Source organism: Lygodium microphyllum, chromosome 16, assembly GCF_053477565.2.
Source record: "Lygodium microphyllum isolate KBCC chromosome 16, Lygodium_microphyllum_v1.1.10, whole genome shotgun sequence".
Taxonomy (NCBI): Eukaryota; Viridiplantae; Streptophyta; class Polypodiopsida; order Schizaeales; family Lygodiaceae; genus Lygodium; species Lygodium microphyllum.
In genome coordinates, this window is record NC_141150.1 from 85,662,118 (window position 1) to 85,734,206 (window position 72,089).

Genomic DNA, 72,089 nt, shown 5'->3' on the forward strand with positions numbered 1-72,089 from the left:
AATCATATGTCTTACATACCCAGGTGAGAAGTCGTTAGATGATAGGGCATTGGAGACAAATTGCTAGATGCACATCTATACACCCTATCTACTAGCAAAAGAGACATGTTTAGAACCAACTTGATGCCATACTAGGCATACAACATGGTTCAAGTGCTTGAGTATAGACTACTTGACCAACCCATAGAAAAGGCCTGACTGAGGCGACTCATTCTCAAAATCCAACCCTATTAGTTAATAATAGGCCAACTCTATCAGCTAGGGCAAGACAGATTGTTGCAGAGATGCATGTGTGAGCACGAAATGCACCACATACTAGTCGAGGCGCTGTCGAAGGGTTTTCGAAAGCAAAGTCGCAACCACGGAGGACCTTGTCTAATTTCAGGATAGAAGATCAATCTAGTGAGATCAGATTCAATTTGAAAGCTCAATTTCAGATAATATGAGACATACAATCAGCTACATCTGATTGGGAGCATCTCCAATAAACATCTTGTCAAAAACTCATGTCATATAAATAGCCTGTCTCTCCCAAAAGGAACAAAGTAATCTGAACTAAGATCTAAGAGGTTGGAATATGATCAAGAAGACATCTTTGTATTCAGGTACAGAAGAGTGATTTAATGGCAAATCAGACCAGATCCATCAATGGTTTCTCAGGGGTTTTGGAAGTAATGAGTGGTAAACATGCAGGTAATTGTCAATTTCGCACAATTCCAAAGGTTTGACCCAATTGTTTAAGCCTTGGTGAAGCAGAACTTGGTTGCAAGCAGTGGAAGATTACTGTAGAAAGAGTGTTTAATCAAAACCAGAAGTAATGCATCAATCAGCATCATTGTATCAATCATTGGCAGTTATCATCTGGAAGTAGAATCTGTTATGGCTGTTCAGTAATTTCCACATCATAATCTGTCCTTGCTTTTTACTCCTCCTGGCACTTTGCCAGAATTCTGCCACTTAGAAGTGCAGATAGCTCTTTCATTTGCTGAAAGAAAGAACAGTCAGCATAAAGAGGACTTCTTTCTCAACAGGAGTAGCATTGAATTTTAGGATCTGGAAGCTTTCGAACAATTTTGGACCATTTGCCACACCATGTCAAAGTTTCCTTCTCTAGTGTAGAATTTCACAGCAAAACCGTGTCTCAGGACTGCCCCGCTCATGAATCACAGTTGAAAACCTGACAAGTAATGGTCTCTACACACCAGGAGCACGTAGGAAATCTGCACATATGAGGTGTGAAATATCATGAGTCACTTCAAAGAAGCCCTTTGCGCTGGTACTTCTGGCATGGACAATACGTTCAGGAATCCTCTACTGATCAGTAGTAGCAGAGGAGAAGAAGGAAAGAATCCCCAATTCTGCTGGGATCGCAATTGATAATCCCCCTGCTGTTCTGTGAGATTAAACGGCACCCATAGACACACCTTCCACTACCATTTGTTTAAAACAATCTAAAATTTATTCACCAAGCCCATGCTGAGCATAAGATGCAACCAATGCAGCCCATGACACTACATCTCAAACAAGCAACTGATCAAACACCTCTCGTCCTTCTGCAGATCCACACTTCCCATACATGCCAATCAATGTGTTACCAACAAAAATGTTTTTTTCCAGCCCTGATTTCCTCAACTCTGTATTTATCTGTCGAGCTGTCTCCAAGGCTTGAGTAGTATCACAAGCTTTTAAGCAGAGAACAACTAGGATAGTATCCACAGATATACCCTACTCTTTCATTTCCTCAAAACATTGTAAAGCCAAATTGCCCTCATGGTTATCAACATATGCCTTTATCATTACAGTCCATGAGACAATGTCTTTAACAAGCAGTTTGTCAAACACTTTCCGCCCTTCTGCATACAACCCACATCTGTCATACATGTCTATCAGCGTGTTTCCTATTAAAAGATCTGTTTCTAATCCTGATTTCCTGATCTCAGCATGGATCTCTCGACCTGCTTTTACGGCTCCTCTACTGCCACATGCTTTCAAGCAGATAATAAATGTGACAGCATCTGCAAAAATACCATCCAGCTATAGATGTTGGAAACATTCCAGTACTTCCTCATTGAGACCATGTTCAGCGTATCCTGCAATCAATGCAGACCAGACAACTACATCTCGAACAGGTAGTGCATAAAAAATTTGGCATGCCTCTGCCAATGATCCACAATTGATGTACATGTCTACCAGTGTGCTGCCCATGTACACATCTGTTCCAAATCCCCTAGTAATTACTTCTCTATGTATTTGATAACCTGTTTCTGGAGCTCCTGTGATACTAGATGCCTTCAAGATGGAAACGAATGTGATGGGATCAAGGCTGCAACCTTCAAGTTGCATTTGTTGAGAACATTTCAGTGCCTCATCACCAAGGCCATGTTCCACATATGCTGCAAAATGGCCTTCACTTGATTTATACTTTCAGCATATATTTGCATTATTAACAAATTGATTGCAAGTGTAGTTCACTGATCTACTAGCAAATCTGGCCAGATCTATGCCCGAGGCTTTATAGATCCAGGTAATCACTGTCTTGTCCGCTCCTCCTGATGCAAATCTTTTACCATCCCTTGAATAGGCCACACAATACACGATATCTTTGTGCCCCTTAAGACTATGAACAACAACCCCTTGCAAAGTTTGAATGTACAAGCTCAGTCTTTCTTCTTCCTCTTCACCTCCATTGCAAGATCCAAGGTAGATGGTAATCGATCTTCTAGTGCTTTTGAAACTGAGCCAAACTTCCCAAAAATCTCCACCACTATGCTTCCCACAAATATATGCACTTCCAAACCCCTCTCCACTATACTGGCACGCAGAACAAAAATGCAAACACAACAACTAAGTATGTACAAAGTAACAAATGTCACACACAACTTTTTGGTGGATTCCACACCTCGAATGCGCAGTAGTACGACATCCACCCCCTCTGATCCTGCACATCCTCCGGATGGGCCAACTATCCATGATCATTATCATCAAGATCCACGAATAGATCAATCTCTTCATTGTGTATTTCCGGTATATCAGCAAGATTATCTGTCATATCATCTGTCTCTTCTATTGGAGTTTCTTCTCGTTGCTCTTCTCTTGCAAATTCTTCCAATGCATAATCCTCATCATCTCTTTTCTTGAAAATCTTGATTCTTTTTCTTGCAATAGGCACTCTAAGCACTGTCCCATCCAATTCTATTAGCTCATATGTTGCATTATCAAAGACATGTCTGACTATGTACGGCCCAAACCATCTTTTCACCATCTTCCGAAGTGCAGTATGCTGGTTTTCAAGGCTGCTATCAAAGACTAATACCCAGTCTCCCTCTTCTATTGCTCTAGGTCGCAATCGATGCATGTTGTCAAACCTGTCCTTATTTCTTAGTCTAGCAACCTTCAACCTGTCAATAGCTAGTTGAATATCCTCTGGTCTTCTCTCCAACTACCAAATCCGAAGAGCTAAAAGTTCCTCTCTCATCAAATCCTCCTGCCAAGGTAAAACTGACCAAGTCAAAGCACAAGTCTCAGTCGGCATAATTAGTTCCTGACCATACATCAACTCTGCGGGCATATATCCTGTGGTAACACTGAGTCGTACGATCAACCCACAAAGCAAATGGTAGAAGTCTCGGCCATTCTCCAAACCTTCCTCTGCATGCTTTGGCTAATGCTTTCACTATCGGCGGATGCCCTCTTTCACTCTTTCCATTTCCCTCTGGATTATATGATGTGGTTAGAGTCAACTTGATTCCTAATTGAGAGAAAAACTCCCTAGCTTCATCTGCATCCAATTCTCTACGATCTGCAGTGACCTTACCCACACAGCCATACCTGCAGAAAATTTCTTCCAATAAGAACTTACACACTGCACTAGTGGTCTTCGTTCTCAAAGGTCTACCCTCAACATGATTGGTAAGATCCTCTCTAGCCAAAACAATATACCTCATCTGCCATAGACCCATTGGCATAGTAACCAAGTCAACTACCCACTTGTAATGAATGCATAGTGGATAGGTCGGATGAAGCTCATCTCGATGACGCACTACGGAATACATCTGATAGTCTCTACAAGTCTCTACAAAGTGAGAAACATCTTTGTACATGTCTTTCCACCAATATTTCTCCTTGATTTTCTCATAAGTAGCCCACACTCCTCTATGACCAGCCCAAGGACTCTTATGAAACTCCCTCATCACATGTAACTGGGTCTCTTTATCGCAGACAACCCGCAATGGTAATCCACCTCTTTTCTTCGGGTGCTTCCAAAGAAATCCATCTTTCATGAAATAACCATAGGCTTTTCTTCTTATCTTCTTGAACTCTTTATCTTCCATTCATCTCTTTTGCTTAGGGTACTAAGATATTTGCCAATTTGCAACCAATCTCCAACTTAGAGTTCTTCTATAAAAGCCACAATATCATAGACATGACAAACATGATCAACCATAGCGACTGAAATTTTTGCATCATCCTCTTCTGCAAATAGTGTCTCCTCATCATCATATCTGGCTCTAGACAGCATATCTGCCACTGGATTATCCTTCCCTGCTATGTGTTTAGATTCTGGATTTAATGACTTGATGTATGCAATCCATCTCAGCATAGCTATATCCGAAGTAGAGCAACTCATAATCATACCTATCAATGGCAAGCAATCTGTCTCTACCACAACTGAGGCTCCAATAAAGTACTCCTTGTCACATTTGAAAGCCATAACAATTCCCAATAATTCCCTCTTGATTTGCAAAAATCTCCTATGTCTCTCATTTAGGACTTTCGCCCCAAACCGAATAGCATACATGTTTCCATCTGCATCATCTTGACCCACAGCCCAACCTATGCCAATTGGACTAGTGTCAACTGTCAATACAATAGGCCTTCCGCAATTATAATCTGCTTTCCTGAGAGTAGGAGCAATCTGCAATAACTTCTTCAATTTTTGCATGGCTCTAGTGTGGCTCTCATCCCAATAAAATTTTTGCCCCTTTCGAAGCAGCTGATATAAACAATCTGCTATGTGTGTAAAATGGGAAATCCAAATCATGTAAAACACACAAGCTCCAATGAATCTCCGTACCTCTGAAGTGGTAGAACAATACTCTGTAATCTTGCCTATAGCATCCACCTTCTCAGGTGAAGGTTTCCTGCCATAATACCCACACATATGTCCAACAATGACAACCTCATTTACTCCAAAAACAGATTTTTGCCCTGATAGTGTCAAGGTCACTTCTTCTAACCTTGCCAAAATCTTCTCACAAGCTGAAATATAATCAGCCACAAAGTATCTGCATCCCTGCTCATTTAGACTCTCATTCTTCTCTTCTTCTGCACACCCCCTAATGGGCACATCATCCAAGAAAGGCATGGTAAGCTGAGGTATATACTCACAAAGGACCTTATGCATGGCATTCATCATATGCGCAACAGAATTAGTGGCACCTTGAGGCAAGGTACACATCTTGACAAGCCCAATAGGAGTTCTCATAGTGGTTATGTCCCTGCTTTCCAAAGCCAGCTGAAACTGGTCATATCCCGAATACAGATCACCTAAAGAATAGATGGCACGTCCAGCAACTGCTTCTGCAAACTCATCCACAATTGGACCTATACCAACATTTCTGATAATAACTATGTTTACTGGCTGCATGTCCTGTATAAATCGGAGAGTACCATTCTTCTTTGGAACCGTAAACCACCTATTTGAGTATGGTGCAGATGACGGATCTAGGATTCCCATCCTGATTTTCTCATTCCACAAGTCAATTAACTTTGGCAGGTGTGCCTTAGGCACTGGAATAGGTCAGAGGTTCCATGGTTTATGAGGAATAGTAAAGATCACCATAGGAGCAACAATATCTGGATTCACACATCCAATCTCATGCGAGAAAAAAGCAAACCCCCTTCCATGTCGCTCAAGCATATCCTGAAAGCATTGCTTCTCTGTGGGTAGCAAGAAATCACCATTTCCAATTTTTAATTCAGCAAGAGTCTCTGTTGAAAATTAACTGTTTGGCAGCCCTCTCTATTTGCTAATCACTGTCAGGTGGAAGCGGTACAGCTACCGGCTTCACCTTCTTATCCACAGTCTTGTATTTCATGTCAACCCTGGCTTCATTATGATCCTCTGCATTACTCAAATCTTGTTGTAAATCAACAATTCAGCACTCTGGTGGTTGAATATCCTCATCCCTCTACTCTATGGATTGCATAGGAATAGCCCTAAACTCTGGATGCTGAAATATTTCAATAGTAAACTCAGTTGGCTGAAAGTTTTCAGTCCTCTGTGTCTCTATAGGCTGATCATAATCAACCGAAAACTTTGTTTGCTGAATTTCTTCAGCACCACTCAACACTTTTTGCTGAGTCACCTCAGCCTCTGACTCTATCTGTGACACAAAATCTAAAATTTCATGAAACATCTCTAGAGACTGCACTGATACATTACTGTGACAACTCTGCATATCAATTTTAAGCATATTTTCCATCTCTGTCATCGTATCTGCACAAACCATACTATCATACATCCCATCTATATGCTCATCATCCTCTAAAATACCTGCATTTTTTAAAATTTTCTCATTCCTGTATATGTACTGCCTGGCAGCTCTAGGCAACTTAGAAATCTTCTGATAACTCATCGAACTGTTTGCTGAAATTCCAACAAAACTGGAGGAGAAAACACTGCTACCAGGAGGCGAGAACTCCAATCTCCTCTGCTCTGTACCACCGTCGTCTCGCGGGACAGCAGTACCTAATGAAAACCCAAATCCCTTACAGTGGGCAATGGTGCATCTCGAAGAGTATCCCTGTTTCTTGCATGGTTAACACACACAGTCATAAACTAAACTACTCTCATACCATCTTTACTTCAAATCTGTGCATAAGCAGATCCATCATCCATTACTTTCGTCTCTATGCGCATCTCTGTGATGAATGGCTGTCCAAGAATTATGGGATAAGAGCATGAATCCTGCACAAAGAAATGGAAATCCTCCTCTACATCTCCAGTAGAAATCCTGACACTGGGACAGGCAGCATACAAATCACCTATAGTATTGTTGGTGGCTCTCATACGCCACCCATGCTCTGCATCCATAGGCCATCTATTACTTTCATAAACTCCACAAACTATGAGATTAATCTCTGAACCATGATCCACCAAAGCAACATAAGGTACATGTTTCTCTCCAATTTTTACCATTGTTTCTATAGTTTCTCTAGCCCAATGACTCCGCGAAAAGTGACTACGCGGTACCAAGATAGGCTCATCAGTTTCAACATAATGCATAGGCTAAACCCTCTTCTCTATCTGCAAAAAAACAGAAGCATTCTCAACCATAACCTCATCCTCATCCTCATCCAACTCCCCAATCAAAACTCCCTGTGTATCAGTAGTAGGCAATGCATGTCTTTTCCTCTTCAGGACTTCTTGGAACTGATCTTGAAACTCTCTTTTCGAGATGCCCAAAACCTCAAAAATAGTAAAAGTCACCTCACTGCCAAGTATCTTATCATTAAAGATTTTCTTCATGTCCGTAGATGTCTCAATATTGGACATCAATCTAAAGCCTGGCTGCTTTCTCTCTCTAGGCTCTTGCCTATTTTCTTTCTTTTGAGCATCTTCCATCTGTCGTTCTGGGCCTCGTCTCAAAGACGACCCTGCAATAGGTGGAATAACAAACTCACCCCCTCTAGTCTTTTTAGCTGCATTTGGATTCTCTTCATCCCTCTTACGCTTCTCCTCAACAAGTACATCTGCTCCCTGAGACTTAGCCAAGTAGGCATAAATAGTGTACTTGTCAACAGGCGAATCCCAACCTGTCTCAGATCTGATGCTAGAACCTGTACTAGTCAAAACAGTTTGTTGAATTTTCCCCTTGTTTGCCGTCTCCATAGCATAGGTCTGTAATGCTGGCTGATTCTCTAATCCTTTCTTAATCTGGACTGCACATGCAAAAGCATCTCCTCTAGTTGCCACATAAGAAGTACGCACAGCCATATCATCTACTAATTTCTTCATTCTGCCTTTCCCAAAATTGGTAGCAAGCAGAGCTCCTGTTTCAGTCAACCAGATCTTGCCATCTTGTGCCCAAAATACCAAATTCTTCCTCCTTGCATCTTGAAAAGATTCACAATCCCTGCAATGCTGATGGTCTGTACTTTCACACAAAATACATCTTCGATCTCTCCTAGGTACAGTAGGAGCACTAGAAGAAATAGTAGGCGCAGTCGAAGCAAACTGCTCTTTCAATTTTCCCACCAATTTTGCTTTAACTGACTCCAGTGTCAAATCCGTTATGCCTTTGATTATGTCATCAAGAGAGGAAGGAACTGACAGAGCAGATGGTTTTGGAGCAGAAGGAGCAGGCATCGGTCTTGGAACAGGAGGAACAGGAGGAGTAGAAACAGTAGGCACTGGCATAGGCCAAGTAACTAGATGAGGAAGAGAAGAAATGATAGGGGTAGAAGCAGACATAGGAGCAAAAGACAGCGTCGGTGTCATGGATTCATTCTGTAAGCGGGTCTTCCATATCCGCCTCTTGGTCAAAGTCGAGACCGCATCCTGGGCATCTTGCCAATCCGTTTTAAGACCCATAGGCTTCGTGAGAGATCCTCAAGAAGCTCTCCTAATTCTTCTTGAAGAGCAAGATCTGCAGCTTGCAAGAAAGCACAACTTTCTCAACATCCAGTGCTCTTTGTTCAATGGCATCAAGCTGACTATACAACTCTTCAAATTCTTGTATCAATTCTGAAGCAGCTAAACCTTTGTTTAGCATGTAGACCCACTCTCGGAATGACTGCCGAGTAGCAATCTCAAATTCCTCAAGGAAATACTATTCTTTCAGGGCCTTCTTAAAATCTTGCCAATGTAAATTTTGAAGGAAAAGATCAGTCATTTTTACCCTCAAGGCAAGTGTGACAAGGCAAAGAAAATACTTACTCATAAGTCCTATTGGTACTCCAAAAAATCCCATCTTGATCTCATACATCTTCAAATAAGCCGATACATTATGACCATCAAATAGCTTATTTTCATTCTCAACTGCTTCAATCGCCTTACTCGCACTGATTGCATTCTCTTGCTCTGAATATAGTTGCCTTTAGACAACTACTGTTGATGCAACTACTGCTGCTGCTGCATATACAATTGTGTCTACTGATTTTGAAGCTGCATATACATAGACATATTCTGCAAAATCTGCTTTAAATCATCCGTCGAAGTACTTGAAGCAGCAGTCAGACAAAGCTGAAGTAGAGGACAAAGCAGGAATCGTAGAAGAGGCTGAAACTGATGCTGAAGTATCTCCCATCCTGAAATTTTTTTAATGCGACGCTTTCACGTCGGGTTCACCAAAGATATCGAAGGGTTTTCGAGAGAAAAGTCGCGACCACGGAGGACCTTGTCTAATTTCAGGATAGAAGATCAATTAGTGAGATCAGATTCAATTTGAAACCTCAATTTCAGATAATATGAGACATACAATCAGCTACATTTGATTGGGAGCATCTCCAATAAACATCTTGACAAAAACTCATGTCATATAGATAGCCTGTCTCTCCCAAAAGGAACAAAGTAATCTGAAGTAAGATCTAAGAGGTTGGAATAGGATCAAGAAGACATCTTTGTATTCAGATAAAGAAGAGTGATTTAATGGAAAATCAGACCAGATCCATCAATGGTTTCTCAGGGGTTTTGGAAGTAATGAGTGGTAAACATGCAGGTACTGTAGAAAGAGTGTTTAATCAATACCAGAAGTAACGCGTCAATCATCATCATTGTATCAATCATTGGCAGTTATCATCAGGAAGCAGAATCTGTTATGGCTGTTCAGTAATTTCAACATCATAATCTGTCCTTGCTTTTTCTTCCCCTTGGCACTTTGCCAGAATTCTGCCACTTAGAAGTGCACATAGCTCTTTGATTGCTGAAAGAAAGAACAGTGAGCATAAAGAGGACTTCTATCACAACAAGAGTAGCATTGAATTTCAGGATCTGGAAGCTTTCGAATAATTTTGGACCATTTGCCACACCATGTCAAAGTTTCCTTCTCTAGTGTAGAATTTCACAGCAAAACCGTGTCTCAGGATTGCCCCGCTCATGAATCACAGTTGAAAACCTGACAAGTAATGGTCTCTGCACACCAGGAGCACGTAGGAAATCTGCACATATGAGGTGTGAAATATCATGAGTCACTTCAAAGAAGCCCTTTGCGTTGGTATCTCTGGCGTGGACAATACGTTCAGGAATCCTCTACTGATGAGTAGAGCAGAGGAGAAGAAGGAAAGAATCCCCATTTCTGCTGGGATCGCAATTGATAATCCCCCTGCTGTTCTGCGAGATTAGATGGGTAATATATTTTTTTTAAACGCACAAACTTGGCATCCTCTCCTTATTAGCAATCGTTTTTTTTTCCCTTCCTGATCACTCTCCTCCTTTTTTCCCAGAAAAGCGGCCTCCTCCCACAATAGCCCCCTCCCTTGTTTCACCATTTTCAACAATTTGCCGCCCACCTCCAGTAATTCCTACGATAAGTGCATTCCATGAAACTATGTCTTGAACCGGAAGCTTGCTGAACACCTACCGTGATTCTGTAAACAAGCCACAGCTGTGTTGTACAAAGTCACAAGTGTGTTGCCAACATGAAGCTCTTTATCCAGTCCCCTTTTGTATATCTCTACATGGAGTTCTCGGCATGTATCTAAAGCTCCTAAGGTGGCACAAGCTCTCAAACAAAGAGCAAAGTAATGGCACCCACATACACACCTTCCACTACCATTTGTTTAAAACAATCTAAAATTTCTTCACCAAGTCCATGCTGAGCATAAGATGCAACCAATGCAGCCCATGACACTACATCTCAAACAAGCAACTGATCAAACACCTCTCGTCCTTCTGCAAACTGATCCACACTTCCCATACATGCCAATCAATGTGTTACCAACAAAAATGTTTTTTTCCAGCCCTGATTTCCTCAACTCTGCATGTATTTCTCGACCTGTCTCCAAGGCTTGAGTAGTATCACAAGCTTTTAACCAGAGAACAACTAGGATAGTATCCACAGATATACCCTACTCTTTCATTTCCTCAAAACATTGTAAAGCCAAATTGCCCTCATGGTTATCAACGTATGCCTTTATCATTACAGTCCATGAGACAATGTCTTTAACAAGCAATTTGTCAAACACTTTCTGCCCTTCTGCATACAAACTTTTGAGAATCTTTTGAGGGTTTTGTTAAACTTTTTCGTTTCACATTTCAATCATTAGATTGTAGGGAACAATTGTGGCTCTTTCCTTGGCAAAACGCTTCTTTGATTAAACCCTTAGATAGTTTCTTCCTCGATCTCTTTCAAAAGATCCTGGCTTCCCTTAGTTAGGTGCACTTCCATGGTTTCTTGCTTCACAATCTTTCGTTCGGAACTTATTTGGAAAATTCTCTCAAGATCTTGAACCATGCTTCAAACTTTCCTTTCAGTCTGAGTTGGATTTCAAAGTGTGTTTCCTCCTTTCACATTCCTCTTAAATGCACTTTATACATTCAAATTACGATTACACCACAAAAGAAAATTGCAACTAAACTTTTGCCCTTGACAACTAGCTTTTTAAACCCAAGTAGTAGGTAAAAAAAACTCAAAGACTTGAAACAAACCCATATATAACATGTACATTTTCATAGAAAAAGAGAAGTTGAGGTTTTCCATGTTGATCCACTTTCCTAAGACCCTAGAGTGCTCTTTTCCTTGTAAAAGGGTATTGCTCATACTCTAATTCTTTTAGAGACTGTGGGGTTCATCCATATATTCAAACTATCTGGTTCACTCTAATGATTTATCTTATCTTTGAGATGATACAAAATCTAGAAGCAATCATTTCTAGGAAGGCCCTAATCTTGAATGCCAAAAAAAAAAACTCTTTTATCTACCACCATTCATTGTTTCTAAGGATGAAGTGTAATCTATGATCACAACCCATAATCTATCCTTCATAATATTCTGAGTGTAGGGTCTCACTCTCTATTCTTGGAACATATTTTCCTATTCTCTTTATGGTCTCTAGGTTGGACTTTATTTTACTTTGTTTCATAGGTTTTCTTCCTAGTGATCAAAGTAAGGATCTAAGGTCTTTTGTTGTATTTTTATTTTAAATTGTTGTTTGTTTGTTTGTTTGGTTGTAGCTTTTATTACCAAGAATATTTAGCTTGGGGCATGAGACACACATGGAAAGCATGCTCCTTTTTTCTCAATAGGTTTTTATGGATTTGTAACTGCTATAATAACTCTTGATTTTTTGGATCCAAGATTTTTTTAAAATATAAAACTATTCAAAGCTTAGGATCAAGAAGAAACTCTTTTCAATTCTTCTTTTTCAAACAAAGTTCATCACAACCTCTTCCTTTTAGCAAGAATATCAACACATCATAAATTACCATTACATGACAAAAACATGTAAAATATTTTCCTACCCAAAGACATCGATGTTCCTTTCAATCCACCCCCCCGCCCCCCCCCACCCCCCCCCCCCCCCAAAAAAAAAGGGAAAACACTTTGGAAGAGTCTTCTCACAAGGCTTTTCTCTTACTTACATCATAAGATTTCTTTCTACAACTTTACAGGGAGGCTACAATGATAAAATAATTTTTGTTAAAGTTCCTAATAAATTCATAGCCCACTATGCATGGCTATCTGATGAGGTGTGCTCCCTCTTCTACCTTGTTTTATCTAGGCATCCTACCCTTAAGAGGTTGGTAGGTAGGTGTTTTTCTTTATAACCATCACTCTAGCTTATATACAAATTGTAGTATTTATTTGTTTTTCCTAAATCAAATCATTTCATGCTTTTACATTTCCAGTAACAAATTTTGTACAAAAAAAGGGTTATATATTTGATGTTCGAATTGCCAACTTGTATTGCAACTTTGTGTCTTGAGTATGGTGTAATCACTAGGGTCTTAAGGATGCCATATCTTTAGATCGTGAGGCTTTATGAGAGAGTGGCCAAATACATGGATTGAGATGGAGCATTGACTTTTGGATCAATGGTTGTGGTACTAGATGAGAAACTAGTTTGTCCTAGTGGTGCATCCTCTTTCATCCTTGCATTGTATATGTCTACTAGGGCACATCATTTTATGCATTCTAAGGCTTAAAAGTGTGACTTTTTACAAGGTCTTTATCATGGCTTCCACAAGGATCTAATCAATCTTCTCCTCGAACTTGTCTAGCCACTCATTGACTTTGGGATCGATGGCTATGGTACTGGATGAGGTACCAATTTGTCCTAGCGTGCATCCTCTTTCATCCTTACATTGTCACCTACAACTATCTATTAAGTGGGTCAACACTCACAGAAGAGGAATCCATGGGTGAGCACTCGAAAAGTGACCTAGATGGGTAGATATATTCATAACTCCGCATCAACCCAAAAAACTCAAGTGTGGATAGAAAGCTTCTCATCCTATAGATCTCCTCAAAGATGCTTGTCTAGTACCATAGCCATGGATGCCACTTGTAGGAATAGCTAGGAGGCAACAATGCAAGGATGTAAGAGGATGCATGACCATGATGCACACGTTACTTGTCTCATGCCATAGTCATCGATTCAAAAATCAAGGAGTGGCTAGACAAGTCCGAGGAGAAGAGTGATGAGATATTTTGCATTGAAGTGGAGTCTTATGTACAAATCTATAGACCCATTTAATGAAGAGGACGCCCATATAATGGGGTAGGGGCTGACCCGCTAAAAAGGGTGGCCCTTTTATATAGAGACCCGTAGTATAGGGTGAACACAAAGGCATAGACAGACACAGGAGAGCCAGAGAGAAGGTGTCCAAGAATATAGATCCCATGTTTGACTAGGCAACATAGAACCACTTTCTTTACTTGGGCTTGGTACAAAGACACAAACAGACATAGGAGAGTTGCAAATAAGGTTTCCAACAATGTAGACCTCATGTCTGAGCTCTGGGCGTGCACATGTGGTTTTTCCAATTCCACCTTTTCACAAACTGTTTGGTGAAGACAAGCCTTAAACTTGTCAAGCTTGAGGTTGTTTTCATGTTAAATATGAGTATTCTTCCCTATCTTCAACTAAAGAGCTTCAAATCGATGTAGAAAACTTTGGAAATCCTCTCTTGGATTTTGATGAAGACGTTGAAGCTTCTCATCAACTTGTATTGCTGTTTCATGATGAGCAAAGTGTGATACAAGAGAACTTGTTAGTTTATCCCAATCTTGCTTCACAGCATCATCCAAAGCTTCATACCAAATCTTTACTTCTCCCTGCATAACTAGACGAAAATCATAAAGCTTCTCTTCATGAGTTAACATGTGACTCATAAACATAAACCATTCACAATGTGCAAGCCACTTCGTTGGATCTTCCTTACCCATAAACACTCGACTCGATAAGCTCATCATCTTCATACAATTGAAGGTTTCCTTGAGTTCTTAAATAAAAATATATTGAATCCTTTATGGGGGTACCAAAAGATGACAAAAAGAGAGATGATCACAATCTCCAATGTGTAAAATACTCCCTCTATAACTCAATGGCTAACTATTCTCTTCTATTATTGGTAGGATGAGAAAAATTGAGTTGCAAGTGAGATTTCATGTAGAAAAATCGTAACTATTCACCTAAGGGAGAATGTGCAAAAGCGTCTCCCCTTCACATGTCCCTCCTAGCAGCACCATAGGTGACAAAATATGGAGGGATGTGCCATGGGATGATTGCCTTTTTTATTGTAACCAATTAGTTGCAAAGCTGATAGCACAGCTTAATCTCAATGGCTGCAACTTTTAGTTGATTTGAACAAGCTATGTAGAGGAGTTAAGTCTGAGTCTCACCCGCTCTATAATTATAAAACTCAGGGGTCATGCACTCTCACCTCTGACAATAGGAACGCTGATCGAGCTGCATGTTGAGAGTAACATGGGCAACTACGATGACAGTATGTATATGGGTAATCTATTTTTGGACGGGGAGGCATTTTTAAGAAAATGTGGGCCTGACTGACATTCTATTGCCCTTGGTATCACTTACATGAAAAGCATCCAATGGTTTCAAAAAAAAAAATTCTAAAAAAGACAATCATCTTATGGTTGCAAAGGGCCTTATCACTATGGATAGAGAGCATATATGGATTTTTACTTGTGAAACCTTCAACGTTGGGTGTTAAGATGAATCTGGCACATAGCCTCTAAATTTTACCTCATTTGAAGACATTTGAATTGATTACATGGTAGGGAACTTATATGTGCATCATTCAAGAGGGAAAGAAAGATGCCTCCTTAGAAAATAAAGGTTGAGACCTTTTGTAAGATGGAATATTTTAACGATATGTTGAAGCTTACTTGACATTGTAAAAAAATATGATCATTTTAAAAAGCCTTAGAAAAGAGGACCACCACAAGAACTCTATCTCTCAAAAATTTTCTTGCAAAAGAGGTGAGGTACCCATCTAACACATCCATGGACAAAGGACAATAGAGACATTGAGCAATTATTGCACTAATTTTAAATCATTTTTGTCACAGAGAGGAGTCAAAAAGAAAGTAGCAAGAAGTCAAAGAGAACATGGGAGTATACTCTTAAATAGGATATCTCCGGTCCATTTGATTCTCCTCCCCTCTCTACCATGACAAAGAAGAGTAGCAAAATTGAAATTGGTGGCAAGAGAGATAGTGGTAGCAAATTGGGTAACACATTAACGTATCAAACCCCAAGCAAGATAGCATTTTTCCCATGTGATGCTTCTACTGAACAAAGTAAGACCGCACAAGCATTGAGGCAAAATAATAATGAAGGAGCTAGGGACCCTTAGGTGTTGAACAAAAACATGCTCTACCTTCAAAGTCCTCATGTATAAAATGAAAACCTAAAGAGGATCCACTGACATGTAAAACTCAAGAGTCTCCATCAAAGTCCTCATGTATAAAATGAAAACCTAAAGAGCATCCACAGACATGTAAAACTCAAGAGTCTCCATCTAGCTCGTTGACATCAAATTATGCATTCTTGGACAATGCAAATTGTTAGATTTATTGAGTACCCATGAGAAGTTGGACACCTCTTCTTGCATATGAAGTTATTAACCCATATTAGCATTTGAAAATTGTTATTTTCACATTTTTTCATACAAGATTGATATATATGAATAAATTTCTTGTCAATTAAGTATCAAAATTTTTCTAATTAATTTTTTAGGTTTTGAGATAATTATAATGTATCATGCCTAGTTTATTATTAATTTCTAGAAAAAATATAAATTTATGCTATATAAACTTTATGATATTAAGATACTACCTTGCCTAGAAAAAAAATCCTTTAAAAATGATCTAGTTTATAAATCAACATCCTTGTGTCATAGTAGTTTTTATTTTGAAATGCACAAAATTAAAATTATTGGAAACTTATATGTTATTTTTTACCCAATTTTTAAAAATGAGTCATTCTCTTAAGTTTTTTTAGAGAATCCAAGGGAATCTCCTTAGGAGAAACATGCAACTTACTTGAAAGGTTTGCAACTATGTTGAAGAACAAACTTAGCGAAAACATGGTCTATAAAGAAAGCCTAGAGAGTCATCCTCATAGTATTCTAATACCCATCTAAGATTTGTCACTTTGCAACCAATGAAATATGCAAGTAGCCAAAAATTACTTAATTCTAGAGAGGGGTAGTTGCATCCATTAACCTAGCATTATTTCAGCTCACTCCCCTAAGATAGTATTAGCCTGGGTTCTATCCTACTAAAGGTGATTATGCTCCTATGATTCTTCCTAAAATTTCTTTGATTGAGAAGTTACTTGATTGAGTGTGTCCACCCATCCATAAGAGTTAGTAATTAAGATTGGGCTTGCCACTTTCCACATGCTCACCCAAGGTTTAATTATTAAATCCAATAATTATGTAAATATTTAAGAACATCAAAGGTATTTTTAAATAGCTAAGTAAACTATAAACATTCATAAATTTTTCTTACCAAGAGACCTCGATGTTCCTTAAGTCCAAATCCCAAAAAGAAGGTTATGAAACTTACCTGAGTAGCACGAACATTAACTTTATACATGTACTAAGAACTATTGACTGAACAGTCTTTTTTAAACGATTCTCTCTTGCTTACATTCTAAGCTTTCTTTTTCCAACTTTATAGTGAGGCCACTATGATAAAAGGATTTATATTCTCTTCCAATTAACTCTCTTCTTCTCAGATTTCCATATAATTTAATCTCTTGCTTTTCTTTTTCATCTCTTACTTTAAAAGTTTGGAGATTCCTTTCTCATCTCTTAAATAAAAGCAAAAGACCTCTTTTATCTTCTATTGGAATCTGATTTCCTATCTCTTTCAACATACGTTTTCATTGATTTCTTCATTATGCTTATCCCTCTTCTCTCTATCATTAGAGAGAGCTCAACTTTGCCAAGCTAATCACCTTCCATACTTTTATTATCATCTTCTATTTCTCAATTACATTTATCCCTCTTCTCTATATCATTAGAGAGACCTCAACTTTACCCACTTCCTTGTCCTTTGATTTCATACTTCAATTTTATTTCTACAGCAAGGGGTGAAACATATGTAGAAATTACATGGCACAACGGGCAGAGTTTGAGCAATGAGTAGAGAACACATAACAACTATAAGGAGAATAAAAACTTCTTTAAGTTCAAACAAACTAATACGAAGATGGTTCTGTCCACCCATGTGCTTCTACTTTGAAGCATAGATGGTGATCTATATAGATAATAGGCGAAGAGCTTAAGGATAGCTAGAAGAACTCGAACTAGTTGAAAGATAGATTGATGATAGCTTTGGAAGGATCTTCCTTTTATAGCTTGAGAGAATAGTCTGATCAGCATCTCTAACTATATTATGAACCTCCCCTAGTTAGCAAGGGAATATTCCCTGGACTTTCGATGGCCGTGGACTAGGGGCACTTGTTTATGACATCTAATATCTCTTGCATTTCTTTAGGCTATATACCATAGTAATCTCAAATCCTACTCTAGATATTGAGAGCATGGGTTTGGTAGAAATATATAGCCAATGGTGTTGCATCTTCTACTATGAGTAGCAACACTTTATGCACTTGTGAAACCTTTTCATTGGATTTTAACTCAATAACTACATTATATTTTTCAAAATCAGAAAAGATAGAAGCAATTTTGAATGTATTAAAGTTGACCCTAAAAAGATAGAAGCAATTTTGAATTGGCTGATACCTAAAAATGTGCATGAATTACTTTCTTTCTTAGGTCTTGCTAGCTTTTATAGAAAAATTGTGAAAAAATTTTAATTGCTTGCATTACCTTTGACAAAATTATTAAAGAAAGGTATTGTATATCATTGGTTTGAAAATTAAAAAAAGTCTTTTGATTTATTAAAACATGACTTAACACATGCTCCTGTATTGCAACTCCCTGACTTTAATAGGCCATTTTTCCTGGTAGTCACTGACGCTAGTGGATCTGGAATAGGAGCTATCCTTATGCAAGATTCCCACCCCATAGCCTACTCTAGCCGCAAGCTTAAGCCCTCTAAACTCAAGTATTCTACCTATGATAAGGAATTGCTAGCTGTAGTACAAGCTTTACGTCAATGGAAGCACTATTTAATGGGATCTGAATTCATGATTAAAACTGATAAGATATGATATTTTCATGGGTGACAAGTTTAAGGATCATGGTTTCCTCGATGAGGATATTATTATGGATAACTTGACTTGTTCTTTTTTTGATTTTGAAAAATATAATGTAGTTATTGAGTTAAAATCCAATGAAAAGGTTTCACAAGTGCATAAAGTGTTGCTACTCATAGTAGAAGATGCAACACCATTGGCTATATATTTCTACCAAACCCATGCTCTCAATATCTAGAGTAGGATTTGAGATTACTATGGTATATAGCCGAAAGAAATGCAAGAGATATTAGATGTCATAAACAAGTATTTTAGAAAATGATGAGATTTTTGAGCTTGGTGAAGTTTTGCTATGGCTTCCTAGATTAGGGTTTTGACCCAGCCTTGGTTTTTTACTGATTGTGGGAGCTATACTTGATCATTTTGAAAATTTCTTATATGAGGATGAAGCTTACTTCATGAGCTATCATTCTCCTATCATGGCAACTAAAATCGTGCTGCACAGAGATGGATCAAAGCATTCGATCAACATGGGCACATATTTTGACAACGTGACGAATCTTCAGCAATGCTGAAGCATATGATGGCCAATGTTACAGCATGATGTGCCATAGAGATGCGCCTGATGTTGAGGAAGATTTCCCGAGAAGACATCATGATGAATGGTGTCTTGTAGTGTGAGATCCATAGGCTCCAAGATGCCTAGGTATTGCTTGGTTATGGAGGCCACATGATAGATCCTAAGAAAAATGACAATGTTGATTAGTGGACAGGGCAATGTCAAGTTCTAAGGTGATACAGAGAAGCTTTAGGAGCAAAACAACACTTATCCAAAAGAAAGTTTATCAAGATCTCTTCTGGTTGAAGAGTTATAAGGGCTTGAAGCAGGATATGTGCAGGGTGGCTATGGCTGCCACAAGGTCGAAATTTGGAGAAGAAGGAGTGGGAGATGAGCTCCTAGACTTGATCTGGACTAAGCTAAAGCTAAGCTAGATGAGAGTAGAATGGAGCTGGAGGAGCATGCCCAACTGGTCTCTGATACCGTATTAAAATATGCGGGATCTAGAGCATGGCAGTTGCGAAAGCTATGGAGGTTGAAAGAGGAAGAAGAAACTCATGAAGACATTGACCCAGACAAGGAAAAATTGTCACACAACTGAATTAGGTTCCAAGATTGAGACTTGGACTCATAAACACAAGCTTGTGTGTGTACATTGACATAGACACTTTACTGGAAAGAAAAGAGTACTATCATTGCATTAGAAAACGAGTGCAAGTACAATGCTTTATAGGAATTGAGTGTTGGCACTTTCTCCTACCGTGCATGTATGGGATTTTGGTCATGAGCCCTCATTGCTCCTTACAAAGGGACTGAAGTAGGTGTGATTGCAAAATATCTCAACAATATATTGGGAAGCTCTTCTACACTTACCACTCTGATTGTTCCTTTCATTTTTTTTCTTTGGCTTTCGGGTTTATCAACCTTTTCCATTGACTTGTGCATCTTGGATATAATTCCATGAGCTAAGCAAAAGATATATTAGCTCTTCTTTCCCTTAAATCATATCATAAATTATAGTCTTCTTCACCCTCACCTAGGGGTATATTAGCCGCATGACAACGTTTTCAAGGAGCTTCTATTTTTGTCTCCTTTTTCTTTGCATCATTTTTAGCCTTTTCTTTTGTTCTTTAAGATCTTTGTTTGCCTTTGTCCTATGTCATTACCATACTTTGCTAGTTTTGGATTCATCTCTCACATTCTCTCATTCTCTTTGTGCTGGTGCTACATCTACTTGCCCATACACCATTAAGTGCACTCCTATCCTTTTCTTTAGTTGATGGACCTTGAGTGGTTATAGCTCATGGATTTGACTATGCAATCATTTTGCAACGTTCTGCAACGAACCCATATATAACACCGTTAGTTACGTGGGATGGTAGGATGCCTTATCCTTCAACACTGTTGCATCCCGCGTATCCCATGCAACGGCATGCAATCCAGGCTTTGAGTATAAATTGTGCGGAGAGCAGCGTCGCCTACCTTGTCTGTCCCCGGGGGGCTCTCCTTGTTGCAGACCCCGCGTTGGTGGAGATACGATGCATTTGGATTTGGATTGATTCATACTTGCATCCTAGCTAGATAGAAAGGAAATAAAAGAAAAAGAAGAATCATTGCATTGAAGCGAAGCATGTGAAAGAAATGAGGAAAAGTAGAGAAGTACCACCTGCCGGCACGCTGAGAACCAACCACCATTCTCTATTTTTTATTTTCCTCTCCTTTAAACATATGTAATAGAAACTCTCTAGTGGTATTATGTGAGGCTCATAATGACAACCTTATGATTTTGATCCTTTATGTGGATGATATGTCGATTGTTGGGAGAGCTCATGATGAGTTGAAGGCCTTGAAAGGTCAAATTAAGAAGATATTTGAAATCAAGGACATGCGATAGGCCTCACATATTCTTGGGATGCACATTATGCACAATTTCTCTAAGGGGATCCTCTACTTATCGCAGAAGGAGTACATCCGAAAGGTCCTTGAGCAGTTTCATATGTAGGATTGGTTGTCTTTTACCTTCTCACATGAAGGTTAGTCAAGCCGATTTTTCACAATGTGATGAGTAGAAGGCTGAGATGGCCAAGATGCCTTTTGTAAAAATGCAAGGCTTGGGGAGAAACAACTGGTTGAGAGAGTGTAGAACCCCACCCTTTGGGGCACAGAGGATACATCTTAGATCACGCACGTAATGAGGAGCTTGATCTGGGAGGTTTCCCAGAGAAGATCCACCAAATCTTGAATGAATATGACGTTACTCTCTTGGTGGCCACCACTACCACCACCATATCCACACCTAGCTCTACAACCCAGGTGGACACTAGCAACACTCATCGTGTGACATAGCATTTGCAATGGGAGTTGTGACATGCTATATGGCTACACCTAGAAGATGGCATTGGGATGCTACCAAGGGTATCATAAGATATTTAAAGGGCACAACAGCTATGTGCATCTATTATGGTGGCTAGGATATAGGAGTCATGGGATACACTAACTTTGATTGTGCAGGACATGTAGATAGCAGGAAGAAGTCCACCTTTGGCTATGTCTTTATCTTTGCTGAAGGTGTTGTTTCTTGGATGTCGAAGGTGCAGAAATACATCGCCCTATCTACTATAGAGGCAGATTATATTGCTGCCACTAAGACTTGCAAGGGAAGCCTTTCCTTAGGCTATCTAGTGGTGGCAAAGACCTTGGTATTATTGATGCAATCCCTACACTATATTCAGGTTCCATGAGTGCTATTCACTCAGCCAAGAATCCAATCTTTCATGTGAAAATGAAGCACATTGAGGTGTGTTACCACTTTATTCAAGAGGTCATTGAGGATAAGTTTATTGAGCTTGTCAAGATCTCAACTAATCAAAATCATAGAGATATGCTCAATAAAAGTCTCTCAACAGCAGCAGCGGCGGAGCATTTTTCCTTCCTTAGGAAGTTGATAGCCATTGGATGAGATGACATCTTTTCTCATCTTGTGGTAATAATGTAGATTTGTACTTTGTCACTTTTTTATTATTCTCTCCTCATTAGTGGGAAAACTTTCCTTTAAGTGGAAGGTTGTTGGGGATAAAGGTGCCTATGTCTAGCCACTCGTATATTAGTTGCACTGGCAGTACCTACATACCCGCACACTTATACATTGCAAGTGGTGGATACCCATCACATTGTCACTTCATTCTTTATTCTTTCAATGACATTTGAATAAAGGAAAGGGTAATCACACATTGTGATTAGTGGAGTTCCCATATCTTATGTGTGTCTCTCTCTCTTACTCTTGCTTCTTCCACCATAGCTCTTGCTTCTGCTCCATGCTTTCACTTTAGGGCTCACTCCCTTCACCTTTATGGTGTGATGCTTTTTGTGAAAATCCTAAAAACCCCTAACTTTGGGTTTTTGAAGACCTTGTAGAAAGATTTGGTTAATGCTTGTTGGTTTGGATACCCAATAAAACTCAACCTTCTAACACCTGAGGAGTTCAAATTCTCTTTATTCTTTGAATTTCTATAAATCATAGGAAATTTCTCTTGTCAAATTTGAGTTGTTGTACAAGTTGACCGGTGATGAGTCGGAGGTAAGTTCACACAGTGATCTTGAGGTGCCACAACCACCTAAGACCAGACGCACCAAAGGGGACCTGCCACTCCACCTAAGGCGTCGAAGGTTGAAGGAAGAATAACACAAGTAGTCTAGGGATATACAGGCTGAAGATCAAAGGAAACCGCAAGACTTGCCAAAGCAATTTACTAAGTTTAAGAAAGGCAAGAGGGTAGTGATCTTGCTAGGAGCCTAATGACAAGGGCAAGCAAGCGAACTAATAGAGGTGCTAACCAAAGTCAATGAGGTTAATCTACCTAAGGAAGGGGAGATACCCTCACTTGTCTTTATTGCGGATTCCTTGACCAAGGAAGAGGAAGAAAGTCTCATTGCCCTCTTGTGTGAGAGTACATGGATGTCTTTGCTTGGTCCCTCGATGAGCTGAAAGGGGTAGATCCAAGTGTCGTACCTCATAATATCCCCATGACCCCCGATGCAATGCTGATCAAAAGTAGCAATCATACCCTATGAATCCCAAGCATGCTTACGCTATCAAGAAAGAAATTGACAAGCTTCTAAGGGCACGTTTCATTTATGAGATTGAGCACATAGATTGGGTCTCGCCTATAGTGATCATACTGAAGAAGAATGGAAAGATTAGAGTGTGCATCAACTACAAGAAGTTAAACGCTGCTACCAAGAGGGACAATCATCCTGGTGATCGACATCCATACTAGGAGCTATCTTGTGCCAGCTTGGTGACCACAATCTCGACTATCTACTAAAATTTGCTAGCAAATAACTCATAGTTATACAAAAATGAATTACTCACACAAACAAAGGAGAGGGGCTAGTGATGGTGTTTTTCATAAAGAAATTTCAGCATTATCTTCTGGCTATGCCCTTTATTTTCTTTGTTGACCATCAAGCCTTGCTGTATCTAGTAAACAAACCTTGCGCTATAGGATGCATATAGCTCGACGATTACTTTTGCTTCTTGAATTTGACTTCTTTTTCATCGTACGCAAGGGAAAGAAACACTATATGGCTAATCATATGTCTTACATACCCAGGTGAGAAGTCGTTAGATGATAGGGCATTGGAGACAAATTGCTAGATGCACATCTATACACCCTATCTACTAGCAAAAGAGACATGTTTAGAACCAACTTGATGCCATACTAGGCATACAACATGGTTCAAGTGCTTGAGTATAGACTACTTGACCAACCCATAGAAAAGGCCTGACTAAGACGACTCATTCTCAAAATCCAACCCTATTAGTTAATAATAGGCCAACTCTATCAGCTAGGGCAAGTCAGATTGTTGCAGAGATGCATGTGTGAGCACGAAATGCACCACATACTAGTCGAGGTGCTGTCGAAGGGTTTTCGAAAGCAAAGTCGCAACCACGGAGGACCTTGTCTAATTTCAGGATAGAAGATCAATCTAGTGAGATCAGATTCAATTTGAAAGCTCAATTTCAGATAATATGAGACATACAATCAGCTACATGTGATTGGGAGCATCTCCAATAAATGTCTTGACAAAAACTCATGTCATATAAATAGCCTGTCTCTCCCAAAAGGAACAAAGTAATCTGAACTAAGATCTAAGAGGTTGGAATAGGATCAAGAAGACATATTTGTATTCAGGTACAGAAGAGTGATTTAATGGCAAATCAGACCAGATCCATCAATGGTTTCTCAGGGGTTTTGGAAGTAATGAGTGGTAAACATGCAGGTAATTGTCAATTTCGCACAATTCCAAAGGTTTGACCCAATTGTTTAAGCCTTGGTGAAGCAGAACTTGGTTGCAAGCAGTGGAAGATTACTGTAGAAAGAGTGTTTAATCAAAACCATAAGTAATGCATCAATCAACATCATTGTATCAATCATTGGCAGTTATCATCTGAAAGTAGAATCTGTTATGGCTGTTTAGTAATTTCCACATCATAATCTGTCCTTGATTTTTACTCCCCCTAGCACTTTGCCGAAATTCTGCCACTTAGAAGTGCAGATAGCTCTTTAATTTGCTGAAAGAAAGAACAGTCAGCATAAAGAGGACTTCTTTCTCAACAGGAGTAGCATTGAATTTTAGGATCTGGAAGCTTTCGAACAATTTTGGACCATTTGCCACACCATGTCAAAGTTTCCTTCTCAGTGTAGAATTTCACAGCAAAACCGTGTCTCTGGACTGCCCCGCTCATGAATCACAGTTGAAAACCTGACAAGTAATGGTCTCTGCACACCAGGAGCACGTAGAAAATCTGCACATATGAGGTGTGAAATATCATGAGTCACTTCAAAGAAGCCCTTTGCGCTGGTACCTCTGGCATGGACAATACGTTCAGGAATTCTGCTGGGATTGCAATTGATAATCCCCTTGCTGTTCTGCGAGATTAAACGGGTATTTTTTTTTTAACGCACAAACTTGGCGTCCTCTCCTTCTTAGCAATCATTTGTTTTTTCCCTTCCTGATCACTCTCCTCCTTTTTTCCCAGAAAAGCGGCCTCCTCCCACAATAGCCCCCTCCCCTCTTTCACCGTTTTCAACAATTTGCCGCCCACCTCCAGTAATTCCTATGATAAGTGCATTCCATGAAACTATGTCTTGAACTGAACACCTGCCGTGATTTTGTAAACAAGCCACAGCTGTGTTGTACATAGTCACAAGTGTGTTGCCAACATGAAGCTCTTGATCCAGTCCCCTTTTGTATATCTCTACATGGAGTTCTCGGCCTGTATCTAAAGCTCCTAAGGTGGCACAAGCTCTCAAACAAAGAGCAAAGTAATGGCACCCACAGACACACCTTCCACTACCATTTGTTTAAAACAATCTAAAATTTATTCACCGAGCCCATGCTGAGCATAAGATGCAACCAATGCAGCCCATGACACTGCATCTCAAACAAGCAACTGATCAAACACCTCTCGTCCTTCTGCAAACTGATCCACACTTCCCATACATGCCAATCAATGTGTTACCAACAAAAATGTTTTTTTCCAGCCCTGATTTCCTCAACTCTGCATGTATTTCTCGACCTGTCTCCAAGGCTTGAGTAGTATCACAAGCTTTTAACCAGAGAACAACTAGGACAGTATCCACAGATATACCCTGCTCTTTCATTTCCTCAAAACATTGTAAAGCCAAATTGCCCTCATGGTTATCAACGTATGCCTTTATCATTATAGTCCATGAGACAATGTCTTTAACAAGCAGTTTGTCAAACACTTTCTGCCCTTCTGCATACAACCCACATCTGCCATACATGTCTATCAGCGTGTTTCCTATTAAAAAATCTGTTTCTAATCCTGATTTCCTGATCTCAGCATGGATCTCTTGACCTGCGTTTATGGCTCCTCTACTGCCACATGCTTTCAAGCAGATAATAAATGTGACAGCATCTGCAGAAATACCATCTAGTTGTAGACGTTGGAAACATTCCAGTACTTCCTCATTGAGACCATGTTCAGCGTATCCTGCAATCAATGCAGACCACACAACTGCATCTCGAACAAGTAGTGCATAAAAAATTTGGCATGCCTCTGCCAATGATCCACAATTGATGTACATGTCTACCAGTGTGCTGCCCATGTACACATATGTTCCAAATCCCCTAGTAATTACTTCTCTATGTATTTGATAACCTGTTTCTGGAGCTCCTGTGATACTAGATGCCTTCAAGATGGAAACGAATGTGATGGGTTCAAGGTTGCAACCTTCAAGTTGCATTTGTTGAGAACATTTCAGTGCCTCATCACCAAGGCCATGTTCCACATATGCTGCAAAATGGCCTTCACTTGATTTATACTTTCAGCATATATTTGAATTATTAACAAATTGATTGCAAATGCAATTCATTGATCTACTAGCAAATCTGACAAGATCTATGCCCGAGGCTTTATAAATCCAGGTAATCACTGTCTTGTCCGCTCCTCCTGATGCAAATCTTTTACCATCCCTTGAATAGGCCACACAATACACGATATCTTTGTGCCCCTTAAGACTATGAACAACAATCCCTTGCAAATTTTGAATGTACAAGCTCAGTCTTTCTTCTTCCTCTTCACCTCCATTGCAAGATCCAAGGTGATGGTAATCGATCTTCTAGTGCTTCTGAAACTGAGCCAAACTTCCCAAAAATCTCCACCACTATGCTTCCCACAAATATATTCACTTCCAAACCCCTCTCCACTATACTAGCACGCAGAACAAAAATGTAAACACAACAACTAAGTATGTACAAAGTAACAAATGTCACACACACAACTTTTTGGTGGATTCCACACCTCGGATGCGCAGTAGTACGACAGTGCACGGTGGAATTGCCGCAGAGGACACTTTAGGGGGGAGATACGACACCCCGCAAGGTGCTATAGTCTCAACTCTGGTAGCCCACGCTTTTCCAAGATACAACATGATTTGTGAAACAATGTGATGAGTTCCAATGGACCAAGGTGCCAGTTTTCAAGGACACAATGGAGCTAAGTCCCATCATTGCAAGACAATCATTCGAGAAATGGAGGATTGACTTCATTGGGCCTATCAATCCCACAGCTCAATATTTGCAAGCCAAATACATCATCATTGCCCCAATTATCTCACAAAGTGGGCGAAAGCTCGAGCCACCAGGAAGAATGACGCACAAGCCACTGCTAAGTTCTTATGTGAGCAGGTAATCTCTCGATTTGGTTGCCCCATCGAACTTGTCAGTGATCAAGGCATGCACTTCATCAATGAGGTGATTGCTCATCTCCTGTCCACCTTCTTGATCATCCATTGAAAATCCCCACCCTACTACCCTCAAGAGAATGGTGATGCGGAATCGAAAAATAAGACTCTAGTAAATGTCCTGACCAAGGTATTCTCTTATTCTTGTAGAAACTAGGATAACAAGCTAATGGCAGCCTTGTGGGCCTATCGAATAGCTTATAAAGTAGCTGTGGGATAGACTCCCTTTAGGTTGACCTATGAAACTAAGGAAATTCTACCTGTGGAATTCTCCATTCCTAGCTTGAGAATTGCTATTCAAGAGATATGGGAGGGAAAGAAAGCATGGACAGAATGTCTAGTTGAGCTAAAACTCTTATAAAACACTTGACTTCTAGCCACCCATGCGCTGATCTGCAAAAAGGCACGATGCAAGAGCTAGTTTGACAAGCATGTCAAGCAGTAAAATTTCAAACAAGGTGACTTCGTATTGTTCTACTCGGTCAAGGGACATAAGCAGAAAATGAATTTTAGGGGGTTAAGACCTTTTAGAGTTCACACCATACGCCAAACTGGTAATGTAGAACTTGAAACCCTAAAGGGTCAGGGCATAGGATTATTTAATGATAGCCACATAAAAAAGTACTACCCTCCCACACATCTACTACATGAACCCCCTATGCTAGAAGCCCCTGTCAATGTAGGAGTAGCCACCATTACGGAGATTAAAGATGAGGATGAGGAAGCTGTAGCTCCGTTGGCTTACCTACACATGACCATTACAACCCAGGAGACACACACCATTGATGCATTGATCGATGAGGGCGTTAACTTTAATATCACGACTCACGATCATTGGACTCAAATTGGCAAACCATAGCTACAGCCCACTAATGCCAAACTTAGCCCATTTGGGGGCCGATCATATGAACTTCTGGGAAAGTGCAAAGTTGCAGTCTCTATCAAGTCAAAAATCTTGCCCATGATCTTTTATGTGTTTCCAAACACGAAAGATGTAGGTGCAAAATCGTTGTTAGGACAAACCTTTAAGAAGTAGGCCCACTGTGATGTTGACTACTAGTCATAGTGTATTCACCTAGCCATCGGCAACGTACGAATCGTCGTAGCTTTCAGCAAGGGCTATGCGACTCCATCACCATCGGTAGAGAAATCCACCATCAAGCCTAAGGAGGGGGATCGTGATTTGTCGCCACCACCCACCAAACCTCAGCACCAAAAAAAAGCCAACCAAAAATCTAAAACCCTTGAATACTAGTTCAAATGGGTACAAAAACATCCAAGACTGCCGCCTAGGAGCACCCAACCATGAGCTTGCAAGGCTAGAAACCTCCCCTCAAAACCTAGGACGCCTAGAAGAAACCATATTGCGAGCGTAAGGATATTATGAAGGTAATACTTGGATTTGGATACCTACAGTGAATATGGCCAAGGACACTATTGAAACGCTACCCTCAAGCATGAGCACACCAAACATCAAGATGAATCAAGCATCAATGCCACAAAAGCCTTTGGCTGTGCTGCAAGGCCCATTGCCATTTGAAAACCTAAATCCATCAAGACTCAATAAGTCTATAGACCCAAATCGTAGCCTGCTACTCCTAAACTACCTCAACCTTGCCCTGGTAGTACCCCAACCACCGCCCAAGCATCTAGTAGTGCACCACCAACCTCACTGGCCATGCCAAGTGTACGAAGGCCACAACCCCAACGAGAACCACAACCAGAGTTGCACCTGTCAGCTACTGAACTGTCAAGCCAAACCAAACCTCAATCACTTGTCAGCCTTAGGGGATCCATTCTAACCTTGGCCGTCGACTTAAGTGAGAATACATGCGATGTCTTGGTTGCTTTCCGCAGATTCTTGGATGCCACGTTGACCATGCTTGCTGAAAGCTATGATCGACTAGACTTAGATCTTTTGGATGAGCCTTTAGCAATGGAAGTGTGAATGCTACCTTGCTCATGGGAGGAATCTGAATTCGTATTTTTCAAAGCATTCGACCACCCTACAACATGGACCAATATGCCCAAATGCAATAAAATCCCAATTTTTATCCTTGGCTTATGCAAAAGTAAGCACAGTAACCATGCATGGAACCCCCTTAATCTATAATCCTAGGAAGGATTCTTCTTATTTCTGCAGGGGAAGGGGGTAAGGTGGAAATAAGAATAAAATGCAAAAGAAAATGAAAACAAATCAAAACCAATTCATGGCTAAGAAAAAGGGTCATAAAATTTGAAATGTATGGACTACTTGAGGGAGACGTTTAATTCTATAATTAAGCATTTCAATTTCATTAGCATTTGATCTTTTTCCTCTACATATAATTGTTTTGAAAAGAACTAATGGTGAACACGGATTCATGACAGGCACCCAGCATGATGACAGGCCAAGAGAAAGCCAACAAGTTGCCATTTTCACAAGAAGAGCAAGCAAAATATGGCCTTTCCATGAAAATAAGGGCCTTTAACCAGTTCAAGTCCAGCCCTTATTTGCAAAAGTAGTGAAGCAGTGAAGCAGATTGTCGAACAATGCACGGCACCATGACAGTGCAGAAAATAGAAGAAACCCGCCAAGTCCAGATCGAATTGACTCCAGAGTTGGTGGAGAAAGCATTGGGTCTAGCCAATGATAAGGTGGAAAGGCAGCTGAAGAGAGATGTGTATGCCATGTTAGGAATGGACAAGCTGATGGTCCACATAAATGATGGCATCAACTTGGCAAACATCCCCAACCCCGAAATCCAACTCCAAGCCAAAATGATGCACACACTATTCTCTAGCCAAAGGTACAACTCAATAATGAGCCGAATCAATGTGCCTATGCTGGAGAGCATTGCAGCAAGATCCCTTGATGAAGTAAATGTAAATGGCTTTGTGTGGAAGACCATTGAGTCTTCAGCAAAAGAACTAGCTACAGGAGGGAGGAAGACCGCTAGGAGGAGAGTCCCCTACTACTAGTGCAAAAAGAAAAGTGTCATCCTCAAAGGCCTCTACCATCGGATTCGGTGGGGTTTTGACAATTGTAATAAGTGAAACATTGGGGGAAGGACAGGGTGAAGGAGAAGGAATTGGAGAAACACTAGAGAGGTCACCTCCTCACAATGAATAGTAGCCACACTCTAGTGAAAGGACAGTGAGTGATGATGAGGAAGGAGAAAAATAAATGCCAAGAAGCCCAACGAAAGCCAAAGAAGAAGGATTTGCAAGAGAAGGATGAGGAGGAAAGCAGGAAGAAAGAAAAATTAGACTTACAAAAAGCTAAAAAAGAGTCTAAGAAGAAAGAGGAAGAGAGGAAGAAGAAATAAAACGAGGAGTCAGAGAGGCTGAAAGAAGAATCAAGAAAATCTGAGGAGGAGAGAAAAGGGAAGGCAACTGAATAAGAGGAAGAGTTGAAAAGGAAGGAAGATGAAGACATGGTTCTAGAAACACGTATATCTATAGAGGAGCAGTGTAGACAAGATGAGTTGTGTGCCATGAGAGCCGACTAGAAGCACACAAGCACTAGAGATCACGCCACCCATAGTGAAAAAAGGCAAGGGCAAGGCCCCAATCGATCCCATCCCTACTCTCCTAGTGCCCACGACCCCCACAACTATATCCACTCTAAGCTCCACAGCCAAAGTGCATGCTAGCAACCTCATGGCTCAGGTACAGTAGTTTGTTAATAAAGAAATGGCCCAAGGAATGGGGGAAGATACCCCCATACCAGGAACTAAAACACCGATGTGGAGCCCCGAGAGGAACACCAAGGAAAAGGGAATTCTCTTGCAAGAAAGTCTATCTTGTAACACCAACAAGCTTGTTTATTATGTTTCATATGATCACAATGAAGAAAAGAACACCAGGCACAACAAATCTTCATGCAGCATCATGTAGATCTCCCACGGATTTGATAGAATCAACCATATTCTTCAATATCTTCATAAAATCCATCAATAGAACAAAGAAAGCAAAGGAATACACCATCTTGGAATGGAAATACATCACATAGTATTCATCTTCAATATCTTCATAGTCTTCTCTCTCAATCTCTCATATACAATCACTCTGTTTCAGTAGATTTGGCTATCTCTGACTCTCTCTCTCTCTCTCTCTCTCTCTCTCTCTCTCTCCATCAATAATGCATCATATCCTCACTACAATCTCTCAAAATCACTCTCAAAAATCCTTCTTAGGTCGTGGATACCCCTCCCAAGAGGTATGTGTGATATGAAGAGTCACCAGAGCCACTACAGTGTCTTTTCATAGCTCACTACTGTCACTTCACTCTAGTCTTCACTTGAGTCTTCAGCAGCTACTTCTTCCAGCTCTTTTTGCACTTGTATTCACCTCTTTCCAAGGCTAGAAAACTTTCCCAAGCTACACATACATTCTACAGAACACATACAGAAGCATACAGAATAGTCACAAAATAGTACCAGAACAGCTACAGTACAGAACAGAAACAAAACAGAGACAGAAGCTCTACAGAAGACCTACAGAAGGTTACAAAAGGTCATCAAAACCACATAACTCATACTCAAACCATTCCAAACTTTCACAAACCATTCAATAAGCTTTCACAAGATCTCAATCTTCATCAATCAACACTCCATCCCTCCTTACAGAAGACAATCAGAACAAAACAGACCAAAACAGAGCAAAACAGAAGGTATACAGAACCTATCAGAACATCACAGAACCACCAATAAACATCATGAAATTCCAAAACACAATCAATATCATCCAAAACACTCTCAAACCACTTCCAAACCAATCAAACATCTCATAAAATCAACCATTTAGCTCTCAAAAACAACAAAAATCAGCCAAAAAACAAGTCATTTCAACACTCAACATATCCCCACACTTAATAAGGAAGCGTCCTCGCAACCCAGGAAAAAGGGAATACAAGTTCAGGGAAAAGCTCAACTTTGATCATCAATATCTCTTCAAAAAGAATCCATCCACCACGACCCCAACTTTTAACCTGTTTCTGATATAAAAATACAAAGAAAGGAAAACCCTTTTTACAGTAACACTTCTCATCAAACTAAAAAATCACAACAAATTTGTAAAGGATATAAGAGGATTCTTCTTCTTCATCAGCATCAGCTTCAACTCTGCAACCACGACCCAGCACAACAATTCTCCAAAATGTAACTCGCACACGAAATCCAATCCAATAGGAAACCACCACGTTCGTTTGACATAAATGAACTCACAACACAAACACTACACACAACACAACCATCTGAATGACTCCTCCAAAAAGAGAGATTTTCATTAAAAAGCATCCACCATACATTGGAAAGGTATCAATGAAGATGATCCCTCTTGAAAGATTGATGTTGTCGGAAACGATCCATAGACAAGGATTCATCTACAAAGTTTTTGGGAGGATTTTGAAAAAACTGAAGACAGCACATCCTTTCCAACAGCACCAGGTATTTGCTAGGCAAACAAAGGGCATGAAAATACAAAATATCCAACTGTTGGGAATCAATGCTCACATTGACATTCATGCACAACTTTGGAATAGGCTTGGAATCATTATGAGAGTGCCTATGCATATACGCCAGGTACCAAGCAAAGTGAGCAGTTAATCTCACTGAGGGATCCGCAGACTGGGAATATTGCTGAGCAAAATGAACATAGTTCTGATAAGCTTGACTGGAAGCTGTCCATTCTCCTGGAATTACTGGCCAATTGATCTGAGGTCCTGTAAGGGAATCATCCGAACTCCATCCCCTTCTTCTGGAAATCTGATTATCAAACCCGTCACAGTCACTAACCAGCTGAGGTGGTTGAGATATAGAAGTGTTAGGAGAGGGTAGTGGAATAAGAAAAAGTGGATGAAGGGAGGGATAGGAAAAATCATAAAAGGAAGAAAAGGTTAAAGAAGGAGTGGCAGAAATTTGGAGGGAATCACTAAGGAAGGGTGTTAACTGATAAATAGGAAATGTGGAGGGTACATGAATGGATGGAGAAGGACAGGGTGGAGAAGGGCAAAATACCCTATCCTCAATAAAGGAACAGTATGTAAAAATGGGAATTTGAGGGAAAGATGAAGGTTGGAAAAGAAGGGGTAAAATAATTGTGGAATTAGATTGACAAAGGGAAAGATATATAGCATAGCGGTGAGCCATTTGTTGGTAATAGAGGAGGGTAGGAACAGAAGGTCCTAAGAGAGATCGTCGATGATAGGCATCAAAGAAGGAAGCATCAAATGGATTATGTTTTGAAAGATAGGCTAAGAGATCCATCCTCAGTTGATTAGTACTCTGGGCAGAGATAGGAGCTGTGTTTTTTCTTTGATTCACGACCACAGAATCAATCATGGGATGCCACGAATTATCATGACAATCAGCCACTTTGGAGGAGTAACTCTGGAACATGTCAGCTATGCGCAATTCCAAATGGTTGACATACAAAACAGCCTGTAAGACCACATCCCCCACATACCATGCCATATCCACCTCATCTGGAATTAACAAGTCTCCTCGTAGATACATGTAGGACATCAACATGGTATCTGGCATGACAGAATCTTCAAACACCATCCTTACTACCTCTGTCAGCAACTCAGCAGACCAAGCCCCACTCCATCCATCCTCTGGAAGAGGTAAATCCATCGTGGAAAGCTTCATGTAGAAGACCAACTTCTGTAAGTGGTAGTGGACAAAGAAAGAATGGTCTGGTGGAACATATTCCTGAAACTGCTCAAATGTAGACCATAACAAGTCCATTCTGGACTGCAATCTTTCCACTTTATCTTGGAATAGAGGACACAAAGTAGCCTGTCTCTGAAGAGCAGCCAAGTCCTGCTGTGAAAGAGAAGGAATCAATGGAACATTAGGGCTTGGAGGAACAGAGTGGGATTTTGCCACTTGATCTTGCAACTGCTGGATTTGAGAGGCTTGGGAGACCACTGTGTCATTAGCAATCTGTAAAGCTGAAAGTTTGTCATCTAAGATAGCTTGAAACTCCTTTGCTTCTCTGGACATCCTCTCCTTCTCCTCTGAAAGGCTAGTAACCTTGGATTGAGCCTCTAATAACTGGATCTTCAAAGAAGAGATCTCATCGCTTTGGGTGGCAACCAGTTGGGTTTGTTGTTCCATTTGCTTAAACAAATCTGCTAGGGTATCCTTAGCAGAAGCTAACTCGGATGTTGCCTTATGCAACTGGTCCTTAGACTGCATGAGTTCTTCATAAAAAGACGCGTACAGCTGTTGAACACAGGCTGTCATTGACAACTCAATGGAACTCTGAATATCTTTACAGAGGAAAGGAATTGCATCTCCTGAGACTAGACTGTTCAGTGAGGGAACTGATATGTCCAATGATCCTTCTCGATGTGCTCTGAACAGGTTATTACAAGTGAGATACCCAGGAAGATCACTGCCAAAGGTAGCAGGAATGGGCACTGAAGGAAGTACGGAAGGAGCTTTATCCGCTACCCTCTTCAAGCGTTTGCGCTGGATGACCAGGGGAGGCGGAGAATCATCATCCTCTATGTCAATGGGTTCGGACTCATCTGAAGGTGGAGGAGGAGGTACGGGATCTGATGGAGGAGGTGGAGGCACAGTCTTCGGTAAACCTGAATAGGTCAAGAAGGCAGACAAATATGATCCATATGTGACATTGGTAACATTACCCCTGGTGACTTTGACGAAACGTTGATCCATTTTAGTGAGGAGGTAAGTGCTCCAATCAATAGCAACTCCTTTCAACACCATCCTGGAAGCTGTAAAAAGCTCTTTGGACAAGTACTGGGATGGCGTTTTGGCAGGCATAAACCTGTCCTGGAGAAACTGACAGATTGTCTTCCATATGGGATCAGTGATCATGGAAAAGGAAACTCCTGAAGAGTTGATCACCTTCTTAACATCCAGCATTTCCCTTGTCTGCTTTTGCAACAGCTTCAGAATCTCTTCATTAGAGAAAAGCTGACGAGTGGTAACAAAAGGTTCACCTTTGGAGGGAAGAGACAGAGCCTTCCCTAAGCCTCGAGGTGTCAAAGTCATAGAAATTCCCTGGACTAGTCCTGTCTTCTTGCTGTAGGAGGCCAGAAACTCATCACATAACGACGGATCCTCTGGAAGCAATGGAAAGGAGGTAGCCACAAAAGCAGCGAGTCCCGCCTTCGTGAGAGGCTTAAAAGTAAGTAGGGAAGAGTAATCCCTACTAACTAATGGGACGTACTGGATAGGCGGAGGAGCATGAGAAGGCACCATTCAGATGGTTACACACACACCACAAACACAGACAATCAAGGAGAATGCCTGCAAAGCAACAGACAAAAATCCAAGGATAAGAGAATAACCAAAACAATAAAACGTGACTCAACCAACTAACCCCAAGCAAACCACAGCCTAGAAAAAATTCGACATGACCTTGAGACAAATGCGACCGAAAGCTTCATGCTATGCATCAGACAAACACCCAGAACCCCGTATCAGGCAATGAAAGAAAAAACGGCATACCGTACCCGTAACCGTATCAAAGACAGGAAACCAAAACAATACCACATCCGACACATATCAAGACTACATCGTTGATAAACCAGTGGTTAACCATGGAAATAACTCCAATGACTGCGCATACTCATCCCACGAAACGGTTCATTAAAAAGGGGAATTAAGTGCAGTGAGGGGGAATTAATTTAATGAAGGGTTGATTTTAATAATTTATTAAGAATGGGTGAATTTTTATTAAGTGATAAACCTTAGCAAGAAAACGACGGTTCCTTATTATAAATTTAATTACCAATTATTAGGTGAAAACGGTGCGTTAATTCGAATCCCAGACTTCGATACCCAGATTGGGTCTCTAAATGGAAGTTCATGGATTACAAATTAAGGTGATGTGGAGCGCTTTTTTGCCAGCGCGTGCTCTTGTGACGGCGGGTTCATTTTAATTAAAAATTAAAGTGCCTCTGTAGCGCACGTAGCGCGTGCTAAGTGAACGGCGGGTTTATTTTAATTAAAAAAATATGGTGTAGTTATATAACGCGAATGCACGTGCCATGGTAGTAGTCAGGTGTCATTTATCTTAATTATGGGTTTCCTTTGTTTGTTGTGGTTGGTTTTCGTGGTGGAGTTTTGTAGTTTTATATTAACCGTGGGTTTTGGGGAGATTTTGTTATTATTATTATTATTATTATTTTGTTTTAAAAAACATAACAAAAAAAGGGAAATACCTGGTAGTGGGTGTATGAAAATGCAAAGAATGCGCTCTCCTCAATCCAAAAATATCTCGATTTTTTTTTCCTAGATAGTTAGTGGGTATGTGGATGAAAAATGAGTTTTTATGTTATTTTTGTTTTTGATTTTTTTTTTTTGATGAATTTAGGTGTTGCATGAAGTAGTTGTTCATCTTAGAAAATATGTCAAAAATAAGTAAAAATGGTAATGGAAGTTTTAGGAAATTTTTGGAAATTAATTTGGAATTTTTTTAGCATTTTTAAAGAATTTTTCATGGTTTTGAGTATTTTTAAAAGAATGTTGAATTTTTTTAAAAAAATAGGTTGAAGTTTTTTCTTGAAATTGACAGGTTAGAAAAAATAGGCAATTGGTTGCAAAAATAGTAGGAATGTGTCTAGATTTTTCTGTTTTTTTTTTTTTCAAAATTTTAAGTGTCTTTTAATGTTTTTTTTAAATTGTCAATGGTTTTGTTTTGTTTTGTTTTTTTTTTGTTGAAAGGTTTTGGGTGTTTGAATTAAAAATCTGGGAAAATACCCAGAAATAGGCTGCGTGGCAGCTGCGTGTCAGCAACCGGCTAATGATCTTCCGCACACGATCCCGCACACGAACACGCACAAGCAATCGCGATCACGCACTCGTGCGTACATACCTATGCGTGTGTCGACGGCTCGAGGGTGGCTGCAGGTGGGACGGGGGTTTATGGAGGTTTCGGTGTGGTGAGCTGCTCCGGGAGAATAGGGGGCTTACAGCGGGGTAGGGGGGTTGTGTGTGTTTGTGGGAGCGGGTGAGGGTTAGGTGGAGGTGTAATGGTGGGGAGGAACAAGGGCTTGCAGGAGGTAGAGTGTGTGTGTGGAATGGTGGGGGGAAAGGGCTTAGATGGGGTAGCTGGGTTTGGTTGCAAGGGGGGAAGGGGGGTTTAGGTAGGGGGTGTGGTTATGTGTGTGATGGGGGGCTTGGGTGGGGTAATGGGGGTGGGAGGGTTGGTGTGTGTGTTTGGGGGGAAGGGGGGCTTAGAGGAGGTAGGTGTGTACTTAATGGGGGGTGTGAAGGGGGGCTTGTATTGGGGGGGGGGGGGGGGGGGGAAGGGGTGTGTTCTGGGGGAATGAGGGCTAAGGTAGGGAAATGGGGGGTGGATGTGGTTGCTAGGGGAATGGGGATTAGTGTGGGGGTGGGGTGGGTGTGTATGTGCAGTGGTGGGAACAAGGGCGTGTGTGGGGGTGAAGAGGAGAGTGTGTGTGCTGGGGGGAAAAGGGGGCCTGGTTGGGGGTGGGTGGGGAGTGTGTGATGGGGGGCTTGGGTGGGGTAATGGGGGTGGGAGGGTTGGTGTGTGTGTTTGGGGGGAAGGGGGGCTTGTATGGGGGGGGGGGGGGGGGGGGGTGTGGAGGGGTTTGAACTGGGGGCACGTGGTAGGGCGGACAGGGTGGGAGGAGGTCAACGCAGCGGGAGGTCGTGGCAGAGGCGGGCGGTTGACGTCGTCACGGCGGCAGGCTGCACAGTGGAGCGGCGGCGGGGCTCACGTGGCAGCTGCGACGGGCGCTGCGACGGCATTCACACGGCGAGCAGGGGCGGGCGATCGACGTCGGGCAACAGCGTGCTGGAGCAGAGGCGGGGCGGTTGACGTCGCGCGATGGCGGCAGGCTAGAGCAGAGGCGGAGCGGTCCACAGAGGCGGCGCAGGGCGGCGCTGCAGGACGCCACAAGAGGGCGTCGTCGTCCCGCACCTGGAGGCGACGGTTGCAGGGTTGCGAGGGGAGGGCGCCGGCCACTGCAGGGCTGGCAGAGAAGGGGCCGGCGACTGCAGAAGAGGACGAGGGGAAGAGGGAAGGGAAGGAGGGCGTCGTGAGGGAGGAGAGAAGGGAGGAGAGAAGGAGGAAGGGAGGAGAGGGAGGAGAAGAAGGAGGGGAGGAGAGGGAGGAGAAGAAGGAGGGGAGGAGAATGGAACAGAGGAGGAGGAGGGAAGGGTAGGAGCAGGGAGATGGAGATGGAGGGAGGGAGGCGGGGACACACAGAGGGAGAGGGAAAGGTAGTTGGGGTGGGGAGGGTCGGGGAGAGAGAAGGGTGGGGGGGGATAGGTAAGGGTATGGGGGGGTGAAAAGGGTGGGAGGGTATGGGCAGGGGCCCATGGGTTAGGGTACCCAAGGGATGGGGCAGGGGGGTCCATAGGGGGGGTGCCCAAGGGAGAAAATGGGCGGGGGGCCCAGGCAAGAGAGGCTGGGGCACGTTAAGACGCGTAAAATTTAAAACGGGCGCGCAAAAACACATAAAACTAAAGAAAAACTAATATCTCCCAATCCAGACGTCAAAACGAAATGGCGTAAAAACAAAAAGTGGACAAGACTGTAGGGGGATGACAGGAAAAATAGACAACGGGGGTTCCGGGAGAAAGACAGGCCGTTCACGTGCAAAAAACACAAAAAAACGGATTAAAAAACGCAATTAAAAATTAATATCAGAAGATCCGTGCATCGGAATGAGGTGCAAAAAAAAGGAAAACTGTGCAAAAAGACGTGCCCGGCAATCTTATCACATCAAAACATAATTCCGACGAAGATAAGATGCATTCACGTGGAGAAAACCCAAAAAACAACCCCGAAAATGGGATCGGAAATTAATATCGAACGAACCGTTCGCCGGAAGGAGTGGCACAGGGTTATCACGTTAAACCGCAGTTTCGGTGGAAGTAGGAGGGGTTCACATGCGAAAAACTCCAAAAATACACCTGAAAACTCACTGAAAATTTAATAAGTAAAAATCCGGAAGTCGAAAGAGGGGGGAGGAAAAAGGAAAAATGTGGGGGAAGACACGGGGACACGGCTGTCAAATCAAATTGGAATTCCGAGGCACACAGGGCAGGTTCTCATGGAAAAATGTCAAAAAGACGCACGAAAAAGTTGTAAAAAACCGGAAAATTAATATTGGACAAACCGTGCATCAAAATGACACGGCATAAAAAGGAAAAATGTCAAGGGAAAAGTGCTTGGTAGGGCTATGATGTCAGATCACGGTTTCGAAGCAAGAAAAGTGCGTTCATATGGAAAACCGGCTAATTTGCGCAAAATGCTTCAAAAATTAATAACGCGAAAATCGTACACCGGAACAGGGGTAGCTAAAAAGGAAAAATGGTCAGTTCAAAGAGAGGAACAAGGCTATAAGGTTGGATGTGGACTTCGGTAAACGTAGGATGCATTCACATGGCAGATCCTCAAAATTAGGGAATGAAGAAAAACTGCAAGGGAACAGCCCCAAGGGTGGGTGGAAAATGAACGGTCGGGTGGGAAGGAACCCCATCAGGGTAACAGCAAGTCATGGCATACATGCATGAGCAGGTTAAGGCATATGCAGAAGGGTATTTGTCTAGCCACTCATTGACTTTGGAATCGATGGCTATGGTACTGGATGAGGTACCAATTTGTCCTAGCGTGCATCCTCTTTCATCCTTACATTGTCACCTACAACTATCTATTAAGTGGGTCAACACTCACAGAAGAGGAATCCATGGGTGAGCACTCGAAAAATGACCTAGATGGGTAGATATATTCATAACTCCGCATCAACCCAAAAAACTCAAGTGTGGATAGAAAGCTTCTCATCCTATAGATCTCCTCAAAGATGCTTGTCTAGTACCATAGCCATGGATGCCACTTGTAGGAATAGCTAGGAGGCAACAATGCAAGGATGTAAGAGGATGCATGACCATGATGCACAGGTTACTTGTCTCATGCCATAGTCATCTATTCAAAAATCAAGGAGTGGCTAGACAAGTCCAAGGAGAAGAGTGATGAGATATTTTGCATTGAAGTGGAGTCTTATGTACAAATCTATAGACCCATTTAATGGAGAGGACGCCCATATAATGGGGTAGGGGCTGACCCGCTAAAAAGGGTGGCCCTTTTATATAGAGACCCGTAGTATAGGGTGAACACAAAGGCATAGACAGACACAGGAGAGCCAGAGAGAAGGTGTCCAAGAATATAGATCCCATGTTTGACTAGGCAACATAGAACCACTTTCTTTACTTAGGCTTGGTACAAAGACACGAACAGACATAGGAGAGTTGCAAATAAGGTTTCCAACAATGTAGACCTCATGTCTGAGCTCTGGGCGTGCACATGTGGTTTTTCCAATTCCACCTTTTCACAAACTGTTTGGTGAAGACAAGCCTTAAACTTGTCAAGCTTGAGGTTGTTTTCATGTTAAATATGAGTATTCTTCCCTATCTTCAACTAAAGATCTTCAAATCGATGTAGAAAACTTTGGAAATCCTCTCTTGGATTTTGATGAAGACGTTGAAGCTTCTCATCAACTTGTATTGCTGTTTCATGATGAGCAAAGTGTGATACAAGAGAACTTGTTAGTTTATCCCAATCTTGCTTCACAGCATCATCCAAAGCTTCATACCAAATCTTCACTTCTCCCTGCATAAATAGACGAAAATCATAAAGCTTCTCTTCATGAGTTACCATGTGACTCATAAACATAAACCATTCACAATGTGCAAGCCACTTCGTTGGATCTTCCTTACCCATAAACACTCGACTCGATAAGCTCATCATCTTCATACAATTGAAGGTTTCCTTGAGTTCTTAAATAAAAATATATTGAATCCTTTATGGGGGTACCAAAAGATGACAAAAAGAGAGATGATCACAATCTCCAATGTGTAAAATGCTCCCTCTATAACTCAATGGCTAACTATTCTCTTCTATTATTGGTAGGATGAGAAAAATTGAGTTGCAAGTGAGATTTCAAGTAGAAAAATCATAACTATTCACCTAAGGGAGAATGTGCAAAAGCGTCTCCCCTTCACATGTCCCTCCTAGAAGCACCATAGGTGACAAAATATGGAGGGATGTGCCATGGGATGATTGCCTTTTTTATTGTAACCAATTAGTTGCAAAGCTGATAGCACAGCTTAATCTGAATGGCTGCAACTTTTAGTTGATTTGAACAAGCTATGTAGAGGAGTTAAGTCTGAGTCTCACCCCCTCTATAATTATAAAACTCAGGGGTCATGCACTCTCACCTCTGACAATAGGAACGCTGATCGAGCTGCATGTTGAGAGTAACATGGGCAACTACGATGACAGTATGGATATGGGTAATCTATTTTTGGACGGGGAGGCATTTTTAAGAAAATGTGGGCCTGACTGACATTCCATTGCCCTTGGTATCACTTACATGAAAAGCATCCAATGGTTTCAAAAAAAAAATCTCTAAAAAAGACAATCATCTTATGGTTGCAAAGGGCCTTATCACTATGGATAGAGAGCATATATGGATTTTTAATTGTGAAACCTTCAACGTTGGGTGTTAAGATGAATCTGGCACATAGCCTCTAAATTTTACCTCATTTGAAGACATTTGAATTGATTACATGGTAGGGAACTTATATGTGCATCATTTAAGAGGGAAAGAAAGATGCCTCCTTAGAAAATAAAGGTTGAGACCTTTTGTAAGATGGAATATTTTAAGGATATGTTGAAGCTTACTTGACATTGTAAAAAAATACGATCATTTTAAAAAGCCTTAGAAAAGAGGACCACCACAAGAACTCTATCTCTCAAAAATTTTCTTGCAAAAGAGGTGAGGTACCCATCTAGCACATCCATGGACAAAGGACAATAGAGACATTGAGCAATTATTGCACTAATTTTAAATCATTTTTGTCCCAGAGAGGAGTCAAGAAGAAAGTAGCAAGAAGTCAAAGAGAACATGGGAGTATACTCTTAAATAGGATATCTCCGGTCCATTTGATTCTCCTCCCCTCTCTACCATGACAAAGAAGAGTAGCAAAATTGAAATTGGTGGCAAGAGAGATAGTGGTAGCAAATTGGGTAACACATTAACGTATCAAACCCCAAGCAAGATAGCATTTTTCCCATGTGATGCTTCTACTGAACAAAGTAAGACCGCACAAGCATTGAGGCAAAATAATAATGAAGGAGCTAGGGACCCTTAGGTGTTGAACAAAAACATGCTCTACCTTCAAAGTCCTCATGTATAAAATGAAAACCTAAAGAGGATCCACTGACATGTAAAACTCAAGAGTCTCCATCAAAGTCCTCATGTATAAAATGAAAACCTAAAGAGTATCCACAGACATGTAAAACTCAAGAGTCTCCATCTAGCTCTTTGACATCAAATTATGCATTCTTGGACAATGCAAATTGTTAGATTTATTGAGTACCCATGAGAAGTTGGACACCTCTTCTTGCATATGAAGTTATTAACCCATATTAGCATTTGAAAATTGTTATTTTCACATTTTTTCATACAAGATTGATATATATGAATAAATTTCTTGTCAATTAAGTATCAAAATTTTTCTAATTAATTTTTTAGGTTTTGAGATAATTATAATGTATCATGCCTAATTTATTATTAATTTCTAGAAAAAATATAAATTTATGCTATATAAACTTTATGATATTAAGATACTACCTTGCCTAGAAAAAAAATCCTTTAAAAATGATCTAGTTTATAAATCAACATCCTTGTGTCATAGTAGTTTTTATTTTGAAATGCACAAAATTAAAATTATTAGAAACTTATATGTTATTTTTTACCCAATTTTTAAAAATGAGTCATTCTCTTAAGTTTTTTTAGAGAATCCAAGGGAATCTCCTTAGGAGAAACATGCAACTTACTTGAAAGGTTTGCAACTATGTTGAAGAACAAACTTAGCGAAAACATGGTCTATAAAGAAAGCCTAGAGAGTCATCCTCATAGTATTCTAATACCCATCTAAGATTTGTCACTTTGCAACCAATGAAATATGCAAGTAGCCAAAAATTACTTAATTCTAGAGAGGGGTAGTTGCATCCATTAACCTAGCATTATTTCAGCTCACTCCCCTAAGATAGTATTAGCCTGGGTTCTATCCTACTAAAGGTGATTATGCTCCTATGATTCTTCCTAAAATTTCTTTGATTGAGAAGTTACTTGATTGAGTGTGTCCACCCATCCATAAGAGTTAGTAATTAAGATTGGGCTTGCCACTTTCCACATGCTCACCCAAGGTTTAATTATTAAATCCAATAATTATGTAAATATTTAAGAACATCAAAGGTATTTTTAAATAGCTAAGTAAACTATAAACATTCATAAATTTTTCTTACCAAGAGACCTCGATGTTCCTTAAGTCCAAATCCCAAAAAGAAGGTTATGAAACTTACCTGAGTAGCACGAACATTAACTTTATACATGTACTAAGAACTATTGACTGAACAGTCTTTTTTAAACGATTCTCTCTTGCTTACATTCTAAGCTTTCTTTTTCCAACTTTATAGTGAGTCCACTGTGATAAAAGGATTTATATTCTCTTCCAATTGACTCTCTTCTTCTCAGATTTCCATATAATTTAATCTCTTGCTTTTCTTTTTCATCTCTTACTTTAAAAGTTTGGAGATTTCTTTCTCATGTCTTAAATAAAAGCAGAAGACCTCTATTATCTTCTGTTGGAATCTAACTTCCTATCTCTTTCAACATACGTTTTCATTGATTTCTTAATTATGCTTATCCCTCTTCTCTCTATCATTAGAGAGAGCTCAACTTTGCCAAGCTAATCACCTTCCATACTTTTATTATCATCTTCTATTTCTCAATTACATTTATCCCTCTTCTCTATATCATTAGAGAGACCTCAACTTTACCCACTTCCTCGTCCTTTGATTTCATACTTCAATTTTATTTCTACAGCAAGGGGTGAAACATATGTAGAAATTACATGGCACAACGGGCAGAGTTTGAGCAATGAGTAGAGAACACATAACAACTATAAGGAGAATAAAAACTGCTTTAAGTTCAAACAAACTAATACGAAGATGGTTCTATCCACCCATGTGCTTCTACTTTGAAGCATAGATGGTGATCTATATCGATAATAGGCGAAGAGCTTAAGGATAGCTAGAAGAACTCGAACTAGTTGAAAGATAGATTGATGATAGCTTTGGAAGGATCTTCCTTTTATAGCTTGAGAGAATAGTCTGATCAGCCTCTCTAACTATATTATGAACCTCCCCTAGTTAGTGAGGGAATATTCCCTGGACTGTCGACGGCCGCGGACTAGGGGCACTACCTTGACACCCCAAAATAAGGGTCTTGATAAGTTCCACACCCCACAACTCAATACATTATGACTCTAGTTGCTACTAGCATAAGTACTCTATCAAACCCAAAGGCTAGATCCACAAAGGTCACCTTTTTGCCATCCAACCACATTGACCTTATCTAAAATACAAGTCGAGACCCAACCAATATTCATGCTCACACATGGCTTCTCCCTATAATGAGGGCCTTACAACTTAGACTATCATGGACCATTGATGTGGCACCTTACGAAGGTTAGCCATTGAGGATATCTAATATCCCCCCTCAATGTCCTTGAACTACACCCTCAGCCTAATGGTGAGTCTCTAAAGATAAGCTCGAAGCTGATCCTTTGTATAAGAGCTTTGATGAAGATATATGCTCCATTATCCTTCCTTGGATAGTAGATGACCTCTACTATCCCCTCCTCGATCAAGTCACGCACATAGTGATACTGGATTTGAACGTGTTTAATACGTGACCAAGACTTCAAGCTCCTTTGATTTGAGCTCAGCACCACCATCTATTTTAAACTTCTTCACACTTTTCCCTATTTCATTCTCAACAAGTTTTAGACATCCTTTCAACTTACCAAAATCTTGAGCCTTATCACGAAGGATTTACACCCACATCTTCTTACTATTGTCGTCAACAATCAACATAAAACAAGAGGATCCTCCCAAATTATGCATGTGTAGGCCTTTTACCATACAAGTCAGCATGCACTAACTCTAGAGGATCCCTCACTATAATCTTGCTTTCTTGTCCTTTATTTTAGCTAGTGCAAGTAGGTGAGCAATCATACATTGCTTAAGCATCTCTTTTAACACTGCAAAATCAATGTGACCAAATCTTTCATACCGAGGCTTACTTGCACCCACACCAACACTGGCTGTAAGAGAACTGAGCTAATACATGTTGTTCCTTATTTCTTCTTTGCCAATAGCTTTGCTAGAACTGTAAATGATTTTTACACTTGTCTTAATGAACCTCACCTCATGGCCAATGAAGGATTTTTGAAATCACCATTTGAAAAATAAAGAAAAAAGTACCTGTATCCTTAGTAGGATATTTTGCATTATTTCCAAGAGTCATAGTAATGGATTCTTGCAAAGGCATTATAGAACTATCAGACCTTTCTTATTGGTCATGCAACAAGAGACACAACTATCCAATACCCATCAGTCAATGGTAGATATTTCTTGCACTAAAGGAACAAACTTTCTCAATGCTTGCCATGAATAAATCCAACTCTTGTTCAGCCATATTGACTTCTCTCCTTTCCTTTACTCTTCAGGGTGCTATTCTTTTCATCTGCCTTATTAACACGCAATCTACAATCGCATATCCTTACTTCTTGTAGTAGAAGCACTCTTCTTGAAACTTTTTTTTACCACACTTCTTCTTTTTGTCACCATTCGTAGAGAAATAATCTTTTCCTTTCATGTTCATAGAAAATGCAACACCTTTTTCTTTCCACCCTTCTTCTTTTTGTCACCATTCGTAGAGAAATCACCTTTGCCTTTCATTTGTAGATAATGCAGCATCTCCACTATTGCTATCTTCTTGTGAGCTTTTACCTGCAACTCCTCCTCCATTTGTAGTGTACAAAACTCCTTAAACATCAAAGGTTGGAATCTCACTTGAGTGTTTAGGGTAGTTATTCGTCCATTAAACTTTAGTGGGAAAATTTGAAGACATCTCTAATCTAGCTCCTCACTAGTCTTTTATATCCTAACATCAACCATCTAGTCACATAAATTCTTGATCACAATGATGAATGCTTCATCTATCTCTCCTTTAGCAAACTTCTCTACTACTAGTTGAGTCTCCAAGTTTTAAATCTATGCTTGATTTTGTGTTTTCTATTTTCTCCTCATTATGTTTCAAGCTTTTGATGCCTTGGTTGTATGCTGAATCAAGGTCAAAATAAAGTTAGAATACTGTGTAACTAAGTCACACAATGCATCTATATTTGGAGGAATCATGATACTCAAATTTGATGGGCCAGGGATGGGTTGGGGTGTTGGGTATGCCCTCATCATTATCTTAAGAAGCTTATAAGAATCAATGATAGTTGTAATTTTAAACTTTCACAAAGTGTAGTTTCTACCATCTAACTTGCCTTCATTGAAGGCTGGTGGACCAATCCTAAGTGTTTGAATTATCGATACAATACCACTACCACTTGATGTGCCAGCACCACTACCTAATGTAGCAAATGAAATTTCTTATCTTTCATATTGAAGCCCTTGCCTCTCAAGAACTCTTTACTCCTTACAGCCCCCTACCATGCAGAAACTACACGACGTAATAAACAAAATCTTAGCAAGGAGTAGAGACCATACAACAACTATGAGAATAAAAAAAGTACTTTAATTTCAAACCAATTGATACAAAGATAGATTTAGTCATCCTTGTGGTTTCACTATGAGGCTTAGATGGTGATCCAAACAAATGATAGACAAAGGCCTTAAGGATAGCTGGAAGAACTCTCATTGGGTGAAAGATAGATTGATGATGGCTTTTGAGGGGCTTTGCTTGTAGTCTAGTCGGCATGTCCAACCATATTATGAACATTCATTAGTCGGCTAGGGAATATTCCAAGAAATATTTTCTTTAAGGTTGGGCCAAGGGGCCAAGGGTGCTACTCTCTGATCCTTGTCAAGGGGCTTGTTGACCCCCCTAAGATCCCCCCAGCGAAGGACCACTTTGGCGGTCCCTAGATCCCAAAATAGGGGTCCCTAATAACTCCCACACCTACCTGGCAACTCGATGGATTGTGCCTCCAGTTGCTACCATCATAACTATTGTATCTAACCCAAAGGCTAGATCCACAAATGTCACCTTTTTTCCATCTAATCATATATACCTCATCTGATATACAAGTCAAGACCCAACAAATGTCTATGCTCACACATGGCTTCCCCTCATAATGGGGATGTTACATCTTAGAGCACCATGGACCTTTGGTGGCACCTTACAAGGGTGCGGCATTGAACATATCTAAAAACATCGGGGTTCTTGATCTCAGAGCTTTGATCTTCTTTTTCTTCTTCTCTTGAACTTTACAAATCCCTTTTCTCTTCTATATCATCTTGAGTGAATTTCTTTCTTATTGTCATTTAAAATATTCTTAGCACTCTACATTTTTCGTATATTGTTATCAAGTCTTATATCACTCATGTATTTCTAAGATAGTACCTCTCTAATATAAAAGGAAATGATCCTAAACCATATATAATTATATAACAATTTACCTTGATAGGTGCCTCGTAAATACTCGTTTCAAATATTGTATGTGTATAGTTACATAGACACTTCACTGAAAAGAAAAGAGTACTATCATTGCATTAGAAAAAGAGTGCAAGTACAATGCTTTATAGGAATTGAGTGGTGGCCCTTTTTTTTAATTGTGCATATGGGATTCTTGTCCTGAGCCCTCACTGCTCCTTACAAAGGGATTGAAGTAGGTATGATTGCAAAATATCTCAACACCCCTCCTCAATCACAATCAGAAGAACAAAGTGTGTAGAGGCTTTAGTGAGAGCAACACTTGTAAAGTGTTGGCACACCATAAACAAGGCAAAACACCAGAGGCTATCGCAGAAAAGGCTAAGTATGGATACCACAAACATGGTGGTCATCTAGAGGCTGTAGCAGGGGCCTCACAAAGTGTACAGAGGCTGTAGTAGAAGGCTAATTGAGGAGTTTACAAGTTTAGGTCTGAAGCATTAGGGCTAGGAAATACAAAGCTAAAAAAGTCTATCTGAATAGAAGGAGTGATGAGGTTTGTCCTTCTCGTGGTGGTCTTCTTCTTCTTCTTCTTTCTTTGGTCCGTTTTCTTCTTCTTCTTTGACTGCAACTAGATAGGCCTTTTGGGACCTCTTTTTGGCTTGGCAGAACTTCTCAATGTGTTCGGTCCTTTTGTAGAAGTCACAAAAGAGTTGATCCCTCTTGCCTTTGTACCTGTTGCCAACATATAATGCATGTTCATCTCTAGAGATGCTTGGTTCTTCCTTAGTTTTTAGCTTCTTTTCCTCCTCTAACAGTGATGCCTGGATATCAACAAGTTCAGGGTTTGGCATATTGATTAGAGTTGTTGATATATTATTATATTCAGGAGGTAAACTTTTAAGTAGAGCGCTGATGCAAACATCTTCTTCCATTTTAATGTTGATTCCTGCAAGTTGGGTTAGAAGTCCTTCCATGTAATTCAGATGTGTGGCAAGTGATGTTCTGGACTTCATTTCAAGCCTGGAAAACTCAATCAGGAGACCATACTTTGATGATTTAGATTATGCACTAAACAAGGTATCAAATCTCTTCCATGTATCCTGTGAAGTGTCACAATTATCCACATGGTGGATATAGCTATCGTCTAGCTCCAATTTCATAATGGCATGAGCCTTATCATCATTCTTTTTCCAAGTGACTGCAAGGTCCGCATCATGAGGCTTCTTTTCTTTTCCAGTAGTAATGGCCCAGAGGCCCTTCTTCATCAGGATGAGTTTGATGTGGGTCTGCCAGGTATGAAACCCGAATCCTTTGAAGCGAGAAGTTGGAGAGTCTTTGCCCATGTTAAATGGCTAGAGCAATAGAAAATAACTCCATAATTCTTAGATTTTATCAGTGAAAGAGCAGATTATAGTGTGTCAAGAGACACAAGTAATGACAATGTGAAAACACACTATGTAAAGACTATGTCCGGGAACTCAAATCTTCTTAGTTCGGGGTCGTTGATCTTCTGTCAATGAATCCAAGCTCTTCTCCTCCTTGATTTGATACTGGGATAGTAGATTGGAGTGGTAGTTCCAAGTGGCAGGATAGAGAAAATGATAAGATTTTTGAGCTTGGTGAAGTTTTGCTATGGCTTCCTAGATTAGGGTTTTGACCCAGCCTTGGTTTTTTACTGATTGTGGGAGCTATACTTGATCATTTTGAAAATTTCTTATATGAGGATGAAGCTTACTTCATGGGCTATCATTATCCTATGATGGCAACTAAAATCGTGCTGCACAGAGATGGATCAAAGCATTCGATCAACATGGGCACATATTTTGACAACGTGACGAATCTTCAGCAATGCTGAAGCATATGATGGCCAATGTTGCAGCATGATGTGCCATAGAGATGCGCCTGATGTTGAGGAAGATTTTCCGAGAAGGCATCATGATGAATGGTGTCTTGTAGTGTGAGATCCATAGGCTCTAAGATGCCTAGGTATTGCTTGGCTATGGAGGCCACATGATAGATCCTGAGAAAAATGACAATGTTGATTAGCGGACAGGGCAATGTCAAGTTCTAAGGTGATATAGAGAAGCTCTAGGAGCAAAACAACACTTATCCAAAAGAAAATTTATCAAGATCTCTTCTGGTTGAAGAGTTGTAAGGGCTTGAAGCAGGATATGTGCAGGGTGGCTATGGCTACCACAAGGTCGAAATTTGGAGAAGAAGGAGTGGGAGATGAGCTCCTAGACTTGATCTGGACTAAGCTAAAGCTAAGCTAGATGAGAGTAGAATGGAGCTGGAGGAGCATGCCCAACTGGTCTCTGATACCGTATTAAAATATGCGGGATCTAGAGCATGGCAGTTGCGAAAGCTATGGAGGTTGAAAGAGGAAGAAGAAACTCATGAAGACATTGACCCAGACAAGGAAAAATTGTCACACAACTGAATTAGGTTTCAAGATTGAGACTTGGACTCATAAACACAAGCTTGTGTGTGTACATTGACATAGACACTTTACTGGAAAGAAAAGAGTACTATCATTGCATTAGAAAACGAGTGCAAGTACAATGCTTTATAGGAATTGAGTGGTGGCACTTTCTCCTACCGTTCATGTATGGGATTTTGGTCATGAGCCCTCATTGCTCCTTACAAAGGGACTGAAGTAGGTGTGATTGCAAAATATCTCAACAATATATTGGGAAGCTCTTCTACACTTACCACTCTGATTGTTCCTTTCATTTTTTTTCTTTGGCTTTCGGGTTTATCAACCTTTTCCATTGACTTGTGCATCTTGGATATAATTCCATGAGCTAAGAGAAAGATATATTAGCTCTTCTTTCCCTTAAATCATATCATAAATTATAGTCTTCTTCACCCTCTCCTAGGGGTATATTAGTCGCATGACAACGTTTTCAATGAGCTTCTAGTTTTGTCTCCTTTTTCTTTGCATCATTTTTAGCCTTTTCTTTTGTTCTTTAAGATCTTTGTTTGCCTTTGTCCTATGTCATTAACATACTTTGCTAGTTTTGGATTCATCTCTCACATTCTCTCATTCTCTTTGTGCTGGTGCTACATCTACTTGCCCATACACCATTAAGCGCACTCTTTGTGCTAGTCTGTCCCCGGTGGGCTCTCCTTGTTGCAGACCCCGCGTTGGTGGAGATACGATGCAACGGAGTCATCGTTGGCCGAGTGAGCTCTCCATGCCACCCGCCGTCCGAGAGCTTGTCTCTCGCGAGGGGTAAGGCATGGACGGGGATGCTCGGCCTTGTCGCGGGAGGCTTGGGACGGCCCCCTGCCACCACCTTATTTACCTTAACATAACAACGAACGGAACAGCACAACAACAACAAACCACAAGAAGAGAAGAGTAAGAAAAGTAATAATTAATAAAAAAATAAGGAAGCAAAAGAAAGAAATGAAGAAAATTGACCCCCTAGCTGCCCGGCCACGGCCAACGATCCCACCCACCGTTTTCTGTTTTTAGTTTGACTCATACATAAAAACAGATGGATGGTTGAGTTGGCTCCTACGAAGAGGCCGCATGCATTGTACCTGAAGTAACCATTTGCGTATACAAAGACACCGAGTAATGCAATACCCGCCTCGCCAATTTTGAGGTCAGAAGGCCCTTGTAAGCATTTGGATTGATTCATCCTAGCTACATAGAAATAGGAGAATGAGTAATAAATACAGATAAGGAAATAAAAGAAAAAGAATAATCATTGCATTCAAGCGAAGCACGTGAAAGAAATGAGGAAAAGTAGAGAAGTACCACCCGTCGGCACGCCGAGAACCAACCACCATTCTCTACTTTGTATTTTCCTCTCCTTTCAACATATGTAATAGCAACTCTCTAGTGGTATTATGTGAGGCTCGTAATGACAACCTTATGATTTTGATCCTTTATGTGGATGATATGTCGATTGTTGGGAGAGCTCATGATGAGTTGAATGCCTTGAAAGGTCAAATTAAGAAGATATTTGAAATCAAGGACATGCGATAGGCCTCACATATTCTTGGGATGCACATTACGCACAATTTCTCTAAGGGGATCCTCTACTTATCGCAGAAGGAGTACATCCAAAAGGTCCTTGAGCAGTTTCATATGTAGGATTGGTTGTCTTTTACCTTCTCACATGAAGGTTAGTCAAGCCGATTTTCCACAATGTGATGAGTAGAAGGCTGAGATGGCCAAGATGCCTTTTGTACAAATGCAAGGCTTGGGGAGAAACAACTGGTTGAGAGAGTGTAGAACCCCACCCTTTGGGGCACAGAGGATACATCTTAGATCGCGCACGTAATGAGGAGCTTGATCTGGGAGGTTTCCCAGAGAAGATCCACCAAATGTTGAATGAATATGACGTTACTCTCTTGGTGGCCACCACTACCACCACCATATCCACACCTAGCTCTACAACCCAGGTGGACACTAGCAACACTCATCGTGTGACATAGCATTTGCAATGGGAGTTGTGACATGCTATATGGCTACACCTGGAAGATGGCATTGGGATGCTACCAAGGATATCATAAGATATTTAAAGGGCACAACAGCTATGTGCATCTATTATGGTGGCTAGGATATAGGAGTCATGGGATACATTAACTTTGATTGTGGAGGACATGTAGATAGCAAGAAGAAGTCCACCTTTGGCTATGTCTTTATCTTTGCTGAAGGTGTTGTTTCTTGGATGTCGAAGGTGCAGAAATACATCGCCCTATCTACTATAGAGGCAGATTATATTGCTGCCACTAAGACTTGCAAGGGAAGCCTTTCCTTAGGCTATCTAGTGGTGGCAAAGACCTTGGTATTATTGATGCAATCCCTACACTATATTCAGGTTCTATGAGTGCTATTCACTCAGCCAAGAATCCAGTCTTTCATGTGAAAATGAAGCACATTGAGGTGTGTTACCACTTTATTCAAGAGGTCATTGAGGATAAGTTTATTGAGCTTGTCAAGATCTCAAGTAATCAAAATCATAGAGATATGCTCAATAAAAGTCTCTCAGCAGCAGCGGCGGAGCATTTTTCCTTCCTTAGGAAGTTGATGGCCATTGGATGAGATGACGTCTTTTCTCATCTTGTGGTAATAATGTAGATTTGTACTTTGTCACTTTTTTTTTATTCTCTCCTCATTAGTGGGAAAACTTTCCTTTAAGTGGAAGGTTGTTGGGGATAAAGGTGCCTATGTCTAGCCACTCGTATATTAGTTACACTGGCAGTACCTACATACCCGCACACTTATACATTGCAAGTGGTGGATACCCATCACATTGTCACTTCATTCTTTATTCTTTCAATGACATTTGAATAAAGGAAAGAGTAATCACACATTGTGATTAGTAGAGTTCCCATATCTTATGTGTGTCTCTCTCTCTTACTCTTGCTTCTTCCACCATAGCTCTTGCTTTTGCTCCATGCTGTCACTTTAGGGCTCACTCCCTTCACCTTTATGGTGTGATGCTTTTTGTGAAAATCCTAAAAACCCCTAACTTTGGGTTTTTGAAGACCTTGTACAAAGATTTGGTTAATTCTTGTTGGTTTGGATACCCAATAAAATTCAACCTTCTAACACCTTATGAGTTCAAATTCTCTTTATTCTTTGAATTTCTATAAATCATAGGAAATTTCTCTTGTCAAATTTGAGTTGTTGTACAAGTTGACCGGTGATGAGTCGGAGGTAAGTTCACACAGTGATCTTGAGGTGCCACAACCACCTAAGACCAGACGCACCAAAGGGGACCTGCCACTCCACCTAAGGCGTCGAAGGTTGAAGGAAGAACAACACAAGTAGTCTAGGGATATACAGGCTGAAGATCAAAGGAAACCACAAGACTTGCCAAAGCAATTTACTAAGTTTAAGAAAGGCAAGAGGGTAGTGATCTTGCTAGGAGCCAAATGACAAGGGCAAGCAAGCGAATTAATAGAGGTGCTAACCAAAGTCAATGAGGTTAATCTCCCTAAGGAAGGGGAGATACCCTCACTTGTCTTTATTGCGGATTCCTTGACCAAGGAAGAGGAAGAAAGTCTCATTGCCCTCTTGTGTGAGAGTACATGGATGTCTTTGCTTGGTCCCTCGATGAGCTGAAAGGGGTAGATCCAAGTGTCGTACCTCATAATATCCCCATGACCCCCGATGCAATGCTGATCAAAAGTAGCGATCGTGCCCTATGAATCCCAAGCATGCTCACTCTATCAAGAAAGAAATTGACAAGCTGCTAAGGGCACGTTTCATTTATGAGATTGAGCACACAGATTGGGTCTCGCCTATAGTGACCATACTGAAGAAGAATGGAAAGATTAGAGTGTGCGTCAACTAAAAGAAGTTAAACGCTGCTACCAAGAGGGACAATCATCCTGGTGATCGAAATCCACACTAGGAGCTGTGTTGTGCTAGCTTGGTGACCACAATCTCGACTATCTACTAAAATTTGCTAGCAAATAACTCATAGTTATACAGAAATGAATTACTCACACAAACAAAGGAGAGGGGCTAGTGATGGTGTTTTTCATAAAGAAAATCCAGCATTATCTTCTGGCTATGCCCTTTATTTTCTTTGTTGACCATCAAGCCTTGCTATATCTAGTAAACAAACCTTGCGCTATAGGATGCATATAGCTCGACGATTACTTTTGCTTCTTGAATTTGACTTCTTTTTCATCGTACGCAAGGGAAAGAAACACTATATGGCTAATCATATGTCTTACATACCCAGGTGAGAAGTCGTTAGATGATAGGGCATTGGAGACAAATTGCTAGATGCACATCTATACACCCTATCTACTAGCGAAAGAGACATGTTTAGAACCAACTTGATACCATACTAGGCATACAACATGGTTCAAGTGCTTGAGTATAGACTACTTGACCAACCCATAGAAAAGGCCTGACTGAGGCAACTCATTCTCAAAATCCAACCCTATTAGTTAATAATAGGCCAACTCTATCAGCTAGGGCAAGACAGATTGTTGCGGAGATGCATGTGTGAGCACGAAATGCACCACGTACTAGTCGAGGCGCTGTCGAAGGGTTTTCGAAAGCAAAGTCGCAACCACGGAGGACCTTGTCTAATTTCAGGATAGAAGATCAATCTAGTGAGATCAGATTCAATTTGAAAGCTCAATTTCAGATAATATGAGACATACAATCAGCTACATCTGATTGGGAGCATCTCCAATAAACGTCTTGACAAAAACTCATGTCATATAAATAGCATGTCTCTCCCAAAAGGAACAAAGTAATCTGAAGTAAGATCTAAGAGGTTGGAATAGGATCAAGAAGACATCTTTGTATTCAGGTACAGAAGAGTGATTTAATGGCAAATCAGACCAGATCCATCAATGGTTTCTCAGGGGTTTTGGAAGTAATGAGTGGTAAACATGCATGTAATTGTCAATTTCGCACAATTCCAAAGGTTTGACCCAATTGTTTAAGCCTTGGTGAAGCAGAACTTGGTTGCAAGCAGTGGAAGATTACTATAGAAAGAGTGTTTAATCAAAACCATAAGTAATGCATCAATCAGCATCATTGTATCAATCATTGGGAGTTATCATCTGAAAGCAGAATCTGTTATGGCTGTTCAGTAATTTACTCCCCCTAGCACTTTGCCGGAATTATGCCACTTAGAAGTGCAGATAGCTCTTTGATTTGCTGAAAGAAAGAACAGTCAGCATAAAGAGGACTTCTTTCTCAACAGGAGTATATCTGTCTCTTGGTCAAAGTCGAGACCGCATCTGGGCATCTTGCCAATCCGTTTTAAGACCCATAGGCTTCGTGCGATGCTCAAGAAGCTCTCCTAATTCTTCCTGAAGAGCAGGATCTGCAGCTTGCAAGAAAAGCTCAACTTTCTCAACATCCAATGATCTTTGTTCAATGGCATCAACCTGACTATACAACTCTTCAAATTCTTGTATCAATTCTGAAGCAGCTAGACCTTTGTTTAGCATGTAGACCCACTCTCGGAATGACTGCCGAGTAGCCATCCCAAAGTCCTCAAGGAAATACTATTCTTTCAGGGCCTTCTTAAAATCTTGCCAATGCGAATTTTGAAGGAAAAGATCAGTCACTTTTACCCTCAAGGCAGGTGTGACAAGGCAGAGAAAATACTTACTCATAAGTCCTGTTGGTACTCTAAAAAATCCCATCTTGATCTCATACATCTTCAAATAAGCCGATACATTATGGCCATCAAATAGCTTCTTTTCATTCTCAACTGCTTCAATCATCTGAGTCGCGCCGATTGCATTCTCTTGCTCTAAATATAGTTGCCTTTGCTGAGACAACTACTGTTGATGCAAACGCTGCTGCTGCTGCATATACAATTGTGTCTACTGATTTTGAAGCTGCATATACATAGACATATTCTGCAAAATCTGCTTTAAATCATCCGTTGAAGTACTTGAAGCAGCAGTCAATGACAGAGCTGAAGTAGAGGACAAAGCAAGAATCGTAGAAGAGGCTGAAATTGATGCTGAAGTATCTCCCATCCTGAAATTTTTTTAATGCGACACTTTCACGTCGGGTTCACCAAAGATATCGAAGGGTTTTGGAGAGAAAAGTCGTGATCACGGAGGACCTTGTCTAATTTCAGGATAGAAGATCAATTAGTGAGATCAGATTCAATTTGAAAGCTCAATTTCAGATAATATGAGACATACAATTAGCTACATTTGATTGGGAGCATCTCTAATAAACATCTTGACAAAAACTCATGTCAAATAAACAGCCTGTCTCTCCCAAAAGGAACAAAGTAATCTGAAGTAAGATCTAAGAGGTTGGAATAGGATCAAGAAGACATCTTTGTATTCAGGTACAGAAGAGTGATTTAATGGAAAATCAGACCAGATCCATCAATGGTTTCTCAGGGGTTTTGGAAGTAATGAGTGGTAAACATGCAGGTACTGTAGAAAGAGTGTTTAATCAATACCAGAAGTAACGCGTCAATCATCATCATTGTATCAATCATTGGCAGTTATCATCTGGAAGCAGAATCTGTTATGGCTGTTCAATAATTTCCACATCATAATCTGTCCTTGCTTTTTCTTCCCCCAGGCACTTTGCCAGAATTCTGCCACTTAGAAGTGCAGATAGCTCTTTGATTGCTGAAAGAAAGAACAGTGAGCATAAAGAGGACTTCTATCTCAACAAGAGTAACATTGAATTTCAAGATCTGGAAGCTTTCGAACAATTTTGGACCATTTTCCACACCATGTCAAAGTTTCCTTCTCTAGTGTAGAATTTCACAGCAAAACCGTATCTCAGGATTGCCCCGCTCATGAATCACAGTTGAAAACCTCACAAGTAATGGTCTCTGCACACCAGGAGCATGTAGGAAATCTGCACATATGAGGTGTGAAATATCATGAGTCACTTCAAAGAAGCCCTTTGCGCTGGTATCTCTGGCATGGACAATACGTTCAGGAATCCTCTACTGATGAGCAGAGCAGAGGAGAAGAAGGAAAGAATCCCCATTTCTGCTGGGATCGCAATTGATAATCCCCCTGCTGTTCTGCGAGATTAGATGGGTAATAATTCTTTTTTTTAACGCACAAACTTGGCATCCTCTCCTTATTAGCAATCGTTTTTTTTTCCCTTCCTGATCACTCTCCTCCTTTTTTCCCAGAAAAGCGGCCTCCTCCCACAATAGCCCCCTCCCTTGTTTCACCATTTTCAACAATTTGCCGCCCACCTCCAGTAATTCCTATGATAAGTGCACTCCATGAAACTATGTCTTGAACCAGAAGCTTGCTGAACACCTGCCGTGATTCTATGAACAAGCCACAGCTGCTGTACAAAGTCACAAGTGTGTTGCCAACATGAAGCTCTTTATCCAGTCCCCTTTTTATATCTCTACATGGAGTTCTCGGCCTGTATCTAAAGCTCCTAAGGTGGCACAAGCTCTCAAACAAAGAGCAAAGTAATGGCACCCACAGACACACCTTCCACTACCATTTGTTTAAAACAATCTAAAATTTATTCACCAAGCCCATGCTGAGCATAAGATGCAACCAATGCAGCCCATGACACTGCATCTCAAACAAGCAACTGATCAAACACCTCTCGTCCTTCTGCAAACTGATCCACAGTTCCCATACATGCCAATCAATGTGTTACCAACAAAAATGTTTTTTTCCAGCCTTGATTTCCTCAACTCTGCATGTATTTCTCGACCTGTCTCCAAGGCTTGAGTAGTATCACAAGCTTTTAACCAGAGAACAACTAGGACAGTATCCACAGATATACCCTGCTCTTTCATTTCCTCAAAACATTGTAAAGCCAAATTGCCCTCATGGTTATCAACGTATGCCTTTATCATTACAGTCCATGAGACAATGTCTTTAACAAGCAGTTTGTCAAATACTTTCTGCCCTTCTGCATACAACCCACATCTGCCATACATGTCTATCAGCGTGTTTCCTATTAAAAAATCTGTTTCTAATCCAGATTTCCTGATCTCAGCATGGATCTCTCGACCTGCGTTTATGGCTCCTCTACTACCACATGCTTTCAAGCAGATAATAAATGCGACAGCATTTGCAGAAATACCATCCAGTTGTAGATGTTGGAAACATTCCAGTACTTCCTCATTGAGACCATGTTCAGCGTATCTTGCAATCAATGCAGACCACACAACTGCATCTCGAACAAGTAGTGCATAAAAAATTTGGCATGCCTCTGCCAATGATCCACAATTGATATACATGTCTACCAGTGTGCTGCCCATGTACACATATGTTCCAAATCCCCTAGTAATTACTTCTCTATGTATTTGATAACCTGTTTCTGGAGCTCCTGTGATACTAGATGCCTTCAAGATGGAAACGAATGTGATGGGATCAGGGCTGCAACCTTCAAGTTGCATTTGTTGAGAACATTTCAGTGCCTCATCACCAAGGCCATGTTCCACATATGCTGCAAAATGGCCTTCACTTGATTTATACTTTCAGCATATATTTGCATTATTAACAAATTGATTGCAAATGCAATTCACTGATCTACTAGCAAATCTGACCAGATCTATGCCCGAGGCTTTATAAATCCAGGTAATCACTGTCTTGTCCGCTCCTCCTGATGCAAATCTTTTACCATCCCTTGAATAGGCCACACAATACACGATATCTTTGTGCCCCTTAAGACTATGAACAACAATCCCTTGCAAATTTTGAATGTACAAGCTCAGTCTTTCTTCTTCCTCTTCACCTCCATTGCAAGATCCAAGGTAGATGGTAATCGATCTTCTAGTGCTTCTGAAACTGAGCCAAACTTCCCAAAAATCTCCACCACTATGCTTCCCACAAATATATTCACTTCCAAACCCCTCTCCACTATACTAGCACGCAGAACAAAAATGTAAACACAACAACTAAGTATGTACAAAGTAACAAATGTCACACACAAAACTTTTTGGTGGATTCCACACCTCGGATGCACAGTAGTACGACAGTGCACGGTGGAATTGCCGCAGAGGACACTTTAGGGGGGAGATACGACACCCCGCAAGGTGCTATAGTCTCAACTCTGGTAGCCCACGCTTTTCCAAGATACAACATGATTTGTGAAACAATGTGATGAGTTCCAATGGACCAAGGTGCCAGTTTTCAAGGACACAATGGAGCTAAGTCCCATCATTGCAAGACAATCATTCGAGAAATGGAGGATTGACTTCATTGGGCCTATCAATCCCACAGCTCAATATTTGCAAGCCAAATACATCATCATTGCCCCAATTATCTCACAAAGTGGGCGAAAGCTCGAGCCACCAAGAAGAATGACGCACAAGCCACTGCTAAGTTCTTATGTGAGCAGGTAATCTCTCGATTTGGTTGCCCCATCGAACTTGTCAGTGATCAAGGCATGCACTTCATCAATGAGGTGATTGCTCATCTCCTGTCCATTGAAAATCCCCACCCTACTACCCTCAAGAAAATGGTGATGTGGAATTGAAAAATAAGACTCTAGTAAATGTCCTGACCAAGGTATTCTCTTATTCTTGTAGAAACTAGGATAACAAGCTAATGGCAGCCTTGTGGGTCTATCGAATAGCTTATAAAGTAGCTGTGGGATAGACTCCCTTTAGGTTGACCTATGAAACTAAGGAAATTCTACCTGTGGAATTCTCCATTCCTAGCTTGAGAATCGCTATTCAAGAGATATGGGAGGGAAAGAAAGCATGGACAGAATGTCTAGTTGAGCTAAAACTCTTATAAAAAACTTGACTTCTAGCCACCCATGCGCTGATCTGCAAAAAGGCACGATGCAAGAGCTAGTTTGACAAGCATGTCAAGCAGTAAAATTTCAAACAAGGTGACTTCGTATTGTTCTACTCGGTCAAGGGACATAAGCAGAAAATGAATTTTAGGGGGTTAAGACCTTTTAGAGTTCGCACCATACGCCAAACTAGTAATGTAGAACTTGAAACCCTAGACGGTCAGGGCATAGGCTTCTTTAATGATAGCCACATAAAAAAGTACTACCCTCCCACACATCTACTACATGAACCCCCTATGCTAGAAGCCCCTGTCAATGTAGGAGTAGCCACCATTACGGAGATTAAAGATGAGGATGAGGAAGTTGTAGCTCCGTTGGCTTACCTACACATGACCATTACAACCCAGGAGACACACGCCATTGATGCATTGATCGATGAGGGCATTAACTTTAATATCACGACTCACGATCATTGGACTCAAATTGGCAAACCATAGCTACAGCCCACTAATGCCAAACTTAGCCCATTTGGGGGCCGATCATATGAACTTCTGGGAAAGTGCAAAGTTGCAGTCTCTATCAAGTCAAAAATCTTGCCCATGATCTTTTATGTGTTTCCAAACACGAAAGATGTAGGTGCAAAATCGTTGTTAGGACAAACCTTTAAGAAGTAGGCCCACTGTGATGTTGACTACTAGTCATAGTGTATTCACCTAGCCATCGGCAACGTACAAATCGTCGTAGCTTTCAGCAAGGGCTATGCGACTCCATCACCATCGGTAGAGAAATCCACCATCAAGCCTAAGGAGGGGGATCGTGATTTGTCGCCACCACCCACCAAACCTTAGCACCAAAAAAAAGCCAACCACAAATCTAAAACCCTTGAATACTAGTTCAAATGGGTACAAAAACATCCAAGACTGCCGCTTAGGAGCACCCAACCATGAGCTTGCAAGGCTAGAAACCTCCCCTCAAAACCTAGGATGCCTAGAAGAAATCATATTGCGAGCGTAAGGCTATTATGAAGATAATACTTGGATTTGGATACCTACAGTGAATATGGCCAAGGACACTATTGAAACGCTACCCTCAAGCATGAGCACACCAAACATCAAGATGAATCAAGCATCAATGCCACAAAAGCCTCTAGCTGTGCTACAAGGCCCATTGCCATTTGAAAACCTAAATCCATCAAGACTCAATAAGTCTATAGACCCAAATCGTAGCCTGCTACTCCTAAACTACCTCAACCTTGCCCTGGTAGTACCCCAACCACCGCCCAAGCATCTAGTAGTGCACCACCAACCTCACTGGCCATGCCAAGTGTACAAAGGCCACAACCCCAACCAGAACCGCAACCAGAGTTGCACCTGTCAGCTACTGAACTGTCAAGCCCAACCAAACCTCAATCACTTGTCAGCCTTAGGGGATCCATTCTAACCTTGGCCACAGACTTAGGTGAGAATACATGCGATGTCTTGGTTGCTTTCCGCAGATGCTTGGATGCCACGTTTACCATGCTTGCTGAAAGCTACGATCGACTAGACTGAGGTCTTTTGGATGAGCCTTTAGCAATGGAAGTGTGAATGCTACCTTGCTCATGGGAGGAATCTGAATTCGTATTTTTCAAAGCATTCGACCACCCTACAACATGGACCAATATGCCCAAATGCAATAAAACCCCAATTTTTATCCTTGGCTTATGCAAAAGTAAGCACACTAACCATGCGTGGAACCCCCTTAATCTATAATCCTAGGAAGGATTCTTCTTATTTCTATAGGGGAAGGGGGTAAGGTGGAAATAAGAATAAAATGCAAAAGAAAATGAAAACAAATCAAAACCAATTCATGGCTAAGAAAAAGGGTCATAAAATTTGGAATGTATGGACTACTTGAGGGAGACGTTTAATTCTATAATTAAGCATTTCAATTCCATTAGCATCTGATCTTTTTCCTCTGCATATAATTGTTTTGAAAAGAACTAATGGTGAACACGGATTCATGACAGGCACCCAGCATGATGACAGGCCAAGAGAAAGCCAGCAAGTTGCCATTTTCACAAGAAGAGCAAGCAAAATATGGCCTTTTCGTGAAAATAAGGGCCTTTAACCAGTTCAAGTCCAGGCCCTTATTTGCAAAAGTAGTGAAGCAGTGAAGCAGATTGTCGAACAATGCCATCTGCAAAAGTACATGGAGGTAGTTGGTCAAGGAGTGGACTACAGCTAGTGTGTGGAGTTCCTTCGGACCTTTGGTAGGAGCCACGGCACCATGACAGTGCAGAAAATAGAAGAAACCCGCCAAGTCCAGATCGAATTGACTCTAAAGTTGGTGGAGAAAGCATTGGGTCTAGCCAATGATAAGGTGGAAAGGCAGCTGAAGAGAGACGTGTATGCCATGTTAGGAATGGACAAGCTGATGGTCCACATAAATGATGGCATCAACTTGGCAAACATCTCCAACCCCGAAATCCAACTCAAAGCCAAAATGATGCACACACTATTCTCTAGCCAAAGGTACAACTCAATAATGAGCCGAATCAATGTGCCTATGCTGGAGAGCATTGCAGTAAGATCCCTTGATGAAGTAAATGTAAATGGCTTTGTGTGGAAGACCATTGAGTCTTCAGCAAAAGAACTAGCTACAGGAGGGAGGAAGACCGCTAGGAGGAGAGTCCCCTACTACGAGGGCAAAAAGAAAAGTGTCATCCTCAAAGGCCTCTATCATCGGATTCGGAGGGGTTTTGACAACTGTAATAAGTGAAGCATTGGGGGAAGGACACGGTGAAGGAGAAGGAATTGGAGAAACACTAGAGAGGTCACCTCCTCACAATGAATAGTAGCCACACTCTAGTGAAAGGACAGTGAGTGATGATGAGGAAGGAGAAAAATAAATGCCAAGAAGCCCAACGAAAGCCAAAGAAGAAGGATTTGCAAGAGAAGGATGAGGAGGAAAGCAGGAAGAAAGAAAAATTAGACTTACAAAAAGCTAAAAAAGAGTCTAAGAAGAAAGAGGAAGAGAGGAAGAAGAAAGAAAACGAGGAGTCAGAGAGGCTGAAAGAAGAATCAAGAAAATCTGAGGAGGAGAGAAAAGGGAAGGCAACTGAATAAGAGGAAGAGTTGAAAAGGAAGGAAGATGAAGACATGGTTCTAGAAACACGTATATCTATAGAGGAGCAGTGTAGACAGGATGAGTTGTGTGCCATGAGAGCCAACTAGAGATGAAGACCCTAGCTCAAGCACACAAGCACTAGAGATCACGCCACCCGTAGTGAAAAAAGGCAAGGGCAAGGCCCCAATCGATCCCATCCCTACTCTCCTAGTGCCCACGACCCCCACAACTATACCCACTCTAAGCTCCATAGCCAAAGTGCATGCTAGCAACCTCATGGCTCGGGTACAGTAGTTTGTTAATAAAGAAATGGCCCAAAGAATGGGGGAAGATACCCCCATACCAGGAACTAAAACACCGATGTGGAGCCCCGAGAGGAACACCAAGGAAAAGGGAATTCTCTTGCAAGAAAATCTATCTTGTAACACCAACAAGCATGTTTATTATGTTTCATATGATCACAATGAAGAAAAGAACACCAAGCACAACAAATCTTCATGCAGCATCATGTAGATCTCCCACGGATTTGATAGAATCAACCATATTCTTCAATATCTTCATAAAATCCATCAATAGAACAAAGAAAGCAAAGGAATACACCATCTTGGAATGGAAATACATCACATAGTATTCATCTTCAATATCTTCATAGTCTTCTCTCTCAATCTCTCATATACAATCACTCTGTTTCAGTAGATTTGGCTATCTCTGACTCTCTCTCTCTCTCTCTCCATCAATAATACATCATATCCTCACTACAATCTCTCAAATCACTCTCAAAAATCCTTCTTAGGTCGTGGATATCCCTCCCAAGAGGTATGTCTGATATGAAGAGTCACCAGAGCCACTACAGTGTCTTTTCATAGCTCACTACTATCACTTCACTCTAGTCTTCACTTGAGTCTTCACCAGCTACTTCTTTCAGCTCTTTTTGCACTTGTATTCACCTCTTTCCAAGGCTAGAAAACTTTCCCAATCTACACATACATTCTACAGAACACATACAGAAGCATACAGAACAGTCACAGAACAGCTATAGTACAGAACAGAAACAGAACAGAGACAGAAGCTCAGAAGACCTACAGAAGGTTACAAAAGGTCATCAAAACCACATAACTCATACTCAAACCATTCCAAACTTTCACAAACCATTCAATAAGCTTTCACAAGATCTCAATCTTCATCAATCAACACTCCATCCCTCCTTACAGAAGACAATCAGAACAAAACAGACCAAAACAGAGCAAAACAGAAGGTATACAGAACCTATTAGAACATCATAGAACCACCAATAAACATCATGAACTTCCAAAACACAATCAATATCATCCAAAACACTCTCAAACCACTTCCAAACCAATCAAGCATCTCATAAAATCAACCATTCAGCTCTCAAAAACAACAAAAATCAGCCAAAAAACAAGTCATTTCAACACTCAACATATCCCCACACTTAATAAGGAAGCGTCCTCGCGACCCAGGAAAAAGGGAATACAAGTTCAGGGAAAAGCTCAACTTTGATCGTCAATATCTCTTCAAAAAGAATCCATCCACCACGACCCCAACTTTTAACCTGTTTCTGATATAAAAATACAAAGAAAGGAAAACCCTTTTTACAGTAACACTTCTCATCAAACTAAAAAATCACAACAAATTTGTAAAGGATATAAGAGGATTCTTCTTCTTCATCAGCATCAGCTTCAACTCTGCAACCACGACCCAGCACAACAATTCTCCAAAATGTAACTCGCACACGAAATCCAATCCAATAGGAAACCACCACGTTCGTTTGACATAAATGAACTCACAACACAAACACTACACACAACACAACCATCTGAATGACTCCTCCAAAAAGAGAGATTTTCATTAAAAAGCATCCACCATACATTGGAAAGGTATCAATGAAGATGATCCCTCTTGAAAGATTGATGTTTTCGGAAACGATCCATAGACAAGGATTCATCTACAAAGTTTTGGGGAGGATTTTGAAAAAACTGAAGACAGCGCATCCTTTCCAACAGGACCAGGTATCTGCTAGGCAAACAAAGGGCATGAAAATACAAAATATCCAGCTGTTGGGAATCAATGCTCACATTGACATTCATGCACAACTTTGGAATAGGCTTGGAATCATTATGAGAGTGCCTATGCATATACGCCAGGTACCAAGCAAAGTGAGCAGTTAATCTCACTAAGGGATCCGCAGACTGGGAATACTGCTGAGCAAAATGAACATAGTTCTGATAAGCTTGACTGGAAGCTGTCCATTCTCCTGGAATTACTGGCCAATTGATCTGAGGTCTTGTAAGGGAATCATTCGAACTCCATCCCGTTCTCCTGGAAATCTGATTATCAAACCCGTCACAGTCACTAACCAACTGAGGTGGTTGAGATATAGAAGTGTTAGGAGAGGGTAGTGGAATAAGGGAAGGGGATGAAGGGAGGGATAGGCAAAATCATAAAAGGAAGAAAAGGTTAAAGAAGGAGTGGCAGAAATTTGGAGGGAATCACCAAGGAAGGGTGTTAACTGATAAATAGGAAATGTGGAGGGTACATGAATGGATGGAGAAGGATAGGGTGGAGAAGGGGAAAATACCCTATCCTCAATAAAGGAACAGTATGTAAAAATGGGAATTTGAGGGAAAGATGAAGGTTGGAAAAGAAGGGGTAAAATAATTGTGGAATTAGATTGACAAAGGGAAAGATATATAGCATAGCAGTGAGCCATTTGTTGGTAATAGAGGAGGGTAGGAACAGAAGGTCCTAAGAGAGATCGTCGATGATAGGCATCAAAGAAGGAAGCATCAAACGGATTATGTTTTGAAAGATAGGCTAAGAGATCCATCCTCAGTTGATTAGTACTCTGGGCAGAGATAGGAGCTGTGTTTTGTCTTTGATTCAAGACCACAGAATCAATCATGGGATGCCACGAATTATCATGACAATCAGCCACTTTGGAGGAGTAACTCTGGAACATGTCAGCTATGCGCAATTCCAAATGGTTGACATACAAAACAGCCTGTAAGACCACATCCCCCACATACCATGCCATATCCACCTCATCTGGAATTAACAAGTCTCCTCGTAGATACATGTAGGACATCAACATGGTATCTGGCGTGACAGAATCTTCAAACACCATCCTTACTACCTCTGTCAGCAACTCAGCAGACCAAGCCCCACTCCATCCATTCTCTGGAAGAGGTAAATCCATCGTGGAAAGCTTCATGTAGAAGACCAACTTCTGTAAGTGGTAGTGGACAAAGAAAGAATGGTCTGGTGGAACATATTCCTGAAACTGCTCAAATGTAGACCATAACAAGTCCATTCTGGACTGCAATCTTTCCACTTTATCTTGGAATAGAGGACACAAAGTAGCCTGTCTCTGAAGAGCAGCCAAGTCCTGCTGTGAAAGAGAAGGAATCAATGGAACATTAGGGCTTGGAGGAACAGAGTGGGATTTTGCCAGTTGATCTTGCAACTGCTGGATTTGAGAGGCTTGGGAGGCCACTGTGTCATTAGCAATCTGTAAAGCTGAAAGTTTGTCATCTAAGATAGCTTGAAACTCCTGTGCTTCTCTGGACATCCTCTCATTCTCCTCTGAAAGGCTAGTAACCTGGGATTGAGCCTCTAGTAACTGGATCTTCAAAGAAGAGATCTCATCGCTTTGGGTGGCAACCAGTTGGGTTTGTTGTTCCATTTGCTTAAACAAATCTGCTAGGGTATCCTTAGCAGAAGCTAACTCGGATGTTGCCTTATGCAACTGGTCCTTAGACTGCATGAGTTCTTCATAAAAAGACGCGTACAGCTGTTGAACACAGGCTGTCACCCACTGACAACTCAATGGAACTCTCAATATCTTTACAGAGGAAAGGAATTGCATCTCCTGAGACTAGACTGTTCAGTGAGGGAACTGATATGTCCAATGATCCTTCTCGATGTGCTCTGAACAGGTTATTACAAGTGAGATACCCAGGAAGATCACTGCCAGAGGTAGCAGGAATGGGTACTGAAGGAAGTACGGAAGGAGCTTTATCCGCTATCCTCTTCAAGTGTTTGCGCTGGATGACTAGGGGAGGCGGAGAATCATCATCCTCTATGTCAATGGGTTCGGACTCATCTGAAGGTGGAGGAGGAGGTACGGGATCTGATGGAGGAGGTGGAGGCACAGTCTTCGGTAAACCTGAATAGGTCAAGTAGGCAGACAAATATGATCCATATGTGACATTGGTAACATTACCCCTGGTGACTTTGACGAAATGTTGATCCATTTTAGTGAGGAGGTAAGTGCTCCAATCAATAGCAACTCCTTTCAACACCATCCTGGAAGCTGTAAAAAGCTCTTTGGACAAGTACTGGGATGGCATTTTGGCAGGCATAAACCTATCCTGGAGAAAATGACAGATCGTCTTCCATATGGGATCAGTGATCATGGAAAAGGAAACTCCTGAAGTGTTGATCACCTTCTTAACATCCAGCATTTCCCTTGTTTGCTTTTGCAACAGCTTCAGAATCTCTTCATTAGAGAAAAGCTGACGAGTGGTAACAAAAGGTTCACCTTTGGAGGGAAGAGACAGAGCCTTCCCTAAGCCTCGAGGTGTCAAAGTCATAGAAATTCCCTGGACTAGTCCTGTCTTCTTGCTATAGGAGGTTAGAAACTCATCACATAACGACGGATCCTCTGGAAGCAATGGAAAGGAGGTAGCCACAAAAGCAGCGAGTCCCATCTTCGTGAGAGGCTCAAAAGTAAGTAGGGAAGAGTAATCCCTACTAACTAATGGGACGTACTGGATAGGGGGAGGAGCATGAGAAGGCGCCATTCAGATGGTTACACACACACCACAAACACAGACAATCAAGGAGAATGCCTGCAAAGCAATAGACAAAAATCCAAGGATAAGAGAATAACCAAAACAATAAAACGTGACTCAACCAACTAACCCCAAGCAATCCACAGCCTAGAAAAAATTCGACATGACCTTGAGACAAATGCGACCGAAAGCTTCATGCTATGCATCAGACAAACACCCAGAACCCCGTATCAGGCAATGAAAGAAAAAACTGCATACCGTACCCGTAACCGTATCAAAGACAGGAAACCAAAACAATACCACATCCGACACATATCAAGACTACATCGTTGATAAACCAGTGGTTAACCATGGAAATAACTCCAATGACTGCGCATACCCATCCCACGAAACGGTTCATTAAAAAGGGAAATTAAGTGCAGTGAGGGGGAATTAATTTAATGAAGGGTTGATTTTAATAATTTATTAAGAATGGGTGAATTTTTATTAAGTGATAAACCTTAGCAAGAAAACAGCGGTTCCTTATTATAAATTTAATTACCAATTATTAGGTGAAAACGGTGCGTTAATTCGAATCCCGGACTTCGATACCCAGACTGGGTCTCTAAATGGAAGTTCATGGATTACAAATTAAGGTGATGTGGAGCGCTTTTTTGCCAGCGCGTGCTCTTGTGACGGCGGGTTCATTTTAATTAAAAATTAAAGTGCTCTGTAGCGCACGTAGCGCGTGCTAAGTGAACGGCGGGTTTATTTTAATTAAAAAAATACGGTGTAGTTATATAACGCGAATGCGCGTGCCATGGTAGTAGTCAGGTGTCATTTATGTTAATTATGGGTTTCGTTTGTTTGTTGTGGTTGGTTTTCCTGGTGGAGTTTTGTAGTTTTATATTAACCATGGGTTTTGGGGAGCTTTTGTTATTATTATTATTTTTTTGTTTTAAAAAACATAACAAAAAAAAGGGAAATACCTGGTATTGGGTGTATGAAAATGCAAAGAATGCGCTCTCCTCAATCCAAAAATATCTAGATTTTTTTTTCCTAGATGGTTAGTGGGTATGTGGATGAAAAATGAGTTTTTATGTTTTTTTTTTGTTTTTTTTAATGAATTTAGGTGTTACATGAAGTAGTTGTTCAGCTTACAAAATATGTCAAAAATAAGTAAAAATGGTAATGGAAGTTTTAGGAAATTTTCGGAAATTAATTTGGAATTTTTAAGCATTTTTAAAGATTTTTTCATGGTTTTGAGTATTTTTAAAAGAATGTTGAATTTTTTTATAAAAATAGGTTGAAGTTTTTTCTTGAAATTGACAGGTTAGAAAAAATAGGCAATTGGTTGCAGAAATAGTTGGAATGTGTCTAGATTTTTCTTTTTTTTTTCAAAATTTTAAGTGTTTTTTAATGTTTTCTTTTAAATTGTCAATGGTTTTGTTTGTTTTTTTTTTTTTTTTGAAAGGTTTCGTGTGTTTGAATTAAAAATCTGGGAAAATACCCAGAAATAGGCTGTGTGGCAGCTGCGTGTTAGCAACCGGCTAATGATCTTCTGCACACGATCCCGCACACGAACACGCACAAGCAATCGCGATCATGCACTCGTGCGTACACACCTGCGCGTGTGTCGACGGCTCGAGGGTGGCTGCAGGTGGGACGGGGGTTTATGGAGGTTTGGGTGTGGTGAGCTGCTCCGGGAGAACAGGGGGTTTACAGCGGGGTAGGGGGGTTGTGTGTGTTTGTGGGCGCGGGTGGGGGTTAGGTGGAGGTGTAATGGTGGGGAGGAACAAGGGCTTGCAGGAGGTAGAGTGTGTGTGTGGAATGGTGGGGGGAAAGGGCTTAGATGGGGTAGCTGGGTTTGGTTGCAAGGGGGGAAGGGGGGTTTAGGTGGGGGGGGGTGTGGTTATGTGTGTGATGGGGGGCTTGGGTGGGGTAATGGGGGTGGGAGGGTTGGTGTGTGTGTTTGGGGGGAAGGGGGGCTTAGAGGAGGTAGGTGTGTGCTTAATGGGGGGTGTGAAGGGGGGCTTGTATGGGGGGGGGAAAGGGGTGTGTTCTGGGGGAATGAGGGCTAAGGTAGGGAAATGGGGGTGGATGTGGTTGCTAGGGGAATGGGGATTAGTGTGGGGGTAGGGTGGGTGTATATGTGTAGTGGTGGGAACAAGGGCGTGTGTGGGGGTGAAGAGGAGAGTGTGTGTGCTGGGGGGAAAAGGGGGCCTGGTTGGGGGTGGGTGGGGAGTGTGTGATGGGGGGCTTGGGTGGGGTAATGGGGGTGGGAGGGTTGGTGTGTGTGTTTGGGGGGAAGGGGGGCTTGTATGGGGGGGGGGGGGAAGGGGTTTGAACTGGGGGCACGTGGCAGGGCGGACAGGGTGGGAGGAGGTCAATGCGGCGAGAGGTCGTGGCAGAGGCGGGCGGTTGACGTCGTCACGGCGGCAGGCTGCACGGTGGAGCGGCGGCGGGGCTCACGTGGCAGCTGTGACGGGCGCTGCGACGGCATTCGCACGGCGAGTAGGGGCGGGCGATCGACGTCGGGCAATGGCATGCTGGAGCAAAGGTGGGGCGGTTGACGTCGGGTGATGGCGGCAGGCTAGAGCAGAGGCGGAGCGGTCCACAGAGGCGGCGCTGCAGGACGCCACAGGAGGGCGTCGTCGTCCCGCACCTGGAGGCGACGGCTGCAGGGTGGAGAGGGGAGGGCGCCGGCGACTGCAGGGCTGGCAGAGAAGGGCGCCGGCGACTGCAGAAGAGGACGAGGGGAAGAGGGAAGGGAAGGAGGGCGTCGTGAGGGAGGAGAGAAGGGAGGAGAGAAGGAGGAAGGGAGGAGAGGAAGGAGAAGAAGGAGGGGAGGAGAGGGAGGAGAAGAAGGAGGGGAGGAGAATGGAACAGAGGAGGAGGAGGGAAGGGTAGGAGCAGGGAGATGGAGATGGAGGGAGGGAGGGGGGGACACGCAGAGGGAGAGGGAAAGGTAGTTGGGGTGGGGAGGGTCGGGGAGAGAGAAGGGTGGGGGGATAGGTAAGGGTATGGGGGGGTGGAAAGGGTGGGAGGGTATGGGCAGGGGCCCATGGGTTAGGGTACCCAAGGGATGGGGCAGGGGGGTCCATAGGGGGGTGCCCAAGGGAGAAAATGGGCGGGGGGCCCAGGCAAGAGAGGCGTACCCCCGTCCCACGCGCGTGCACGGGGCGGGGTAAAAAAATTTGCTGTGACAGGATTGAAAGGGCGCTCGGATGCGGGGACGAGGCACGTGGATGCGACCGGGGCGCGTTAAGACGCGTAAAATTGAAAACGGGCGCGTTCACGCTGTCGAAGGGTTTACGAAAGCATAGTCGCGTCTTCAGAAGACCTTGATATATATCAAGATGGAAGATCAAACAAATAAATAATCCAATGTCAGAGATGGTTCTAGCATTCAACTCTGAGTCATATATTAACCATACAATAATTCCAGATTTCAATCAATAAATTCTGTTTTATCTTCAGCATGTCATATAAGTAAAGTATACCAATAACATTCTTGTAATCCACTGATGGTATATGACTCTCTTTATAGTGAGCTCAATCATCAAGTTTTCAGGGTTACTCCAAGCTGAATAGGATGAATAGGTGATATTATATTGTTATGATGGGCTGTTTCTGTAACTTTTAAAGAACCTTGTAGTTTTCATACATGGTTACCACCTCCTTATGTAAAACCTTGGAGTTTATCTTATCCAAAAATTTAAGGTATGTGTCATGAAAATTGGGCTCAATACTTTGCGAACAGTATTCAGCATCTCAGTTGGTGTTGAGCGAACTTTATCTGCCACCTTCTTCACCATGGGCTTAGCTTGGGGAAGAGGAAAACTGATGGTCTGGATTTAGGAGAAGCAGCTGCAGACCAAGTTCCCTTCTTTTGAACTGCATCTGGACTATCTAAACCTCTTTGAGAAAATGTTGAATCATAACTTTGTCCACCAGCTATATTTGTTCTACACAAGGATGATGTTCTTGTAATCCC

The 72,089-nt window shown here is 41.3% G+C and overlaps 1 protein-coding gene across 1 annotated transcript; it reads right to left on the reverse strand.

The window, feature by feature from the left end:
- Positions 1–1,518: 1,518 nt before the first annotated feature.
- LOC148023066 (pentatricopeptide repeat-containing protein At4g18520, chloroplastic-like) lies at positions 1,519–43,863 on the reverse strand. The gene is made up of 11 exons (XM_087695307.1): positions 43,834–43,863; positions 40,911–41,073; positions 40,742–40,799; positions 29,140–29,218; positions 25,668–26,550; positions 25,284–25,493; positions 24,923–25,007; positions 2,533–2,617; positions 2,076–2,421; positions 1,767–2,015; positions 1,519–1,682 (listed from the first exon to the last, which is right to left on the reverse strand). Exons 1-11 carry the CDS (start codon positions 43,861–43,863, stop codon positions 1,519–1,521), a joined length of 2,352 nt encoding a protein of 783 aa, XP_087551433.1.
- Positions 43,864–72,089: the final 28,226 nt, after the last annotated feature.

Bases quoted from the DNA above. Each gene is read 5' to 3' on its own strand.
- LOC148023066 (XM_087695307.1), bottom strand. From the start codon at position 43,863: ATGTATAAAGTTAATGTTCGTGCTACTCAG. The intron at 25,008-25,283 runs GTGAAAGAGGGG...TCATATGTGCAG, and splicing joins GCGGCAAATTGTTGAAAACG to ATTTTCTACGTGCTCCTGGT. The intron at 2,618-24,922 runs GTTTTGCTGTGA...TGTTGTTCATAG, and splicing joins CGGGGCAGTCCAGAGACACG to TCTTAAGGGGCACAAAGATA.